A 72,089-nucleotide genomic window follows, 5' to 3' on the forward strand; every position below is an offset into this window, starting at 1 on the left:
CACATTACCGGAAAGGGAAACTCCGACATTTTTTCCTTTTTAATGCCCTCCAATGGGCTACTTTTTAAAAGTTCACAGTTCACTCTCGGTGCAGGTTGGTCTTTGTAGTTCCCTTTATAATTTTTACCCTCCAATGGGTTCGGAAATGTGCCGTGATTTATTCCGTGTTTTTTTAACCCTCCAGTGGGTCTCCAGAATGCTTATGCCGGTTATTTAACGGGGAAACTGTTGCTCCGCTTTAGAGGCAGTGGACTGTCCGGTGCCTCTGCGGTCTCCTTCTCTTTTGTGGAGTGGTGCATCCTCCCGGCTCGGACCCGCCGGTAAACATTCCTCCTAGAAACGCCCGTGCATGAAGACGCCACTCAGCAGCAGTTCTTTCAAACTTGAATTTTAATTAGGCATACCGGCATTTCACATCCCGGTCAATTTGCAGTGCCCAACGCGTTTCGGAGATGCCTATCTCCTTGTTCACGGGCTTGGAAGCGGTCACATTACCGGAAAGGGAAACTCCGACATTTTTTCCTTTTTAATGCCCTCCAATGGGCTACTTTTTAAAAGTTCACAGTTCACTCTCGGTGCAGGTTGGTCTTTGTAGTTCCCTTTATAATTTTTACCCTCCAATGGGTTCGGAAATGTGCCGTGATTTATTCCGTGTGAACTTTTAAAAAGTAGCCCATTGGAGGGCATTAAAAAGGAAAAAATGTCGGAGTTTCCCTTTCCGGTAATGTGACCGCTTCCAAGCCCGTGAACAAGGAGATAGGCATCTCCGAAACGCGTTGGGCACTGCAAATTGACCGGGATGTGAAATGCCGGTATGCCTAATTAAAATTCAAGTTTGAAAGAACTGCTGCTGAGTGGCGTCTTCATGCACGGGCGTTTCTAGGAGGAATATATATATATATATATATATATCGTTCAAGGCTCTTTCCAGGAAAGAAAGTGAGTCGCACTGTATATATGTCATACCCACCCATCAAAAATCAGATTGTCTGTGGAGCCTAAGTTAGTTCTAGAACATGGAACTGAATGAACAAGATCCATTTTCATCTAACATTCAGCCTGCTGAACATGAAAATGAAGGATTCGGAAACTATGCATGTCCAGTGCCATGTCTCCACTTGCTAGCATATTTTGTAAGCTTGGGTAGGAAGCTCGTTCTCTGTGACCTGCAGAGTCAGCTGTCATATTATATTGGTTTTGATTGTAATGAGGCTTGTCTCAACTTCTGGTTAAGAAACTTTTAGGTAGATATTGTCCATCTAGGATTCAGTTAAAATACCACATTTGTGATAGTACAAATGTCTCATTTACAATTAAAAATATTGCCAGCGCGTGCATGGCCTCAGACCTTCAGGACTACAATTTACATGTTCACAAATCAAATTCTTTATCATTGACATTTTGCTTGTGGTATTTTTGGAGATATGTGCTAAAGTTGCTGGTTATTTTTTGAAACTTAAAATCATGAAATTATTCTTTGTGCAGAAATACACACAAATGTGGCTTTTCCGCATTCATATAAAATGTGAATGCTGTATAAATAGGTGATAAATCCAGTAGAACATATTTAAGCCATGTGGGTTGGTGGATAGAGATAATATGTTTTAAAAAATATATATATATATATATGTAGAATGTGAGTGTCCAGTCTAAAATTACATTTGGGCACTGAGGGATGGAAGAAGGGGGAAAAATGGAAACACATCAGCAAAAGAGGAACTTTTAAAGTGCTTTTCTGAAGGGCAGGTGCTTCTGAATGGACCGCTGGAAAAGGCAGTTATTCTAGGCATGGGACCATATTGGACAGAGGCAGACAGCCTGCCCATGTGCAGTTAAAACAAGGGTGTGCCGAGACAATTGAGATGGGTTGCAGAGTAAGAAACAATTTCTGTTTACTCTGTAGTTACTTGAGGGAATAGTCTGGCAGGCTAAAACACAAGATATTCCAGTTGTACAGCCAATAGAGCGCACCAGAGATTATCACAAACGTAACAGATATCCCATCTGTCGTATTACGAGTTCCATAGGATATAATGGAATTGTAATACGGAGGATGGGATATCCGTCACGTTTGTAACTGAGTAACCCCTTCTTCAAAACTCTAAACTAGGCCCTAACTGTGTAGAAGAGAAGGACGGGCACTTTTCAAGTGATATTCATGGTGAAACACAGGAGCTGACAAAGATGAACTGAGAATTAAAAGAGGGATCTTCTTCCAGATACACTGTGAGAGAATTTAGCTTAAGATGACATTTGTGGAGGAGCTCATATCTTCTCTGACCAGAATGAGTTATCTCAGCTGTGTTTTGTTGCCCACTATCAACAGTTCTATTGTCTAAGGGGTATATTCACAAGAACGTGTGCTAAACACCAAAAAATGCTAACGCAACTTTACACATCGCAGCCTATTGCGGGAAAATAACCCTGTGTCAACGTGGAATTCACAACACGGCGGTACCATGCTATAGTCCGCCGAAATCGTGACCAATGTCCACGATACAACCACCTCGACGGAGATAAACACACAAACCACAACACAAAAACACGTGCGATGAGCCCATTCGCAATGAGGAAAACGGGGATAAGCACGGCCAGGCCTGCGACACACACGGCAGGTGGGAATAAGCACAACAAAAGCCTGAAAAAAATAAGACAAACCAAACAGAAAACAACTGCCAAGCACAATGTAGGCAACCCGAGCCAGTATACAACCCTACAAGCCCCATTTGCAACAAAACATTGTACATGGCAGGCCATCTCGGACAAGGTGAATAGAGCCTGAGAGCGTAGGAGGAGAATAGAAGAAAACCAGTACAACCGGAATGATGCGAAACACACAAACAGTCAGAAACAAGCCAACAACAAGAAGGCAGCAATACACACTGGAGGTGGGAGTCCCGCGCCACACCAGGAGCTGGATGACATGGAGGAAATGGTGTCCACCACTTCAGGCTGTAGATGGAGGCAGGACTCGGGGACCAGCATGGAGTGGGGGGACGGGGGGAGATGGGCACAATGCACACATGCACAATTAATAAGCACAGCACAACTGCAGACAAACCATGCGCAAGAGTAACAACACCAACCAAGAGCACAAATCACATAACCCAGCAACATCACACCACTGAACAAGCACAGAAGTGAAAACCACACTGCCTGAAAGGGAGAAGGGTGAGCCAAATCAGAGCTGAGGGGATCAGAGACATGGCCCTGGACTGGACCTCTTCCTTCCTCTCCAGCAGAACCCAGAGAGTCCGCCTCCCCCGTTCCAATCCGAAACCTCCGAGATCATCTGCGGCGTCCCACAGGGATCCTCCCTCAGCCCGACGCTTTTCAAGGTCTACATGGCGCCTCTCCCACGCATCGCCCGACATCACGACCTCAACATAATCTCCTACGCCAAAGACACACAACTGATCCTCTCCCTCACCAAGGACCCCCTTACTGCCAAATCCAACCTACACCAGGGAATGAAGGCCGTCGTCGACTGGATGGAGGATAGCCACCAGGAGTATGATTAAATTATACTATTCACTGCTGAAAAGAATAACCTTGAACGTACCTTCTAGGTATTTCCGGCTTCTGTTTACACTACAATATGTACATTGTTTTTTTTAGAAACGCTTATAAGCTAGGAGCTCTACTCAATGCATCGTCCCCAAAGGGCACTGGCACATGGTCACCATGCCTACTAATGGTTATTAATGAGCACGGCTCTTATTGTTGGAAAACAATAATAAATATCATATGGATCAAAAGATGCAAAATTATAAGCCCCTGAGATACATGCAGAATGAAAAATGTAAATAACAATGATGGATTGGGATGAGAAGGCTGTAACAGATAGAAAAGTTCGAAAATATGCCTTGTGGGACGCCTGTTTTATACTTGCCAGAAGGTACCCCAGCTAAAGGATATCTGTAAACATTCACCCACTAGCTTTGTGGCATAATGTTGCTTTTTGGTTAATTAATTATGCAATAGAAAATTGTTCTATTGTTTCCAGAGTGCAGAAAGTCAGAAACTGGGAGGGACCTTGGCCAGTGAGTATATGACACCTGCCCCTTACTCTGTGTTCCACCATTGCCACCCCCATCTACTTGGTGCACCCACTCACTCACACACGCACACAGATTCATATTGTGTAAACAGAATGTGAGGTAGAAAGTGATGAGGAAAGGTAGAGAGCACGGGAGTGAAATGGGGTTAGCTACAGCTAGGGTGAAATTGGGAGAGGAGAGACCGGATAGATGCAGCAAGTGGAAAAAGCAGGAGAGAAAAGGCAGAGAAGGTGAGGGAAACATTATAGAGGAAAAGGAGAAGGAGTAGCTGTGTAAGGAGGGTGGAGTGAGAGCACTAAAGAAGTATGGAGAGAATGTAGTGAAGATAAAAGCGAGGAAGGGGTAAAGGGCAACTGGAATTTGAGGGAGGGAAGAGGAGATGTAAAGAAACAAAGCGTGCTGTTGCAGAGGTAGATTATAAGATTAAGGTAGCTCAGTAGGTTAATGTACATAGTGCAATCTACGCGTCTAAGAATCAGATTCAAAATTTGATTAATGCAAAGCTTGACCCAGCTTAATATGCTTCTCAGCTTCACATCAGGAGTCTCTTTGAGCTGGTCAATAAGAACCTGTTGTGGAAATGCCAGACGATAACGCAGCGTTTTGTGGCATCTAAAATGCTACAGAAAATGGGAAAGCGTTCAACAGTCAGTTGACACAGAGGTGTGTACACATAGGGTTGGAAAATATAGATATATTAGATAGTTATGTAGAAGACAGGAATGCTTCCCGCCCGGTATGACAATATAGGATCGACATATGCACGGGACAGTAAATCCTATATTTGTTGTATACTAAAAACAGGCATAGGCGTCAAACGTGCATAGAATAAATTGAACCTTTTTTTAATTTCCTGAATCAACTACCTTGTGGAAAGTGAGGGGACTCGGTCACATACAAATACAATGCCGAGTATGGATGTACATGTAACGCATTTCAGAATTACATTTGTTATTGGTTATTGTTGTAAATAAGGACTCTTGAAGCGATGGTAAGTGGAAGTAGTCTTTATTCTGTCACCCACTCTCCAGACTGCCTGGAGGATCTCAACATTCTAAAGCTGACTCCAGTGGAACACACCAACAGGTAAGGGTCCAGAGGGGGGGCGGAATGTACCACTATGAATACATAACAGTGTAAGCAGATTACAACACATCTCCCTTCGCTAATGATAGGGGAAAAACAAAAGGGGAAGGGAGAAGGGGAGAATGGCAAGGGGGGAATATCTAAGGGAAGGTCTAGTAAAAATACATGCGAAACTAGGGGGGAAAATTTAACCAGGATGCCGTCAAGGGAACCCTTGATGTACCAGCAACAGGAGGGGAGGGGGAACAGGACACGGAAGAGTCCCAGGACCTGTAGGAAAAACGGCCTATGGAAAGAAAACCAGTTAAGGATAAGCATCTTATAATGTCGATGGTAAAGGTACATATGCACAGACTGCAACAATGTAATGGCTCTAATACATGGACCTGAGGAAAGAAAGGCATGTGGGTTATACTTGAATTTACAAGAATAACAATTTGTACATATGTCATGTCGCAGGCCAAAGTACCCCGGTGCACATGCCCCAATGTACCAAGGAAAAAGAAAATAAAGGCACAAGAAGGACGATGATGCCTGTACTCCTGGGCTTGCAGCTAAAACAGAAAATCACCTTGCCATCCCTTTAGAACACAAACTTTGGAGTCTGTTCATCTTCATTGTGTCCCACCTTTACCTGATTCATCTCCCCTTCTTTGCACACTCTTGCAAAGTGGCCCTTTTTATTGCAATTAATGCAAGTGGAATTACGTGTGGTGCAATGAACACTGTTGGCAAGGTGATTGCTGCTCCCGTATCGGAAACACTTCAACCCTTCCGTAATACTGATCGTTTTCTCACATTTAATATCCTTAGATCTGATCTTGAGAACTTCCCCATCTCTATAATCCTCAAGATCATTACCTTGAATTTTGTTCACACCACTGACAGGTTCTTTCGGTTGATTCATTTCCAGAATACACTTCGCAGTGTGTTTGATGGATTGAGCCATTGCAATGGCTTCTCTCAAAGAGGGATTTTTAGCCAGTAATTTCTCTTTTATTCGCTGGTTGTGTGTACACCTCACCAGCTGATCCCTGATAAGGGAGTCATTCAAATCTCCAAATTCGCATAACTGAGCAAGACCCCGGAGTGCGGCTACGTAATTGGTGACTGGCTCATGCTTACCCTGCACTCGCGAAAAAAACCTATGCCACTCTAGGACCACATTAACTTTGTCCCTGAAGTGGGTTTCTAGGTTCAACATGGTAATCCTAAACACGTCTAAATCCAACTCATCATCCTCTAATTCTGGATTAGGAAGGGTGTCATAAATTTTCCTTCCCTGAACTCCCAGGTTATGGAGTAACACATGTTGTTTACGTAAAGCCGAAAATGTTTCTCCCTTATAGCAATGAGGTAGGAATCAAATAAGTTGATCCAGTCTTTCCAGTGGATATCTGGATCCCCAATTTTGTTTAAAAAGGAGGGGGGAGGGTTCATGGATGATGCCGCCATGAGACAGGTACTACAGTGCTTTACTACGATTACAATTGAGGCAGTAGGCCGAGAAATGTAGAATATGACTTTGGGTCTGGAAACTCATAAAAGGTATATTCCCAGATAAGCCTTACAAAAGTACATGAAATGCTGTAAACTGTATCCACCATGCACGATAAGGCTGAAACTGGTGCCCTTGAGGTACAGAATAACTCTGAAATTGTACAGAGGAACAGCTGGACTGTAAACAAAAATGCAGGGTACTTACAATCAACAAATGATAGAACTACACACTCTACCGCACTGCAGAATTTACCTAGTGCACAAGGTTGTCACAATTACCCACGCCCGATTTGACCACGTATAGGGTGTACAGGGCACTGTAAACAAAAATGCAGGGTACTTACAATCAACAAATGATAGAACTACACACTCTACTGCACTGCAGAAAGTACCTAGTGCACTAAGTTGTCACCATTACCCACGCCCAATTTGACCACGTACAGGGTGTACAGGGCACATAGATCTAATGTGATAAAGATAGGGAATAGAGGGTAATTGGGAACCAACTAGAAGTATAGGGTGTGCCTGTTACTGTAGAACAGGATATTGTACAGAATTCAATTGGTGTATGTATCACCGTGTAGAGCGCCGAGACACACAGGGAGAAGGGAAGAAAGGTGCTATGCTTTTGATGGTTTACACAAGGGCACACAACAAAAATGTTTTAGCTTTTTGAGATGAATAACGCCACTGGAAAAGTACAGGGAAGAACAGGGAAAAAAACAGTACTCTTCAATGTGTCCTGATGGTGGCCGTAAAGCATCTTAGAGTCACTGTGGATTAGGTAAGTACCCTGTGAAATTAAATTCTTACCTGGAGTTATGGAGGGTTCCAAATTGTTTTTTGTTGAAGCAACTGTCCCTTAGAAAAGACGATCGAAGTGTGGCAGAATTGTAGTCAGGAACCTAAAAGTAGGACCGGTGCTGAAGCGGCTGGTGCGCCGGCAACCTGACGAGGAGTGCACTGAGGAGAACGGACAACAACACTCTGACGACTGGAAACCTTGAAGACTGACAAGCTGCCCCCTGGAGGAATGGAGGAACGCAGTTAGAATTGTTGACAGGAACCGGAAAGTAGGACTGGTGCTGAAGTGGCTGGTGCGCCGGCAACCTGACGAGGAGTGTACTGAGGAGAATTTGACAAGCAGCGCTCCGACGACGCACCTCCGAAGAATCACAAGTGCCCTGTGAGGAAATGAAGGGCGGCGACAGAGGCAAGGACAAGCACGACCTGTGCTGAAGATGAAGAGGAACAAGACGCACTGCAGGTCCTGAGGTGAAACACACAGCCCCACAGCCACTGCCTCACCTGCACAGAGCGGGACGACACAACTGGCCCCTCCTCTCAGCTCCGGGAAGCAGACGAAAAGGAACAAGAAGCACTGCAGGTCCCAAGGTGAATCACACAGCACCACAGCCACTGCCTCTCCTGCACACAAGGGGACGAACACAGCTGGCCCCTCCTCTAAGCTCCGGGAAGCAGCGAAGGTCTGGATACTCGGCTAGGCAGTAGGCGAAACGGGGATAATAAATGAAGTTCCCTCCTCAGAGGCAACACACTGGCACCACAGATGTGGCCCCACAGACGATCCGGCCGATCAAACATAAAAGGTGATGACACGTCATCCGTCTCATTTGTACACAGGACAACTCAGCACTTGGCAATTAACAACTTCACTTTCCGCTTGGATCACGCCCAATCTTAGTAGTTTCTATGAACCTTTAGTTAGCTGGGTACGTCGAATGAAGATCCTCTTGAAATTCCAGGACAACCGTGAAATAAAGATTTCCCTATATCACCAGTGCACAGATTGGAGAGAGCACCGAGAGGGGAGGTGATAGGTTGGCCCCCTGCTCCATCCTCGTCGCCAGTGTTGTAAATAAGGACTCTTAAAGCGATGGTAAGTGGAAGTAGTCTTTATTCTGTCACCCACTCTCCAGACTGCCTGGAGGATCTCAACATTCTAAAGCAGACTCCAGTGGAACACACCAACAGGTAAGGGTCCAGAGGGGGGGGGGGCGGAATGTACCACTATGAATACATAACAGTGTAAGCAGATTACAACAGTTATGTTTATCCTAAAAGGCTTTCTTGTTTGCTCACCTTACTAGAAACAGTGCTGCTTTGAAAGATCCTTAAACTGAGATATGAACAAGCAGCTACAGACAGAGCTGCCTTTAATATAGTCAGAGGTTTGTCTATTGAAGTTGTGCACCTTCACAGTGGGTTGGGAAGGACCTCAGTTTAGAAGAGACTCAACATTGTACCAAAATCCACAAAGAGTGGGAAGTATTGTTCCTACAAAGATATAGAATATTTCTCTTTTTTTAAAGTGAACAAAATACTGAGATAGGTTTTGCATGTTTTAACATAGGTTTTCATAAAGGTAAAAGGGATACACTTTTGGAACTATATAAGCCCTGTAGTACGTCTTAGAAGCTGCATAACTCTCTCATGGGCACGATAAGTCCCCAGTGCACAAATTGTTTATTTATTTGTAAAACATTATATCGGAGGAGGCTTCATCTTGCACAGCCCTATACATTAAGTGCAAAGACAAAAGTAACACATTTGCTGTCTCCCAGCTGCAGTGCCATTGAAGAGGGAGGGGCGCTGTTTGTAAACAAATATGGCTGTCTTCTGAAGCCAAGATTCTCACCAAAATAGATAATGTGGCTTTACCTTGTTATTTAACAAGTACAAGTTAGTGGTAGTGTTTTTCCCAGGAAGACCAACGAACGCTATTTGCAGTTGTACAGAAATGCATGTCAAAATCAGGCAAACAACTCAGTTATTCATAATGCGTTGGGCAGCATAGGGTGTGGGGGTAAACTAAAAAAAAACAGCTGGATGAGAATGGCTTGTAAACCAACAGGCAAGCTTTAAAGCAAGAGAGACACTGCCCATGTGAGAATATGAGAAGGGCAGCAAAGCACAGTTAAGAGAGCAAAAAACACGGAATGGCTGAGGCAGAGATTTGTGAGTGAAGGGGAGCACACAACGCTTAATTTGTTGAAGAATACGTGCTGGCGTCTAAAGCTTTGCTCAGAAGCCCCCGGAAGGCATGGTGGATAGAATACCAAGGCTGTATAGTCTGGAATCTACTTCATGTGAAAAGTGGGAGGGCACCAATCATCCAATCAACCTTCCTTGCGTTGACTCTCTTTTCACCATCTGGGATAGTGAAACATTTCCATATGATGGATTGTGGTCTCTTTTTGGGAGGTGATTCTTCTATCTCTTCTTAATCAGAAATATGTTCTTGCTGAGGATTGGAAGAAGCCATTTGCAAATATTTCCAAAAAACACCCAAAAAATGTACAGACTAGCTGCAAAAACACAACAGGTGTCTCTCCTGCTAAGTTGCAGAGAGAATGACTAAAATGGGTGGGATCCTTCAAGGTTTAGAAGGGGAAACCTTATGACAGGGCCAGTCCTATCAAGGAAAAAAAAAAATGTCTTCTCAAAAGATCTAATTCCCGGAAGCGGGATGGATATTGAAGGAAAAAATGGATAGGAATGACAATGAATCAGAAGCCATCTATAGAATTCCTATCGTGGAATGTTAATGGATTAAGGGGATGTCATAGGCGTGAGAGGATCCTACAATACTTAAAAGAAGCTCCGGCCCAAGTCATTTTATTACAGGAGACACATCTAATGGGAGATGAGATGAGGGAGTTGTTTAAGAGTAGAAAATGGGTTCAGAACTTGATATGTTCAAAGCAACAACTCTCTATAAGGGGGGTGGCAATCCTGATAAAAACTAATCCTCTGCTGGTGGTTTCCGAAACCAGGGTGGATAAAAATTGAAGATGGGCAATTGCAAAAGTTCAATTCGGGGAGCAAACTTATACTGTAGTGAGTTATTATGGGCCTAACTTGGATGATTCTGTGCCTTTTAGTAAATTACTATCGGAATTGCTGGATTTCCCCGACCCGGTTATTTTGGCAGGAGATTTCAATGTGGTCTTAGATGTCAATCTTGATCGCTCGACCTAAAGTAGAAATATAATGCATAATAAATCGAGGGCTTTGATCAAAAATACAATAAGAAATCTCGGATGGTGCGATATATGGCGAGAAAAGAAGGGTGCCTTAAAAAGCTTCACCTTTAACAATAAAAAATATGGACATCAGTCCAGAATTGACCTGTTTTTAGTGGACCTCAAAATAAAAGATCAGATTCAGAACGTAAACCATGTAGGAGCGCATATGTCCGACCACTCCGCAGTTTCACTGATACTAGTCCCCTCAACGGCAGTAAAACAACGTAGGTGGACTATGGATCGGTCCATACTTACTGACGACGAGGTAATAAAGAAACTTGGGCTGGAGTCCCAGGAGTTTTTTCTTAATAACAGAGGAAGTGCTCCAATAGGAATTGTTTGGGACTCGTACAAAGCCTTTTTGAGGAGCAAGATTACATCAATTCAGTCCTACAAAAATAAACTGCGCAGGGCAGAAATTCTTAATATTGAGAAGAAAATTCAGAGATTGGAATACAAAATTCAGCAAAATGAAGTCGGAGAGGATGCTGGGAAGGCCTTAATTCAAACTCTTAAAACAGATCTGTCATCAGTAATAGAAAGGCGACTTCAAGAAAGGTGGCAAGCTAGTAAGTTGGCCCATTTTAACTATGGGGAAGGCTGTGGTAAATTACTTGCCTGGAAGGCAAAGAGTGACCAGGCAAAGAACTTCATAAAAGAACTTAATTTTGGGTCGGCTGGGAGTCCTATTATAGCAGGCACCAGTATTGAAGATACCATGTTAAAATATTTTGAAGACGTTTACAAAGAAGACTTATGTACAACTAGGTCAGAAGTCCTAGAGTGGTTAGACCAGGATTTACCAGAAAAAGTATCTGAATCTCAGAAAGTTGGTCTTAATAATTTAATAACCGTACAAGAAATAGAAGCTGCCATAAATTCGGGAAAATCCAGCAAGGCAGCTGGACATGACGGTCTGCCCTTAGAAGTTTTAAAAAAATTAAGTCAGTATTTGGTGTCCTCCCTGAGGTAACTTTTTGCAGCTATCTTCAATGCAGGTGAAGAGATCCCACCTTCTTGGAATGATGCCATAGTGACCCTAATTCTCAAATCTGATAAAAAAAACAGATTGCTGTGATTCATACAGACCCATATCGCTGCTAAATGCAGACTACAAGATTTTTGCCAAGTTATTAGCAGAGAGGCTGAATGGGGTGGTGGGAGCACTCCTTCACGAAGACCAGAAAGGGATTTTGCGAGGTTGAAGTCTTGGAGATTTAACCTATAGCCTAATAGGTGCAATTGATTTAGCCTCAGTAGACAAACTTCCACTAGCGGTCATTACGGTAGACGAAACTAAGGCTTTTGACCGAGTTAATTGGTCTTATCTGCATGAAGTATTGAGTCTATCTAACTTAGGGGAAAAATTTTGTAGTGCAGTAAAACAAATCTATAGCACTTCGACTGCAAAAATGTTGATTAATGGGAGGCTAACTGAGAAATTTAATATCCTTAGAGGGACGAGATAGGGCTGCCCACTGTCCCCACTACTTTTCAATTTTTATATTGAACCCCTGGTAGAAAAAAATCAGGAAACATGAGGAGATACTTCATTTTCAGTCCAGTGGGTGGGAGAAGAAAGTGGGTTTATACGCAGACGATCTGGTAATATATACCTCAAATCTCAGCACAGCACTACCGAATGTTTATGATCGGGCTACAAAATTAATGAAGGAAAAACAGTAGTCATGGCATAGAACATGATGACACAAGAGAGCTGTGTCAAATCAGAAATGAGATATCTGGGTATTAAAATTACCCAGAAAATCGAACAAATTCCTGAAACCAACTTTGAAAAAATCTATAAGGAGACAGGGAAATTATTGTTAGGATGATCCCACCTGCCCCATTCAATCTATGGGAGAGTTAACATCATTAAAATGACAATACTCCCAAAACTCACGTTTTTATTTCAGAATATTCCGTTGACTTTCAAGGATGATTGGCTAAAAAAAATACAGTCTAAAATATCTAGTTTTATTTGGGCCTCCAAAGGGGTGTGAATTTCGTGGAAAAAACTCAGCCGACGGTCCGAGAAAGGGGGGCTAAGGCTGCCAGACCTATCCTATTATGCTTGGGTGTTTTTTGCTAAAAGGTGGGAAAGGGTTATTTAAAACACCAGATGACTCTTAAATAGGGAAGATGCATACAGCAATGTTAAAAGACATTATAGGGGGAGAATACGGTTTCATTCACAAATTTGGAGACCCGAGATTTAAAAAAAAAATACGTCTAAAGACCTTACTCAGCCTCGCGACAACTTGGCATAAAGTTAGGAAAGAGTTAAAAATCTATTATTTTAGTGGAATGGCACCTATTTTTGACTCCCCAGGATCCCCAGAATGGTCGAAGGACTCACTGGTGCGACCACTGAAGGATGCAGGATTTATTTCCTGGAAACAGTTGATATAGGAAGATAATTTATTATCATGGGAAGAGTGCCAAAATATGTGTAGAGGCCAACTTTCGAGGTTTAAGTATTTACAAATGCTAAGCTGGAGTCGGACTGTTGGACCCTGAGCGGGGCTAATAAATAAGTTGGAAGAGAGTTTGGTACTTGCAACAACTCATAAGAAGGAGGTGGCAAATTATTATTGGTTATTACTAGAACTGGCTGATGGAGACTTCAACCTTCCAATGGAGCTGTGGGAGAGGAGCTTGCCTGGAGAACAGATTCAAGATTTATGGCAAGTATCCTGTGACATTCTTTATTCCACAGTTCGACCCGCAAATTTAAGGCGGAACCACCTTTTTTGTCTCCACAGGGTGTATTGGACTCCATACAAGCTATCTAAAATGGGGAGTGGAGTAGTTCCGAAATGCCTTAAATGCAATAGAGAGAAAGGTGATGATACGCATATGTTTATGACCTGTCCGGTACTTCAATCCTTCTGGCTGGATGTGAGTAACATAATCTTTTCCATTCTGGGCGAAGTACTCCAGGTGAGTGAACTGTTGGTATTCTTTGGTCTCACTAAGAATAATGTATCTATGGCAAATAATGCTAGAAAATTGATTTTTTTATCTAATATTACTTGCAAGAAGGGAAATTTGTAAGAACTGGGTTAAGATTACTCCTTCCAGTAAAATGGAATGGTTGGCTTCAATAAGATATATAAACACCTTAGATAGAGCACATAAATGCAGGCGAAATGATTTCTGGCTCCCCTATGAGATGTGGGTACAGACATGTATAAATGAGTCCAATGATTAGGCCTCTATATCGGTCTGCAAATACTCTGGTGGTAGCCGATGATCTCAGGGAGGAATTGGCACCTATGGTTGAGTAATATTGCAAGATATAGAGTGTACCGTACCTGTTTTTTTCAAGCAAGATCACGTGAGGCCCCCAGAGGAGAAGTGATCTAAGCAGACTTCTTTCTCTTTCTGCTTATCCGGGCTATGAGGACTTAAAAAAAAAAAAAAAGACAGGGCCAGTCCTAGAACTCCTGGGGCCCCGGGCGAAAGGGAGGGTGTGAGGCCCCTCTTATTTGCATGTAACTTCCAGTCGCAGCCGGCATGACTCGTGGGTGAAGGTTCTCGCAGATGTTCGGGTGGAGGGGAACAGGAAGCAGGCAGCCTCCCTCCCCTCCCCTAAGCCAGTCACAATGCTGCAATGGCAGAGTTGTGATTGATCAGGGCGCCGACCAGCCAGGCGCCTATGGGGAGGCCATTTTCTCCATGTAGTCTGCATTGTAGCCTACATAGAGAAAGGCCAGAGTGCGCATGACTGGTTTGGTAGAACAGTCAGCGCCCTTAGCAGTTGGCATGGCACTCCTCTCCTGCCCTAAAGAAGACCCGCCAGCCCCTAACCAAACACTTCTGATTCCCCGCAGTGCTAGAAGTAGAAATATAAAACGGTTGTTTTAGCATTTTGTGTTTCTGCTTTTGCGAGAAAGTAGTGGGGCGACGCTCCTCCGCCCTATTGGAGGTCCCGCCCTTGGTAACATCACAAGAAGTGACATCGCAGGACTGTTGATCTTATTTAGCATCACTGAAGAGACCTAACGTGGATATCAGTAACATGGACAAAAATCTAAATATGCAAAATAAATAAGTCCATAAATGTTAAAACTGTTAAATAGATTACATTTGTCTCATTAGATGGAAAAGCTAGGTGCAGGTCTCACAAAGATGTATATTATTTACTCCTCGTTAACTGATTGTTTCCAGATGAGTGCATGATACACTTTCCAATTCTGCCTCATAAAGGGGGAGATCCTGTTGAGGTAATGAGGGGCGGGATCATTCCAAATATTAAATTACACAAGAGAAAACCTCTCACACATGGACATAATTGCACATTTCAAAAGTCTCCCTTATCTTGCTGTGCCATTGTTGTGCTACCTTAGGATGACATTAATACTTCGTAATTTGTTTTAACGTAAGTCCTCTCACCAGAAACCCACACTCCCATGCTAAGAGACGTAGGACAATCTTTTTGTGTGTGTGCTCTTTACTCGCCAGAATTATGTTAAGTGCAAAAACACAACACATATAGTACAAAATTACAAGACACCATTGCAAATAAATAAAGATTGTACATAAACAAAAAAAGACTTAGAACAACCTAGACCACTTCTAAATCATACATTGACTTAAAGGTATGCTACAGATTCAAGGGGTTGTCAAATCAACGTTTTTGATTTGTTGTTAGAACTGTAGGAAATAGAAATGGCCAGCTTTAGCGCTGGTGGAGCCCTGTGCGACAATGTTGGTTCCCCCTAATGACTTGCTCTGCCACGGATTCCCCCACTACCACCCATTAACAGTGCCCCTCAAGTCTCCATAACTACACTCTCTCTCAGATGCATTTAATTTGATTAACAACACCACTGATACCAGTTTAGAGTGTCAGAGAACTTTATATCTCACATTACACAGAGGCAACCAATCATACCTGTGTAAATCACAATAGGTAGTGTTACATAGGACAAAGGACTAGGAGTCACATGACAATTATACTAGTAGGCAGTATAGTTTAATAGTGATTGATCTGGAGAACACACAAACTCTGAATTTAGAACGTAATACCATGGTTGGGGGTTCTCTTTAATAACCAGAATTGATTACTGTTCAAATGAACCCTTTTTGCAACATTATGTTAATCAAAGTCTGGGGAAAAAAAACATAACGATGTAATGTATACCTTGCAGTTGGCATGCAGCTCTTAGTTGACAGTTAATGGCTCATCATTCTATGTTAGGATTTTGACTTATAAACTGCAATTAACAATAGGATCTCTCTGACAAAAGCAGTAACCCACTGGCCTATTTACATTATGTGGATTTAGTGATCTGCATGGTACATGTTCTTTGCAGCAAGCACAGTAACCCTCTGTGCTACCTTTCCACAAGTCAAAACTTCCACTTGACAAACCTCCATCTCTCTCTAAGAAGAACATTAATCCCAGGAGTTACATGACATTTTTATTGTTGCCAAAATTTGCTGGAGGCCAGGAAGGAGGCAACAAGTGCTTTTAGAAACATAATATACTCGCAAACATGACCAAAAATCAGAACTCAGTGTGATCTCACCGTTTGCACCGCCCTAGAGCCTCAATGCTCAATGGTCCTGTGACCTCAATGACAGAGTCACTGTTGCTCTAGGGTGTGTTGCTTCATAGGCCTGCCCAAAAGACTTGTGGTGAGCTTCAATAGGGGTTGTGGTAGACAGGCCTTCAAGGTTAACCCACACTTGCCACTGCTAGGGTTCACCTGCTGGTGCTAAGACATCAGGCCTTCTAAGGTCTTGCGGGTCCTTCCAAGGTCTAGCATGGAAATGTGCTCTCTCAGTAGAGTGGTCTCATGGACTGGTCATAAAGGCTGAACCTGGTTTCCCAGTTCCAAATTCGGCAGCTTTGACCACAGTGCCACATCTTCTCCCCCACTGAACACCATACTACCCCACTGAGAGAAACTCTCACTGCCTTCAACTACAACCCAATTGCGCCCCACTACAAACACCTGGAGGCGACTCAATTCAAATTACGCGCTAGACAAGAGCAATATGGTACCTAAAAAAAAATGACAACATTCTGGAAAAAGCAAACACTCATAAGGAATGTAAGATTAATTAAAGAATGTGAAATGTAAGCAGGAACAACATGGTTACCTTAACGCTTTTGCACTTATTATTCAGAAATCAATGAGTGCTTTTGCATGAAAAGTTAAGGCCATGACTACAGAGCCGGAACGGACTTGCTTCAATGCCCATTGCTTATATCTTTAAAAAATGAAAGCAATATGGTTTTAAAAGACCACATTCGTGAATACAGAGCAGCGGTATGCATTTTATTTTCCAGTCCGCCCATCAAGCAGGTATTGCAGTACATCCAGAAATGATGCACTTCCCCACCCAGGGAAAACAATGCTGTTTAGAGAAAGACAAGAAAACAAAAGTAGTGCTTCACTGGCAAACTCTGTGGAGTGGCACTAATGTGTTTTGGGTGGGAATAAAATCAATCTGGCCCCTTTTCTACTCACTCTGTCTTGCTTTAGTTATTTTTTTACATTTTGAACCTTTTATTTCTCTCCATCCCAAGGCTGCACTTTGGAAGTGAAAAATGTCACAAAAAGAATGATCTTTCCCGCAAAAACTTTTTTCTTTTTTGGATTCAATTAACAGGGGATCAAATAAAGAAAAGGAAAAGAAAGAGGGAGTAATGGCTACAAGGCCCAGGGAAGGGGGCCCCACACCCTGACCTTGCAGCTTGCTCTAGTGCTTCAAGGCCCAGGGAAAGGGGGCCCCTCCCCTGGGCCTTCGAAGAAGTAACAAGGCATTTCTTAAAACACTGCCCTAGCACCAGTTGATCTGGCTGCTCCCTCCTCCCCTCACCCACCTCTCCTCACCTGTGTCTGGCTGGTCCTGTAAACAAAGGGGCCTCTGTAACCTAGCATAAAAATGCAGGAATGGCCGGTACTTAACAGAGGTGCTGCCCGCCCCTGACACTGTGAGCCATAATTGCTGGCCTAGCTGCTGTGCCTTCCCCACTGTTTGTCACTCCCCTCACCCCTGCGCCCCCCCTGCACCCCCCCTGCGCCCCCAGGAATGCCACCACGCTGTCGACCCCACACATCTCGCATGTGTATTGTAATTGTGTGGGGAGGGGGTCCTGTTGGAGCAGGTGGGCAATCTGTAAAAGTGTTTCATTTCAAAGTGAAGCAGGGGGGAGGTGCCCTGCCTTTCACCTGACAGCGAGGCCCTGGGCAGCTGCCAATGCTGCCCATGCCTAGCACCGGCCCTGCCTTATGAACCAATCAAAGGCTCTCTTTAAAAGTCGGATGGGAGTCATGCACGTGGGGCGCAACCAGCGCACCCAAAGCGAAATCATGAAAATATATTTAACAATAATATGTTTAGTACAAGTACAAATATATTATTTTTATAAATAGTTTAGATAATCTCTTGTCCTGATGTATACATCAAAGTTGTATACATATAGATTTAAATCATATTTTCTTTTGCAAGGGTTGCGCACCCGGCGCGATCTCCTACGGATATGATGTTACGCAGGGCCAGGCACCGTAAAGACATCACACACCAAACGCGCACACGGCGCGATCTCATACGCATATGACGTTACACAGGGTCAGACACCGCGCACCCGTCGCCCGCCAAACGTGCATCCTTTGCGACTTTAGCAATATGGCGGCTTAAAGCCACACACCACCCAAGATGGGTATACGATGGGTGCGCGACATCACTTTTCCTTCATTAAAAAAAATTATATATATATTTTAGAACACAAAAGACATTACATAATTTTGAAAAATAAATAAATAATTCAACGACATTACAATTCCAAAATATCACTAAAAAAATAATAATAATTTACAGATAACAAGAAAGGTTTTATAAATATTAAAATTACAAACTAGCATTTAAAAAAACCTTTGAAATTCACTGAAAAAAACATAGATTTCAGGCACGTTATAGTTAGAAATTAGCATTTAAAAAACCTTAGAAATTCACTGAAAAAAACATAGATTTCAGGGATGTTATAGTTAGTTGGACATTTCTCTCATACAAAACCATAGAAATTCCCCCGTTATAGTTAGTTCAGCTAACTATAACTCGCGCCCCCTCAAAGCACTGCTGATGAAGTCACATATTACATCATTCATGACATGGTCAGTGACATCACTGATGACATCTCAAATAACATCACTGATGACATCATCCACGTGAAAATCTGATCCACCTCCTCACACTGTAATATAACCTTTGATACACCCACTATACCAGTTACTATATATGCACTAACTGATTCCTAAGTCTACAAACACATCCACTCATTCACCCATACAATCACTCATAGATGTAGTCCCTCATCAATCCAACACTATCATAAGCACTCATACACTTATACAGACACTCACACACCAACACTCAGCCAGAGTTACTCACACACCTAGTCAGTCATGCAATTAATCAATCACACTTCCATTTACTGACCTATACAGTTATAAACACACACCGCATTACTTATTCAAACAGAAACAAATGCATACTTACTCTCTTCTACAATCACTGATACAAGTACACACTCATCCATGCAGCCACTCTCACAATCACTGACTCTCACTTATGATCATTTAAATAGTTCAACTTTCACATACACTGCCTTGTATATATGAAGTTACTTGGACACTTAACATTGAGACATCCTTTCTCTCACCAACACACCATACACACACTCACACTCATACAGCTGTTTCCACATGCACTCTTGAACCCGTACACACAGTGAATTAACCACTCAAACATCTATGCAGAGACTTACTCAAATACACACACCCAGGCACCCATACAAATACTCAGGCAACCAATCGATAACCCATATAGAGACTCATGTAGCTATTGACCAATCCATGCAGCAACTTATACAACAACAGACAGACTGATACAGACATTGACATAGTTTAGGCACTAACCCATCAATTCAGTAAACACTGATTAATCATTCAATTATACAGTCAGTCATGCACCTACTAAATCCTACATCCAGAAACTTATACACCCACTCATTCTTCAATACACCTTGAAATTAACATATATAAAACATTTTTTAAACTTTACAGAAACACACAATCACTGGATGATGTCATCAGTGATGTCATCAGTGACGTCATCAGTGATGTAATTGACCATGTCATAAATGATGTAATATGTGACGTCATCAGCAGTGCATTGCGGGGGTGGGAGTTATATTTAGCTGAACTAACTATTGGGGAAATTTCTATGGTTTTGTAGAAAAGAAATGTCCAACTAACTATAATGTCCCTGAAACCTATGTTTTTTTCAGTGAATATATGTATATATATATATATATATATATATCCAAGATTTCCGCTACGGTAAGCAACACACGCTCTCAGAGAAGGTACAGCTAGTGGAGGTTTATTCACAAGGTAACGCTACGCGTTTCAGCACAAAGGTGCCTTGATCACACGTTAACCGCAAACCAATCAGGAACAACTTTAAGTACAAACAGAATGACCACCTTAATTAGTAAACACAATAGAAGGACATATACTTCATGAAAATTGCGTCGGCCATTTGTAAATGGTCTATTTACATTCTATCTCTATTGAATCATAGAAATATTTAAATCAAAAACAATAAATTGCCTTAATTCATAGCACAGAGATTGTATCATTTTACAAGTTAATCAAAGTCCGAGATCAATTATAACGAGACACTCAAGCCTGGTCAAAACATATTATGAGTATGCCTTTTGTACTCAATAATACTCGTGGATTAGAACAAAAAGAAAAGTTTCCTTTCTAACTAATATACAGTGAAGCTCCTGTGGAACAATTCAACATCTAGTGAGACTACATTTGCGTTTGCCCTCAAACATGTTAATAAATAAACAACGTATAGAGAAACATTGCTTGACCACCTTTTAATTAAATTTACGGATGGTTTCTGATCCGAAATTTGCGCAAGCTGCCACAAGCATAATAATATTGACAAGTATATATAATGCGCTATGATTAGGAGATATACTGGTTATAGGCATGCAATGCAGTCGAGGTTAAATTATGCATATATGGTAATACATTTCCTCATTTAACCCAATTACAACTGGAAGTCTATGTAATAGCATCATGATGCACATTTCCAGAATGCACATTTCACTCGGTCTAGTGCCCGAGAGGGTCCAGATCAAAGTTTCCAAAGTGACCAGGCAAGTCTCTATTATGTCCCCGAAATTACAAGGAATTCGAGAGAAGAACATGATGGTGTCTCTCAACAAAAAGGTGATCAGAATAGATTGTAACTTTAAATATTCCGTCAAGGAAAACAGAGTGCATCTAGATCCAAAGGATCAAAAGGGTTTAAGTAGTAAGAAAAGTGATGGTGTGTTTCTTAGCTTATCATGGTGAGGTGATAATCTTCTATTAAATTCAGTCATGTGAGGGTCAGTGCAGTGCTCGAATTTTCTAAGGAATAGTGTGCCCCAGACAAGCTCCTGGAAAACAAGGTAACAAAACAATAATTAAAATTAGGTTAAAAAACAGGTTAAAAAACACAACGGTTGTATATTCATCAACCAAATTATATGAACAAATCAGATTGCCAATATTACATATAAAGACACAATTGCATAAAGAGGGACCAATTCAATGAATGTTACAGTTCAAGCATGGTAGAATTAATCCAAGTGGAGATGGGTGGCAAGCTCCTCATCCAAATTGTGCCCCCCAGGAAATTTACTCTCCAATTCCAATATCCATTTGGATTCTCTTTTCCTAAGGGCAAGTTCTCGGTTTCCGCCCCGCTTGCCAATGTTGACCTGTTGAATTGCATAGTACCTTAACAAATCGTTATTTGATTGGTGTGCAACTTGAAAATGTCTTGCAATGGGGTATTTAGGGTCTTTGTTGTTGATGGCCCTCAAATGTTCTTGGACTCTTTTCTTCGCCATGCATGATGTACTGCCCACGTATTTTTTGTGACATGGACATTCCAAAATATATATCACGTAGGTAGAACTACAAGTTAGAAATTGTTTTATTTGTTTTTTGGTGTTGGTCCCTGGTATCTCAAAATCTTTCACCATAACGCTTGTCCGACAGGCCCTGCAGTGGCCACAAGGATAGAATCCACTAAGCTCTTGGATATGTTGACCCTTCTTGTCTGTGATATCACTTTTGACCAACATGTCCCTTAAGTTACGGCCTCTTCTGTACGTTATGAGAGGTCTATGAGGCAGTTTGGGACCTATGATAGAATCGGATTTGAGAATTTTCCAATTATCGGCCATTATTTTTTGGACTTGTTTGGATTTCTGGTTAAACGTGGTTATGATTCTAGGAGATTCTGAGGCAACAGTAGGTTTAGGCACGGGATTAAGGGTATCTGATCTAGGAACAGTGAAAGCTTTTGAGACGGCTTTAGTGAGTACCCCCTCTGGATAACCCCTTTCCCTAAACCGTTTAAGGATGTTGTTGCTTTCATGTATGTAGTCTTCCTCTTTGGTACAATTTCTTTTAGCTCTTAAGAGCTCCCCGTACGGGATGCTCCATTTGAGTGGGTCAGGATGGGCACTGAGGGCATGCAGTAAACTATTCCCTGCAGTATCCTTTCTATGTAATTTGGAGATAAGTTTGCCCTCCCGAATCTCAATACTTGTGTCTAGGAAGTCAACTTGGTCTCTGCTGATGTTATGTGTGAGATGGATGTTATAGCTATTCTGGTTGAGCTTAGCAATAAAGTTAACTGCTTCTTCCTCTGTGCCCCGCCAGATAACAAAGAGGTCGTCAATGTATCTAGACCATATGTGTACCTTTGTGAAGTCATCTTTGAGATCTACATTGGTCATAATTGCTTCTTCCCACTTGCCCAAAAACAGATTGGCAAAGTTGGGAGAAAAAGCTGAACCCATGGCCGCTCCACGGATTTGTTTGAAGAGGACACCATCAAACATAAATATGTTGTTGCGTAGGCATAGTTTCATCATCTCTATTAGCATGACAGTGTGGTTTCTGAATCCTATTTCACGTTTTTAAAAAAAATGGTAACAGGCCTCCATACCTTGGGTATGATCAATAATGGTATATAAAGCACTGACGTCCATAGTTATTAATATGGAACCTTCTGTCAGTGTAATGGTGTCTATTTTTTTGAGAAAATCAGTTGTGTCCTTAGTATAGGAAGAAAGTTCGATGACATAATCTTTAAGGAAGTGATCAATATATATAGACAGATTCTCATTGACACTTCCTATGGAGGATATGATAGGTCTACCTGGAGGTTCCAAGAGATTCTTGTGAACCTTTGGAAGTAGGTAGAAAATGGGCAGTTTAGGATAATCACGTTTAAGGAAGCAAAATTCCTGCCATGAGAGGAGCCCCTCAATTTGCCAATCATGTAGTCTATTCCATGTTTCTTCTATGCTGTTATTGTACTCATTGGAATTAGATTTGGTGTAAAAGATATCGCCCTCAAGTTGTCTGAGGGCTTCCTTTACATATAGGTCCCTCCCCCACAAGACAATATTCCCTCCCTTATCAGAGGGCCTCAATATAACAGAGTTATCATCTGCCAAAGAAAGAATAAACTCACGTTCTTGTTTGGACAGATTCCTATTCCAGGGATCTCTGTTATATTGTTTATGCTTGAGTTTAGCAAGTTCTTTGTTAACTACTTCTTGAAAAGTGTCTATTGGGTCGTGTGGCATAATGGGATAGAAGACAGATCTAGGTTTGAAGCTAGTACATGCTGCCCTATTCATGTTAGTTTCCCTCACTCCTACAATAGAGTCATCAGGTTGACTATCTGTTGACACACCACCTAGTGAATATACATCTAGTAAAAGATCTTGATCATTAATGGTAAGTTCAGGCATATCTGTTTCTACAGTAGATATATCATTACTTTCTCTAGGTCTAAGTGAGTGCCATTTTTGAAGTTTGAGTTTCCTACCAAACTTATAAATATCTATCCGGGTGTCAGAGTAACTAAGCAATTCACTGGGGCAAAAAGTCAATCCCAAGCAGAGAATACGTTTTTCTTTAAGAGTCAATGTTCTAGAGGACAAGTTTATGATAGTTTTATTTACCATTTCGTCATCCATAGTTAGCGTCTTCGTCTGTAGCCGCCCCTTTTGGATCCCACCGGCTTTGTACTCTTTCCGTTTTCTCTGCTGGAACTTGAGTCGTCTCTTCTGTGATCTGCTCTTCCTCTTGTTTGTCCTCTTGGTCTCCCACGAGTTGGTGTCTTTTGGAATGACTGCTGATGTTGTGATTCCGCCTCCTTTTTCCGTCTGGTCCTGAGGACCCTGAACTCCTCTAAAAAAGTCGCCGTTTTTTTGACCACTTTTTCTGTATCTGAAGCAGTGCTGATGGAATGTCGTGACACATCTGAGTCTGGCTCACTAGCAATAACAGTAGGGGAGCTCGCTCCTTCAACTTCTTGTGGTTCAGATGTCTCTGTTATGGTGTTGTCTTGTTTATACAGGTAATCATATTTAGGACTGTAAGTAAGTATTCGACCGCTGTCATAGTCTCCACAGTCTCGATGTAACTTACGCTGTTTACGATATTTTATATCTTCTTCATTCTTTTTGAGGCGCACTTTTAGCTCATCCTTGAATTTATTAATCATGTCTTGATTAGGATGTTTGCTAAATTCCTCTTCAAGTTCTTTAAGTTGTTTCATTATGGATTCACGATCTTCCCATGCATATTTGATCAGAATGCACAACATATTTTTGCTGCTCGCGGCTGAATTTTGTGACCATTCCTCTAACATTTGAGCATTGGGCGATTCATGTGACGGGGTGATACAAATTCTCAATCCCCGAGGTACCATACTCTTATCCACATAATCTTGAAGGGATGTGGCCTCCCACCATTTGGAGGTTTCTTGTTTCCTTAGTTTTTCATATTTTCTTAGTTGCAATATGAGTGAGCTGCTCTCAGTTTTTTCAAGTGTCACGAGACTGGTTCCTGCTTTCCCTGGTCCTCTAGCAAATAATGTGGCTGCCTCCCTCCTTCGTTCGTCTTCTTCTTCCATATTGATATAGCAATCTGAATGTTCAAAGTAAATATGGCATGTGTTCAGTATTGAAAAATGCACTCGTAGGTTACACCTTGTAGAATAACGGTGTGCATTCCCGTTTGTATTTTGTTAGCGCTGTACCTTGTCCCTGCTGGAATCAGCAGTTCCTGATGCCGCCTGATTAATATTGTAACCGAAGTAACAGATGAAAGACTTTATGGCTTGTTTAATGAATTTGCGTCTTGAATAACTGGTTTTGTAAATCTGTAGACTTTGCACGTCTCTTATAACCGCTAGCCCTCGGTTCGAACTTGCTCAAGCTAATCACCCCGCTAAAACGGAGCCACGTCGCAATTGCGCCGGTGCTTCGCACAGTTGGGCAAAAAAGACAGGAACAGCTCTTACCTTCAGGGCGGGAGGCGGTTGTATTTCTGCTTCGGGTTTCACAACGTTAGTCGTTTTTCAATTCGGCCGGTTTGGATCCCTCCGTAGTATTCAAAGACTTTGCGAGAGGATTAGTTTCCGGGATCCGATTCCCATTGTCAGGTGGCGTGTAACACTCGGCCAATCCCACCGCCGAGTTTGTCAATATCCAAGATTTCCGCTACGGTAAGCAACACACGCTCTCAGAGAAGGTACAGCTAGTGGAGGTTTATTCACAAGGTAACGCTACGCGTTTCAGCACAAAGGTGCCTTGATCACACGTTAACCGCAAACCAATCAGGAACAACTTTAAGTACAAACAGAATGACCACCTTAATTAGTAAACACAATAGAAGGACATATACTTCATGAAAATTGCGTCGGCCATTTGTAAATGGTCTATTTACATTCTATCTCTATTGAATCATAGAAATATTTAAATCTGAAACAATAAATTGCCTTAATTCATAGCATAGAGATTGTATAATTTTACGGATGGTTTCTGATCCAGAATGCACATTTCACTCGGAAATGTGCATCATGATGCTATTACATAGACTTCCAGTTGTAATTGGGTTAAATGAGGAAATGTATTACCATATATGCATAATTTAACCTCGACTGCATTGCATGCCTATAACCAGTATATCTCCTAATCATAGCGCATTATATATACTTGTCAATATTATTATGCCTGTGGCAGCTTGCGCGAATTTCGGATCAGAAACCATCCGTAAATTTAATTAATAGGTGGTCAAGCAATGTTTCTCTATACGTTGTTTATTTATTAACATGTTTGAGGGCAAACGCAAATGTAGTCTCACTAGATGTTGAATTGTTCCACAGGAGCTTCACTGTATATTAGTTGGAAAGGAAACTTTTCTTTTTGTTCTAATCCACGAGTATTATTGAGTACAAAAGGCATACTCATAATATGTTTTGACCAGGCTTGAGTGTCTCGTTATAATTGATCTCGGACTTTGATTAACTTGTAAAATGATACAATCTCTATGCTATGAATTAAGGCAATTTATTGTTTCAGATTTAAATATTTCTATGATTCAATAGAGATAGAATGTAAATAGACCATTTACAAATGGCCGACGCAATTTTCATGAAGTATATGTCCTTCTATTGTGTTTACTAATTAAGGTGGTCATTCTGTTTGTACTTAAAGTTGTTCCTGATTGGTTTGCGGTTAACGTGTGATCAAGGCACCTTTGTGCTGAAACGCGTAGCGTTACCTTGTGAATAAACCTCCACTAGCTGTACCTTCTCTGAGAGCGTGTGTTGCTTACCGTAGCGGAAATCTTGGATATTGACAAACTTGGCGGTGGGATTGGCCGAGTGTTACACGCCACCTGACAATGGGATTCGGATCCCGGAAACTAATCCTCTCGCAAAGTCTTTGAATATATATATATATATATATATATATATATATATATATATGTATATATATATATATATATATATATATATATATATATATATACATATATGGATTTCTATACAGGAAAACTTTACTTACCTATAGAAACTCACCTTCATGGTATTTTTGTCCTCAACATTTTTGACATTATATTATATATTATATATATAGGATATTGAGAAAGGCAGTTGCAGAAACGCGCCTTTTGTGTTTAATTCCAATTAATTTTGGATCTTAAGCTCCCATTAGTGCTGGCATTGTGTACTTGGTAGAAGTATATATATATATATATATATATATATATATATATATATATATATATACATACATATGTATATACTGAACTGTCTTGCCTTACTGTACTCTGTGCTGATACCTTTTCCTATGTTATGTAACCAATGTGAAGTGCTCCGATACCCTCCGGTCAGGCTAGCACTATATAAAACTTCTTAAATAAATAAATAAAAAATAAAAAAAATATATATATATATATACACAAAAATCCGTCGCTTTCAAGCTGAAGCAATCCTCGTATGCAGCATGCAGGAACGGACATGGACCACGGTAATAAGATGCCAGTAAATTTATTTCAGTGCTGTCGCCATAACGTTTCGGACCCGTAGAGCCTTGATCACATGACAGCGTGATTTGGTGAACCACCCATTTTTAAAGTGCAAATGCTGATGATGAATTAGGTCACATGGAGTAGACATAGAAAACAAATTTGTTTTACGTTTACAACTCATGATTGAATTAGTTGAAAACAATATAGGATAAAACTTACTGTATCATAGTTAAATACAGATTAAACCAAGTAATGTCACTTGGGATAACATTCCATTCCTATTTTCATGTGCAAATATCGCTATACTAGTGCAAAACATTGTGCAAAATATCGCATCAATTCTATAATAATACCATAGAAAAATGTGCAATTATAGCCAATAAAATTATCAAACGTAAAATACATGTGTGTATAATAGTATCCTAATAACATCATATTGACATACATATTTGCACAACAAGGACAATGAGTCGCTTTTAAAATTTGCCGATGCTAAAATAATGGCACTCAATTGTCCCAGCCTGGAATCAACCACTCTAAATGTCATGCTGCACCAAGGACAACTCTTGTGACTACATCAATATAGCGTATTTTCATCACATGTCAAATTCTGGGATAAATCCACAATCAAAGTAAAATACTGTTAGCATATAACTCACACTTGTGACCAGTCCATAAAGTGCTTAATGCCCATAAATGTGTAAAAGTGCTCAATGTGTTAGTAGTTGAAAACAGTTTATTGTGTTTTGTTCAACAATTTCACTACCATAGATAGACTAAGCCCAGTTCTATCTAGGTTGGAATGGCCTAAACTGGTCGTGGTCCCAAATTAAGTCCTCATAGGACACAATTAAATATAAGCAGAATCAAGAAAAAATCTGAATGATTCAATGAATGCTGAATAAGCTATATACATTTCACATTCCAAACGTTATGTATAGATGTTTTACATAGTTTAGCTGTAAGGAGCAGTTGCAAGGTATCTATTGAATAAAAACTCAAGTAGTAGACCAATAGTGAATTAGATAAATTACTGAACTAGGTGATAGAGGATACTCTAATTTGAGCTGAAATAGATTGGACCTAATCAATGGCATACAGTAGGGTCCACTATATATTTGTTTGGTGCGCAAATTAATTGATAACAGTCTGGGATGTAAATACAATAAAATATACCCTATTAAAACAATAAATAATTATCAAAAATATCAAAAGCTATTTAAAATAATCCCTACTGCATAATCATGTAAATTTGATGACCTAAATTGTATCCTGGATGAGCCTCAGACTGCTAATATAGGCAGGTATGAAGTTCCTCTGTAAGATTGAGGCCCCCAGGCTGCTTGGTATCTAATTGTAAGATATATTTGGTCTCAAATTTGCGCAATTTTGATTCCCTATTACCACCTCGTCTACTGTCACTCACAGAATCTAACACATATTATTTGAGGCCATTGTTGTTACTTTGGTGGTATTCTTTAAAGTGCCTTGCTACCGGGTACGTGTTGTCCTGATTGACAATTGCCCTCAGATGTTGTAGTGTATACGCTTGTGTACTGGATGTTTCGTACTCCTTACATATCTGTGAGAGCAGGGACATTCAAGTATGTAGACAGCATACGCCGTCTTGCAGGTCAGAACCTTAATTATCTGATATTCTTTATTGCTGAATCCATCCTTGAACGTCTTCTTATTAGTCCCTTGGGTACATGATTTGCAAGTTTTGCACTTGTAGAAACCTCTATTGGTTTGTAACCAAGATGTTTTTCTAGGACTTCAGGGCTTGTTTCCACCAGTCTGTCCCTCATAGAGGGTGCACGACTGTAAGTGATAGATACTTTTTTCGGAAGTGTGTTGCCAATGACCGCATCCTTAAGTTTAATTGGCCAACTATTGTTGATGATTTTACGTAAGTCCTTGTGTTGATTAGAGTATCCAACTATGATCCTAAATAGATCAGGAAGTTTTACACCTTGTACATTGCCCTCTGGCAAGATATCGGCACTTTGAATGACCGTGTCGTCCGAAACATCATATTTACTCAATAATTGAGTGCGGCTTACAAGCATGGATTTAGATCTAGCTTTTTCAATGTTTTTGAAAAAGGCACTGTGGAATGACCTCCTATGCGCAGGCACATTGGTTAAAAGATTTCACACTGCAGCCAGCAGTGGGGAGGAGCACCGTCGCAGGCTGGGGAGTAAAGAAACCAGCCTGCGAGACTGCAGTTTGGAACTTTCTGAACTTGAAAAGCACAGCGCCAATGCTAACTAGCCTGCTACCTTGGTCTACATTACCTACTAAGGTAAATAATGGTTTTGAAATGCAAGCAAGATTAATGACCTTACCAAAGGAAAGAATCATAGCGCACCACGAGACTCAATGTCCCACAAGGCAATTGTAGACGCCCACTGGGGGCGTGCATACTAAATGAGTGATTAAAAATCGAGAAAAGTACAAGGTGGTGCACTTTTCATTTACTTGCCTGCTGCCCATGAAGAAGGGATTGGTATCCAGAAACGCGTCGCCATGAAATAATTAAATATGGACAAAGCGAACAGGATGCATTGTACTAAGGCACTGTGGAGTGACCTCCTATGCGCATGCACATTGGTAAAAAAAAATATATATATATATATATATTCACTGAAAAAACCATAGGTTATAAACCATATATAGTTAGGAATTAGCATTTACAAAACCTTATTTTACTCACACAAAACCATTGAAATTCGCATATATAGTTTGTTGCACTAACTATATATCGCGCACCCGCAATCCACTGCTGATCATGTCACATATTACATCATTCATGACATGGTCAGTGACATCACTGATGACATCACTGATGACATCTCAAATGACATCACTGATGACATCACAAATCACATCACTGATGACATCACTGATGACATCTCAAATGACATCACTGATGACATCACTGATGACATCACTGATGACATCTCAAATGACATCACTGATGACATCACTGATGACATCTCATTTGACATTACTGATCACATCACTGATGACATCATTCATGTGATAATACGATGAACCTCTTCAGACTCTAATATAACCTCAGATACACTCAGTGTAAACAGACACTCACAGACTGTCACTCATCCATGGAGTTACTCACACACCTAGTCAGTCATGCAAAGAATCAATCACACCTCCATTTCCTCAACTATACAGTTATACACACCTTATTTATTCAAACATATACTAACACATATTTACTCTCTTATACAATCCCTGATACAAGTTCACAATGATCCATACAGCCACTCACATATTCACTGGCTCTTATGCACAGTTATTTATATATGTCAACTCTCACATGTACTGTGTTTTACATATGTACTTACTTTGACATGTAGCACTGAGATATCCATTCACTCACCAATACACTCATGCACACAGTCAACCGCCCATACAGCTGTTTCCACATGCACTTTTGAACCCATACATCTAGTGAATCAACTGCTCACACATCTATGCACAGAGTCATACACCTCCCAGCCACCCACACACACACTCAGTCTCCCATACAAATACTTGGGCAACCAATCAATAACCCATATAGTTACTCATATAGCTACTGATCAACACATGCAGCAGTTTACAGAACAACAGACATAATGATGCACAAATTAAGACAGTTTAGTCACTAGCCCATGCACTCAGTGAGACACATTTAATCACTCACTCATACAGTCAGTCATGCACCTACTAAATCCTTCATCCAGACACTTATACATCCACTCATTCTTCAATATGTAAGACATATTTTAACTTTACAGAAACATACAGTCACTGGATGTTGTCATCAGTGATGTCATCAGTGATGTCATTTGAGATGTCATCAGTGATGTCATCAGTGATGTCACTGACCATGTCATGAATGATGTAATATGTGACATGATCAGCAGTGGATTGCGGGTGCGCAATATATAGTTAGTGCAACTAACTATATATGCGAATTTCAATGGTTTTGTGTGAGTAAAATAAGGTTTTGTAAATGCTAATTCCTACCTATATATGGTCTATAACCTATGGTTTTTTCAGTGTATTTCAATGGTTTTTTAATAGCAAATATCAAAAGCTGTAAAATGTATTCTTCTTTTAAAGGAAAAATATATTTTATATGTATTTAATATAAATTTTTTATGTATATAAATTTTTTGAGGGAACGAATTTATCAACTATCATGCTGAAGAAGAGTGTGGGGAAAAAAAACCAAAGAGGAGGACTAAGAGGAAAGAACAATCAGTTCAAAAATACAATTGCTTTAAAGCATGAAGTGCTTTTCCACACATTTACATTTAAATAACCCATATTAGAACATACAAAATATCTATAGAGGAGACGGTGTACATTGAAATTCAGACTCTTCATTGGTACCTACATGTTGGTACTTACATCACCCACACAACACAACAACCGGGACGCTGTCACAGATATATATATTTTTTTTAACGTTAATTTCTCAAAAGCCACTGGAGCACATATCTTGAGACCTAGCAAAGGCACATCGGGCAAACAGTCTCTACAATTTTGCCAAGTTTCATAGAAATCCATTCAGCCGTTCGAGCTAAAAGTGAGTCCAACCGCCCTATGGAAAACTCAATGTTAAAAACACGTTTTGGGACCCCCCTTTTTTTCACAGCCCCCGCTTGACGAAACCCCCCCAAACTTTCAGGGGACGCTCAGATACAAAATGTGCCATTTTCCTGAAACTTTCAGCCAATTCCGCCCATCAACGCCAAGGTTATTCAACATAGAATTTTCAGAAATCCCTATTCAAAAAAATCCTAACTATATATACCTACTGGCGACCGCCAGTAGGTAATATATAACATTTCTATGGCAAAATGAAACCCCTCATTTTGTTCCTTTTCAAATTAAATGTATTAAGTGTTACCACTTTATTCCAATCAAGATGACTTCAGGTGTGCCATACTTTTGTCATAAGTAAGAGAGTTAGCGTTCTAGTTGTTCTTTAGAACACTCTGGGACATTCTGTCATTGGGCTATAGTTGGGCTACATCTGGCTGATATTTGGGCTACATTTGTTTTTTTTTTCTCTGGTGGCCATCTTTGGGCTACATTGGGCTACATTGGGCTACATTGGGCTACATTGGGCTACATTTGGGCTCTAACATATATATAGCCCAATGTAGCCCAATATATATTTTTCAAAGTTAATTTTCGTAAAAACCACTGGAGCATATATCTTGAGACATAGCAAAGGCACATCGGGCTACCAGTCCCTACAATTTTGCCAAGTTTTGTGGAAATCCATTCAGCCGTTCGAGCTAAAAGTGAATCCAACCGCCCTATGGAAAACTCAATGTTAAAAACACGTTTTGGGACCCCCCTTTTTTCTCGGCCCCCGCTTGACGAAACCCCCCCAAACTTTCAGGGGACGCTCAGAAACAAAATGTGCCATTTTCCTGAAAATTTCAGCCAATTCCGTCCATCAACGCCAAAGTTATTCATCATAGAATTTTCAGAAATCCCTATTCAAAAAAATCCTAACTATATGCCAGTAGGTAATATATATATATATATATATATATATATATATATATATTACCTACTGGCGGTCGCCAGTAGGTATATGTAGTTAGGATTTTTTCTCTATGGGTTTTTTGAAAATTCTATGTCTAATAACTTTGGTGTTTGTGGACGGAATTGGCTGAAATTTTCAGGAAAATGGCACATTTTGTTTCTGAGCAGCCCTTCAAAATTTGGGGGGGGTTCGTCCAGTGGGGGCCGAGAAAAAAGGGGGGTCCCAAAACGTGTTTTTAACATTGAGTTTTCCATAGGGCGGTTGGCCTCACTTTTAGCCCGAACGGCTGAATGGATTTGCACGAAACTTGGCAAAATTGTAGGGACTGGTAGCCCGATGTGCCTTTTGTAGGTCTCAATATATGTGCTCCAGTGGATTTTGAGAAATTAACGTTTAAAAAAAGATATATATCTGTAACAGCGGACCGGTTAGCGCTCTGGTTCGCGGACTTTTCGCGCAACGGAGCTTTGTGAAGCGAAGCTGATTGGTTCTCCGGCGTCTGTCAACATTCCAAACAGTCCGTAGCGGCCGCCATCTTGTCTCTCGGTAGGATCGAGAGACAAGAGGAGGTCAAAACAAAGGGGGAAATAACTATAAGGGGGCATAGTAGATCCTCGCTGACCCCCTAGGTTTGATGTGGAGGTTTTAAAAGGGCCCCGCGGGGCAAAAAAAAAACAAAATAATAATAATCGAACGGCTGAATGGATTTGCACGAAACTTGGCAAAATATTAGGGACTGGTAGCCCGATGTGCCTTTGCTAGGTCTCAATATATGTGCTCCAGTGGATTTTGAGAAATTAACATTGAAAAAAAGATATATATCTGTAACAGCGCTCCGCTTCGCGTACTTTTCGCGTTACGGAGCTTTGCGAAGCTGATTGGTTCTCCGGCGTCTGTCAACATTCCAAACAGTCCGTAGCGGCCGCCATCTTGTCCCTCGGTAGGATTGAGAGACAAGAGGAGGCCAAAGCGAAGGGGGAAATGACCATAAGGGGGCATAGTAGATCCTTCCTGACCTCTTAGGTTTGATGTACCATTTTGCCAAGTTTGGTGTAATTCCGTTCAGCCATTCAGGCTGTAGACGTATGTAAATGTCCTATGGAAAATTGCATGGGGAAAACACATTTGAAAGTGTTGAAATTTAGAACCAATTAAAATGTTACTTTGGTTTTGTATTTGTGTGTGATGAAAGTTAATTGGTTATGTATATATGTCAAATGAGAGGAAACCACAGCCATTTTGTGATACTACTGTCTGAGGTACATTTGTGAGGAATTTTTGGTGGTGAATTTCTGGTGTTTGATTTACACAGTACTAACACTTCTGCTACTTTTAAAAAGGTGAGTTGTTAATTTGTATGGGGAACTATGTTGTACACTTGAAGATAATTTGAAAAATGTTTTCTGTTATTTATTTGCAGTCCTTCTGTTATACTAAATACTTGATAAAGTTAGTTTTATATTATGTATTACTAAAGACGATAAATGAAAGTGATTATTTTTTTCTGCAATTTACAGCAAGCAATTTCAAAATAAAATGGCTCACAATGAAGAGACCGTGGCAATTTCTTTTGAATTGTCCAACACATTGATTGAAATTGAGAGCACCAATAATGAAATATTGTCACAAGGAGGACATGACTTGTATGATTCCATTAGATTGATTGAAATGGACAGCACCAAGAATGAAATATTGTCACAAGGAGATGACTTGAATGATTCCACTACATTGATTGAAATTGAGAGCACCAATAATGAAATATTGTCACAAGGAGGAGATGGCTTGTATGATTCCATTAGATTGATTGAAATGGACAGCACCAATAATGAAATATTGTCACAAGGAGGAGATGACTTGAATGATTCCACTACATTGATTGAAATTGAGAGCACCAATAATGAAATATTGTCACGAGGAGATGACTTGAATGATTCCACTACATTGATTGAAATTGACAGCACCAATAATGAAATATTGTCACAAGGAGGAGATGACTTGAATGATTTTTTTGATCAATCTCTTGATGGCGAATTTATCGAGTGTTTGGAGACCATAGAGTTACAAGAATCATCATTGGAGACTTTTAATGAGGACATTGCTGATGAGGACATGTTACTAGTTCTTTCAAATTTAGAAAATTCTGAAGAATAAATTTATATTTAGAAATCAAAAATTGTTTGAGACATTATTCATTTTTATTTTTAATTTATGAGGTTGTAGCGAAGTGATTGTAGTATAAAATGAGACTTATAGTATAGAGTGCAACATTTTTATGTTACATGGTAAGTTTACTCATATTTACTTCCCTTCTGCCACTATATTATCTCCAAAGTGTATTTGACATGTCTTCTTCATCTCCGGCCTCCTTTCTCTCACTGTGTGTCTCCGATGCATCTTATCGCTGGTATTTTGTGTAATTACAGAAGAGAGTAAAATAAAATAGTTCGGAACGTGAAAAGGGGGCAAAGTAGAGTACTCCTCACCCCCTAGGCCTTTTTAGGCGGTCCCAAAAGGATCAGTTTCTGCTTTCCTGAGAGATTATGGTATGAGTTCCATATACCACAATAACTTGCATTACAACATGCAAGATATCTATCTCCTATTACCAACTTTTGGAGATATTCGCGCTAAGCGCGAATATCTCCAAAAAGTAACACCTGCCCTGAGCAGTTCTTAGCCATGTTATCCAATGGGAGGTGGATAACATGGCTAAGAGTATTAGCTCGGTAATGCATGAATATCGCTGAGTTTTTAGCGATATTCATGCATTGCGGCCGTTTATTATCGCATTTGCGATAAACCTTGATAATAGTAAGGTTTATCTTCGATAATTTCTGACGATGCTTAGTGGTAAAAAATTGGTTGGTAAGCATCGTTAGCGATAAATATCGCTTAACTTTGGTAATATGCCCCAACGTCTGTTAACGTTCGATTCGAAGGAAATGAGGAAGTGTTGAAAAACATTGTCTGCGCCATCTTGCCTTTTTTGAAATGCCACACTTTTGTCGTGCACGGCAGCCATTTTAGATGTCTTGACCAGACCCACTCTCTGCACGCTGTCGATTCGTAGCATGGCTCCTCACCCACGCAAGCATCTTCCCTAGGCACTGGTCACCACCGCTCTCTGTCTTATGCATGGGCAATAAACCTCCCCCCATCTGCGCTGCTCTTCCCTGAGAATCACACTCTGTGCCCGCCCGACACCTCCCTTTCGCCCTATTCACTACCGCACCCTCTGACACTCCTCTTTCTCTGTGTCCGATTGTCCAGGCTATCAGCTAGCCCTGCAGATGTAGTTTATGGCCCCAGCTGTAAAGAATCACCCCTCTTCAAAGGAGTTATAGTAGATCAAGGCCCACACTCGATGAGATCCGTCACACCACACGTGTTCCTACTATCTGAAAACCATCCTGTATTGTGATTGGGGAGGGGACCGAGCCTGAAGCGGAAGATTCCAGGAATGACTCTTTGTACATCAAAGTTTTTACAATTATGTGTCACATTAAAAATATATAGCACTCCAACAAAGTAGTAGGAATATAAAACTTTAATAACATATAAATATATACAACAAAACAAAAACAGTAAAAACATTTAAACAACGAAGAGACCGTGGCAATTTCTTTTTAATTATCCAATAGATTTATTGAAATTGACAGCACCAATAATGAAATATTCTTGTCAGTAGCGGTCTGTTGTGCGAATAGTTCCAAGGCAGCAGAACGCGCTGAAATCTAGATGGCACGAAAGTGATGTCTAGTAAGTTGCCGCCCAGCAAAAAACGGCGTGGGGCGCCGCGGGGGTGAGTGAGTCCAGTAGGCACCACAGCTATTCTTACCGGCATTGCAGAATTACTGCTGGGGACAATGCCTGTGCTGTAGCAGGGTCACAGCAGAAACAAAAAGGATTCTGTTGAAGATGTTGTTGGTTTTCAATTTGAAAACAGTTCTGGTGTCAACTGCTATGCTAATGTAGTGGTTAATGTTTTGTTTTCTCTAGAAAATGTAAAAGAGGGGGAGGCAGTCCAAAGTTCCGTTAAAAGGGCAAAGGAAAGGATCGGTGGTTTGAACTATCAGTCAAAAAGGGGAGGGGGTGCAATAATTTTTCCTACCGGGTCACACTGTGCTTTCACCGGAAGTGAGGTCTGCAGGATTGTAGTAATTCAAAGTGAGGCTGGCGCCAGCATGGGAGCGCCGACGTCCCGCGGATACAGTTTCGTCACTCCACGGGCGATCATGGCAGTCATTCCCCATCGGGGGTCGGAGACTCCCGCGGCTCCTCTAGAATCTTCAAGGTCGTGGAGGACTACGGTGGTGGAGTCAACCAGTGACCGGGCCATTTCTTTATGTTGGGCCCGCTCTTGCCAGGTCGACCGCCATTTTGAGAGTTCGGCAGCTACCGGCGATCGCGGGGTCACATGAGCGGACGGGCTCCACCCTGCCGGGCGAGACGTTGCAGCATGGCCACAGTGGAAGAACCGTTATCTAGGTCGTTCCGAAACTGTGCAGCACTGTAGTTGTTAGGATGCCACCGCCTGGAGCGCTGAGGGTGCAGCTGGGAAGTCTCCACCTGGGGAGGCGGGAGAGGCCTGTTCGCACCGTCTCTCCCTCCCAGTGCACCCCACGGCGTCTCGCTTGAGATTTGTTATGGCCGGACCAGGCGATGAGGACGAGGGGGGGGTCGGAGGCATGTGCAAGACATCCCCCCCCAGTGTTGTCGCAGCCATTATAAAAGAAAGAAGTGTCCCGTCCGTCTTCGGGCCGGGCTTCCGGTGGATGTCGGCCGGACGCCCCTGGCTCTGGCCCCATGAACGGGTTTCTTGGTTTATCGGCTGCAGCCGGATCCCGTCGGCCTCGGCCCCCCGACCGTTGGTGGTCGGACCGGAAGAGCATGTGGCGGGACTACCTGCAACTCTCAAGGGCCACCGCGGCCGGACTGGGAGAGAGAGGGGAGGGTCGAGGAGACATTCCCCCCCCCTGCAACTGTTCAGCGTTGTAAAGGCAATCCCCTGGCCGGGTCCCGCTGGCCTCGGCCTCTCCTTCGGCTACACCCTACGTTAGGATCTCCTGGCCGAGGCGTGGCAGCAGGACCTGCCTTATATGGGCTGCTCCCGGCTGGGCGTAGCCGGAACCCTGCCCCACCTTGGAAGTTTCCAGAGTGGGGGTGGATGTTCTACTGACTTGCATTTTCCCTAGTCTATCGATTTTTTTGGCGTGGCAGGCGGTGGGACAGCGAGGGGTGATTTGGTTTCTCTTACTGTTTTTCTGGTCTCTCACCACTGGCATATTTTAACGTTTTCTTGTTTCTAGGACATTAATAGGTTTTATCATTACGTTATGTTATCGTTTCTTTGTTCGTTGTTTAATAAAAGTTCATGTTCATCAGTGGCCTACTGATTTTCGTTTTCCTATTTTTTTCTTTCCAGGTTGTTTCATGGTAAAGTTTCTGTTAACAGGATACAGTGATCACTTCGTTATTATTGCATATGTCCTTTTCACTAGGGGTGCTCTCTGGTCGGGCCAGATGACGTATCTCTAGTAAATGGTCCGGGTGAAAAAGGTGCATCAATCAGTGGGGAGTAGATAGGCATGACAGATTACAACGGGGGAGAACGGTCCGCATTACGTACCCTTTCACTACTTGCAAAGATTTTCCTACGTTTATTTGCAAACAGGGAATACCTCCAAAAAGAACTAATTCCCAAACAGTCAATGTTCGGACAATCAATCAATCAATGAGGAATGAAATAGGTACGACGTGTTAAAGGCTTGCGTTACCTACCCTTCACTATCTGCAAAGGGAGATAGAATATTCCTATTCTTCCTCGTTTGCAGGTAGAGAAGATCCTTAAGAGAATTAACTTCGAACAATTCAATGCTCGATTGAAACAATCAACAAGGGGTACTGTGAACACAAATGAACGCCGCTTATATACATACGCATTGCTATTTTCAACAGGTTGTTCCTAATGTTTCTATTTTAGCAAGGTCAAAAGAGATCCCATTAGTGGCCTACTGATTTTGCTCGATTCCTTTTGTTTTTTTACACGATTTTTCGCTATCTGCAAAGACTAAACAGAGTATTGCGACTCTGTGCTTGTTTGTAAATAGAGAATGAACCAAAGAGAACAATCAATCAAATGGAGAGAGAAGCAGGCACGACGGATTACAAAGGGGGAAAGGGCTGCGTTAACTACCCTTCACTATCTGCAAAGAGAGAGTACTCCTAATAGAAATGAGGGGTGGGGGGCAGCAATCAAAGCAGATCAGTGTGCATAAACACGAAAAAAAAAATTCTTACCACGTACTTGACATTCGACAGCTTATGATATTTGCTATTAAAAAACCATTGAAATTCACTGAAAAAACCATAGGTTATAGACCATATATAGTTAGGAATTAGCATTTACAAAACCTTGAAAATTCACTGAAAAAACCATAGGTTATAGACCATATATAGTTAGGAATTAGCATTTAAAAAACCTTATTTTACTCACACAAAACCATTGAAATTCCATATATAGTTAGTTGCACTAACTATATATCGCGCACCCGCAATCCACTGCTGATGATGTCACATATTACATCATTCATGACATGGTCAGTGACATCACTGATTACATCACTGATGACATCTCAAATGACATCACTGATGACATCACTGATGACAACATCCAGTGACTATGTTTCTGTAAAGTTAAAATATGTCTTACATATTGAAGAATGAGTGGATGTATAAGTGTCTGAATGAAGGTTTTAGTAGGTGCGTGATTGACTGTATGAGTGAGTGATTAAATGCGTCTTACTGAATGCACGGGTTAGTGACTAAACTGTCTGAAAGTGTGCATCAGTATGTCTGTTGTTGTGCAAGCTGCTGCATGTGTTGATCAGTAGCTATATAAGTAGCTATATGGGTTATTGATTGGTTGCACAAGTATTTGTATGGGAGACTGAGTGTGTGTATGGCTGGCTGGGAGGTGTGTGACTCTGTGCAGATCAATGTGTACTTGTATCAGTGATTCTATAAGAGAGTAACTATGTGTTAGTATATGTTTCAAAAATGTAAGGTGTTCTGTGTTTAACTGTATAGATGAGAAAATGGAAGTGTGATTGATTCTTTTCAGGACTGACTAGGTGTGTGAGTAACTCCATGGATGAGTGGCAGAGTGTGAGTGTCTGTATAGGTGTATGAGTGCATATGATAGTGTTGTAAAGATGAGTGATTGTATGTATGAATGATTGTATGAGTGAATGTGTGTGTAGACATAGGAATCAGTGAGTGCGTATGTAGTAACTAGTATTGGTGTGTCAATGGTTTCAAAAATGATACTCTCTATTTAACACTGGGTGTAACGGAGGTTATATTACAGTGTGAGGAGATGCATTGTATTATGACATGAATGATATCATCAGTGATGTGATCATTGATGTCAAGTGAGATGTCATCAGTGATGTCATTTGAGATGTCATCAGTGATGTCATCAGTGATGTCATTTGAGATGTCATCAGTGATGTAATCAGTGATGTCACTGACCATGTCATGAATGATGTAATATGTGACATCATCAGCAGTGGATTGCGGGTGCGCGATATATAGTTAGTGCAACTAACTATATATGGAATTTCAATGGTTTTGTGTGAGTAAAATAAGGTTTTTTAAATGCTAATTCCTAACTATATATGGTCTATAACCTATGGTTTTTTCAGTGAATTTTCAAGGTTTTGTAAATGCTAATTCCTAACTATATATGGTCTATAACCTATGGTTTTTTCAGTGAATATATATATATATATAACATTTCTATGGCAAAATGAAACCCCTCATTTTGTTCCTTTTCAAATTAAATGTATTAAGTGTTACCACTTTATTCCAATCAAGATGACTTCAGGTGTGCCATACTTTTGTCATAAGTAAGACTGTTAGCGTTCTAGTTGTTCTTTAGAACACTCTGGGACATTCTGTCATTGGGCTATAGTTGGGCTACATCTGGCTGATATTTGGGCTACATTTGGTTTTTTTTTGTCTCTGGTGGCCATCTTTGGGCTACATTGGGCTACATTGGGCTACATTGGGCTACATTTGGGCTCTAACATATATATAGCCCAATGTAGCCCAATATATATTTTTCAAAGTTAATTTTCGTAAAAACCACTGGAGCATATATCTTGAGACATAGCAAAGGCACATCGGGCTACCAGTCCCTACAATTTTGCCAAGTTTTGTGGAAATCCATTCAGCCGTTCGAGCTAAAAGTGAATCCAACCGCCCTATGGAAAACTCAATGTTAAAAACACGTTTTGGGACCCCCCTTTTTTCTCGGCCCCCGCTTGACGAAACCCCCCCAAACTTTCAGGGGACGCTCAGAAACAAAATGTGCCATTTTCCTGAAAATTTCAGCCAATTCCGTCCATCAACGCCAAAGGTATTCAACATCTCCTATTATCAACTTTTGGAAATATCTCCAAAAAGTAACAGCTGCCCTGAGCAGTTCTTAGCCATGTTATCCAATGGGAGGTGGATAACATGGCTAAGAGCATTAGCTCGGTAATGCATGAATATCGCTGAGTTTTCAGCGATATTAATGCATTGCGGTCGTTTTTTATCGTATTTGCGATAAACCTTGATAATAGCAAGGTTTATCTGCGATAATTTCTGACGGTAAAAAAATCTTTGCAATGCATCGTTAGGGATAAATATCGCTTAACTTTGGTAATATGCCCCAACGTCTGTTAACGTTCGATTCGAAGGAAATCAGGAAGTGTTGAAAAACATTGTCTGCGCCATCTTGTCTTTTTTCAAATGCCACACTTTTGTCGTGCACGGCAGCCATTTTAGATGCCTTGACCAGACCCACTCTGTGCACGCTGTCGATCCTTAGCATGGCTCCCCACCCTCGCAAGCATCTCACCCAGGCAGTGGTCACCCCCGCTCTCTGTCTTATGCATGGGTAATAAACCTCCCCCCATCTGCGCTGCTCTTCCCTGAGAATCACACCCTGTGCCCGCCCGACACCTCCCTTTCGCCCTATTCACTACCGCACCCTCTGACACTTCTTTTCCTCTGTGTCCGATTGTCCAGGCCGGTCCTAGGCTATCAGCTAGCCCTGCAGATGTAGTTTATGGCCACAGCTGTAAAGAATCACCCCTCTTCAAAGGAGTTATAGTAGATCAAGGCCCACACTCGATGAGATCCGTCACAGCAGAAGCGTTGCTATTATCTGAAAACCATCCTGTATTGTGATTGGGGAGGGGACCGAGCGTGAAGCGGAAGATTCCAGGGATGACTCTTTGTACATGAAAGTTTTTACAATTATGTGTCACATTAAAAATATATAGCACTCCGACAAAGTAGTAAGATTATAAAACTTTAATAATTTATAAATATATACAAGAAAACAAAAATAGTAATAACATATAAACATTTTTAGGGAAAAACAACGAAGTAGCGGTCGGCTGTGCGAATAGTCCCAACGCAGCACAACGTCCAGATTTCCGGCGTGGGGCGTCGCGGGGGGTGGGTCATCAGTAGCAAACTGTTGTGCGAATAGTTCCAAGGCAGCAGAACGCGCCGAAATCTAGATGACACGAAAGTGATGTCTAGTAAGTTGCCACCCAGCAAATAACGGCGTGGGGCGTCGCGGGGGGTGGGTCATCAGTAGCAAACTGTTGTGCGAATAGTTCCAAGGCAGCAGAACGATGGCACCAAGGTGATGTCCAGTAAGTTGCCGCACTGGTTTTGGTATCCTACAATGCTGCTCCGAATAACTGCGTGGGGCGCCCCGGGGGAGGCGGCGTGAACGGGCCTCTCCAGGTGGAGTGTCATCTGTTGTAGTGGGGCGCCCCTTTACCGTTTCAGTTGCCATTCCGTCCGTTTTTGGTCCACTGTGTCAAAAGCCGCAATTCAGCTGAGTTGCGCCCACTCTTGCGGTGCAGCGATAGGCGGCTGTCACAGGACTCTCAAAATGGCGGCAGGCTCTTTCCTTTTTGGGCCTGGTCCACTGAAATGGCCCTGGGACACCTTGGAAATCGGACGCTTGTCTGCTAGGTCTTGGACCCCATTCTCGAAAGCGTCCCCTCCGCCTTGAGAATTCATCAAAAGTTTTGGGGGCCCCGACTCCTGCAGGCTTCTGGTGGGGAGCGGCTGCCATGATTGCTCGCGGAATGACCACGACGGAGCTACGAGATGGTGGTGCTCTCATGCTGACGCCAGTTTAGTCTGAAACATCCAGAAACAAGGTGGGGCTTTCATCGTTTGGGAAAAAAAAAAAAGTTTTCATCCAATGAAAAGTGTTGTTTTTAGGTCATATGATCAAGCCTTCCATCATTAGGAAACCAAAAGTAAAATGAACCAATGAAAAGTTTTATAAACAAGTCACATGACCTGTTATGCGGCATAGGGTATAAAATGCGTAGAAAATACGTTGGCACGTGAGGCGGCGTCAGTAGCGGACCGATGTGCGAATAGGCCGAAGGCAATACAACGCGCCAAGATCCGGATGGCACCGAGGTGGTGTCCAGCAAGTTGCAGCACTGGTGTGGCCATCCTACAATGCTGAAAGTCGGCGTGGGGCGCCCCGTTGGCCTGTGAGTTTGCGTCAGTAGCGGACCGATGTGCGAATAGGCCGAAGGCAGCACAACGCACCAAGATCCGGATGGCACCGAGGTGGTGTCTAGTAAGTTGCCGCACTGGTGTGGCCATCCAACAATGCTGAAAGTCGGCGTGGGGCGCCCCGTTGGCCTGTGAGATGGCGTCAGTAGCGGACCGATGTGCGAATAGGCCGAAGGCAGCACAACGCGCCAAGATCCGGATGGCACCGAGGTGGTGTCTAGTAAGTTGTCGCACTTCTGTGGCCATCCTACAATGTTGAAAGTCGGCGTGGGGCGCCCCGTTGGCCTGTGAGATGGCGTCAGTAGCGGACCGATGTGCGAATGGGGCCAAAGGCAGCGCAACAATATTTTCTGACTGACACCACAAGGCGCTGAGATGCCAAGATCCGGATGGCACCGAGGTGATGTCTAAGTTGCGGACTGATGTGCGAATGGGGCCAAAGGCAGCGTAACAATATTTTTTGTATGGAAGATACCACTAGGCGTTGAGATGCCAAGATTCGGATGGCACCGAGGTGATGTCTAGCAAGTTGCTGTACTGGTGTGGTCATCCTACAATGCTGAAACTCGGCGTGGGTCGCCCCATTAGCCTGTGAGATGGCGTCAGTAGCGGACCGATGTGCGAATAGGCTGAAGGCAGCACAACGCGCCAAGATCCGGATGTCACCGTGGTGGTTTCATAGTTGAGAGGCACTTCATCTGCAGTGGGGCGCCGAGATCCGGATGGCACCGAGGTGATGTCTAGCAAGTTGCTGTACTGGTGTGGTCATTCTACAATGCTGAAAGTCGGCGTGGGGCGCCCCATTAGCCTGTGAGATGGCGTCAGTAGCGGACTGATGTGCGAATGGGGCCAAAGGCAGCGCAACAATATTTTCTGAAGAGAAGACACCAAAAGGTGCTGACATTCCAAGATCCGGATGGCACCGAGGTGGTGTCTAGCAAGCTATGCAGTTGAGTTGTGTGCGCACTTGCGGCGAATAGGTCGAAGGCAGCATAACAATGTTTTTTGAATAGAAGACACCACAAGGCGTTGAGATTCGGTTACCACCGAGGTGATGTCTAGCAAGTTGCCGCACTGGTGTGGCCATCCTACAATACTGCTCCGAATAACGGCGTGGGGTGCCCGAAGGGGGGGGGAGCCGGCGTGAATGGGCCTTCCTAGGTGGAGGCTCGTCTGCTGTAGTGGGGCGCCCCTTTACCGTTTCAGTTGCCATTCAGCTGAGTTTCGGCTGCTCTTGATGCTACAGCGACAGGCGGCTGCAAGAGGACTCTCAAAATGGCGGCCTGTTCTTTGGATTTGGGCCTGGTCCACTAAAATGGCCCTGGGACACCTTAGAACTCGGACGCTCGATTTTTTTTTCCTTTCCTGTACATGCAAAAAAAGGTAAATGCCCGGTACGTTACACGCTTCATCTGCCACGATGAACTCTCCAGAGGAACCGAAAAAAAATATAGTTGTGGTAACTATACCATGCATCGTCATATGGAGAGGTGGCACCAATTAATTATAGTGCTGCATAAAAGAGAGATTTGGAGGAGAACCCCTGACCTGCTAGTACATTCATCAAAGAAGTGGCACTGAGAGCTTCAGAGGCAAGGGAAACGGTCCCAAATATTTAGAAGAACTTTGGAAAGATTAAAATGACATGTTTAGATTGTGGCAAATTAATTTCATGTGGACAGATGAGTGTTACTCTAATAAATACAGCATATGAACATCATCATAGTCGATGGTTGGTAGAGACATTTTGACTATATCCTGGACCTGCCCGTCCTCGCCCAAAATGGCGCCGGAATAAATGGGACTCGTAACTCCTTGTTGTGTACTGGTTGCAGAACCTTGAAATCACGAGATACGTATGCAGTTTTGAAGCACATGGCGGGCGGGGACGAGAATTGATTGACTATTTCGACATCCCTATTGATATTAAGTTCTGATGTGTTATTGATTACTGTACTGTTGAAAGTTCGAATTAACGTCACCCATGGTACTTGCCCGCAAATGTATATCTAGATAATTTTATTGTAACTGGCCCTGTCGTATTTTAATTATAAAATGTACGTCCACCGATTCCGTAACTGTTAGACACCTTAGTTCTTGCAACCTAATGGCCCGCCCGTTACGTTCCTCTACAGTGTAAATGTCTATTCATCATATACGATTACAGTTTGCTCTGTGGCAGGCCCACGTGGTTATAGGCTCGTATTTGTATAATGACATTTTCACAATAAAGGTTTTTAAAAGAAAACATGGTAGTAGTATATACATTGGTAAAGTTTTTAATAATAGTGACTGTTTTAGAATCATTAAAAGGCAAGTGAAATAAAGCAGACCAATTACATGAAGGGTAAAAGGTATAATACGAAGGAACGCAGTAAAGATAAATGGTCAAGGGCTGTTGTGTTTTCTATTCCTGCAACATAAAGTGATCGATAAGAATCTCATATTCAGGCGTATCGGCGACTAAGACAGCAGGTCGACCCTCTTTTGCTCAACGGCTCCGTCATGGGACGAAGAAACGCTCTTTTTCTCGAAAAAAGAATATATTTTACTTGCAGGACAGTTGTAAAATTTCCGGGAAAGTACATTAGCCTGGAACATTATAACATATATTTAAGAAAAAATAATGTTCGGAAGTAATGAAAAGCGTAATTTTTAGGTCATATGACCAAGCCTTTCATCATTACAATAAGAAAAGTAAAATGAACCAATGAAAAGTTTTATTAACAAGTCACATGACTTGTTATGCTTACGTTACGCGCTGCGCGCCCCGGATGACTTCCGGATGCGCTAACGCGGCGCGTCATATGACGCATTACGCGACAACGCAGGTACAGAATATAGTCAAAATGTCTCCACCAACCAGCGGTCGGAACACAACCCCTTTCAGCAGGCTAAATAGTTCTGTTAAATGGCAACAGAAGGGACAGGCAACAAGAACCATCAGTCAAAGAGGGGAGGGCTAGTTCTTCTCTACCGGGTTACATTGGGGCGCTACCGGAACTGATCGAATTGGTAGTCTACAGTGTTTCTGGATGTTTCAGACTGAAGCTGGGGTTAGCATGAGAGCAGCACCATTTCGTAGCTCCGTCGTGGTCATTCCGCAACCAATCATGGCAGCCGTTCTTTATCGTTATTTTGGGCGGGGTGGGTGGCGGAGCCGAGCTGTTTTGCAGCCATCATTGTGTGGAGTTCAGTTCATCTCACTAGTTTTGTATTTGTCATGAGGGGTTGTTCCTAATGTTTCTATTTTAGCGAGGTCAAAAAGAGATCCCATTAGTGGCCTACTGATTTTGCTCGATTCCTTTTCTTTTTTTTTACACGATTTTTCGTTATCTGCAAAGACTAAACAGAGTATTGCGACTCTGTGTTTGTTTGTAAATAGAGAATGAACCAAAGAGAACTAATTCTAAAACAGTAAATACTTGGATAACAATCAATCAAATGGAGAGAGAAGCAGGCACGACGGATTACAACGGGGTCAAACGCCTGCGTTAACTACCTTTCACTATCTGCAAAGAGAGAGTACTCCTAATAGAAATGAGGGGGGGGGCACCATTCAAAGCAGATCAGTGTGCATAAACACGAAAATGTTTTCACTTACCACGTACTTGACATTCGACAGCTTATGATATTTGCTATTAAAAAACCATTGAAATTCACTGAAAAAACCATAGGTTATAGACCATATATAGTTAGGAATTAGCATTTACAAAACCTTGAAAATTCACTGAAAAAACCATAGGTTATAGACCATATATAGTTAGGAATTAGCATTTAAAAAACCTTATTTTACTCACACAAAACCATTGAAATTCCATATATAGTTAGTTGCACTAACTATATATCGCGCACCCGCAATCCACTGCTGATCATGTCACATATTACATCATTCATGACATGGTCAGTGACATCACTGATGACATCACTGATGACATCTCAAATGACATCACTGATGACATCACTGATGACATCTCATTTGACATCATTCTTGTGCTAATACGATAAACCTCTTCAGACTCTAAAATAACCTTAGATACACTCAGTGTATACAGACACTCACACACTGCCACTCATCCATGGAGTTACTCACACACCCAGTCAGTCATGCAAAGAAACAATCTCACCTCCATTTCTTCAACTATACAGTTAAACACAGCTTACTTATTGAAACATATACTAACACATATTTACTCTCTTATACAATCCCTGATACAAGTTCACAATGATCGATACAACCACTCACTCATTCAGTGGCTCTCATGCACAGTTATTTATATATGCCAACTCTCACATGTACTGTGTTTTACATATGTACTTACTATGACATGTAGCATTGAGATATCCATTCACTCATCAATACACTCATGCACACAGTCAACTGCCCATGTAGCTGTTTCCACATGCACTCTTGAACTCATACACCTAGTGAATAAACTGCTCACACATCTATGCATAGAGTCACACACCTTCCAGCCACCCCCACACAAACTCAATCTCCCATAGAAATACTTGGGCAACCAATTAATAACACATATAGCCTCTCGTATAGCTAATGATCAACACATGCAGCAGTTTACAGAACAACAGACATAATGATGCACAAATTAAGACAGTTTAGTCACTAACCCATGCATTCAGTGAGACACATTTAATCACTCACTCATACAGTCAGTCACGCACCTACTAAATCCTTCATCCAGACACTTATACATCCACTCATTCTTCAATATGTAAGACATATTTTAACTTTACAGAAACATACAGTCACTGGATGTTGTCATCAGTGATGTCATCAGTGATGTCATTTGAGATGTCATCAGTGATGTCATCAGTGATGTCACTGACCATGTCATGAATGATGTAATATGTGACATGATCAGCAGTGGATTGCGGGTGCGCGATATATAGTTAGTGCAACTAACTATATATGGAATTTCAATGGTTTTGTGTGAGTAAAATAAGGTTTTTTAAATGCTAATTCCTAACTATATATGGTCTATAACCTATGGTTTTTTCAGCGAATATATATATATATATATATATATATATATATATATATATTCACTGAAAAAACCATAGGTTATAGACCATATATAGTTAGGAATTAGCATTTACAAAACCTTGAAAATTCACTGAAAAAACCATAGGTTATAGACCATATATAGTTAGGGATTAGCATTTACAAAACCTTATTTTACTCACACAAAACCATTGAAATTCCATATATAGTTAGTTGTACTAACTATATATCGCGCACCCGCAATCCACTGCTGATCATGTCACATATTACATCATTCATGACATGGTCAGTGACATCACTGATGACATCACTGATGACATCTCAAATGACATCACTGATGACATCACTGATGACATCTCAATGACATGACTGATGACATCACTGATGACATCTCAAATGACATCACTGATGACATCTCAAATGTCTTACATATTGAAGAATGAGTGGATGTATAAGTGTCTGGATGAAGGATTTAGTAGGTGTGTGACTGACTGTATGAGTGAGTGATTAAATGTGTGTCACTGAGTGCATGGGTTAGTGAGTAAACTGTCTTAATTTGTGCATCATTATGTCTGTTGTTCTGTAAACTGCTGCATGTGTTGATCAGTAGCTATATGAGTAAGTATATGGGTTATTGATTGGTTGCCCAAGTATTTGTATGGGAGACTGAGTGTGTGTGTGGGTGGCTGGGAGGTGTATGACTCTGTGCATAGATGTGTAAGCAGTTGATTCACTAGATATATGGATTCAAAAGTGCATGTGGAAACAGGTGTATGGGCGGTTGACTGAGTGCATTGGTGAGTGAATGGATATCTGAGTGCTACATGTCAAAGTAAGAACATATGTAAAACACAGTACATGTGAGAGTTGACATATATAAATAACTGTGCATAAGAGCCCGTGAATGTGTGAGTGGCTGTATTGATCATTGTGAACTTGTATCAGGGATTGTAAAAGAGAGTAAATATGTGTTAGTATATGTTTGAATAAGTAAGGTATGTATAACTGTATAGTTGAGGAAATGGAGGTGTAATTGATTCTTTGCATGACTGAGTAGGTGTGTGAGTAACTCCATGGATGAGTGACAGTCTGTGAGTGTCTGTTTACACTGAGTGTATCTAAGGTTATTTTAGAGTCTGAAGAAGTTCATCGTATTATCACATGAATGATGTCATCAGTGATGTCATCAGTAATGTCAAATGAGATGTCATCAGTGATGTCATCAGTCATGTCATTGAGATGTCATCAGTGATGTCATCAGTGATGTCATTTGAGATGTTATCAGTGATGTCATCAGTGATGTCACTGACCATGTCATGAATGATGTAATATGTGACATGATCAGCAGTGGATTGCGGGTGCGCGATATATAGTTAGTACAACTAACTATACATGGAATTTCAATGGTTTTGTGTGAGTAAAATAAGGTTTTGTAAATGCTAATCCCTAACTATATATGGTCTATAACCTATGGTTTTTTCAGTGAATTTTCAAGGTTTTGTAAATGCTAATTCCTAACTATATATGGTCTATAACCTATGGTTTTTTCAGTGAATTTCAATGGTTTTTTAATAGCAAATATCAAAACCTTTACAATGTATTCTTCTTTAAATCGAAAAATATTTTTTACATGTTTTTAATACAATTTTTTTTTAATTATTTTTATTGTTTCGCTCCCGGTACGCGAACCGGTTAGCTTCCCGTTAGCTCAATTCGGAGCCGCGACCCGGTCCGCGAACCGGTAAACGTTCCGTTTGCGCAACTGTCGCGTTAGAAAACAACATCGTGACGCGTCGCGTCAGCATGACGTTTCGCGTTCTCGCGTGATACGTCATATGACGTGCTACGTTAGCGTACCCGGAAGCGCAGCGGTACGCGAACCGGAAGCGATCCGCGGCACGGCGCCGACCGCGTAACGTAAACACAGCAGGTCATGTGACTCGGTAATAACACTTTTCATTGGTTCATTTCACTTTTGGTTTCCTAATGATGTAATACTAGGTCATGTGATCTAAAATGAACACTTTTCATTGGTTTAGAACTTTTGCTTTTCCCAAATGATGAAAACCCCTCCTTCTTTCCTCACTCTGACTTTCATCTTGGTGAGAGAAAGACCCTTTATTTACATTGTGACATGGCTTCATTAGTAGCTTCAGCTGGTTCTAACCCACCACCTCCACCAAATCCAAAGAAGAGAGGACCACCTGCTGAAGTAATTTTACAACAAGAAGAGGAAGAACAGGAAGAGGAGGAAGAGGAGGAAGAGCCAAGGTTTTTGCCAGAGGAGCCCAGGAGGTATAATCGAAAAGAGAACTACATTTGGCAATTCTATAAATTTCCTGAGGGGCAAAAAAAAGTAAATGCACGCTACGTGTTTTGCCGTATATGCGGTGATAGACTGTCAAGGGGAACTGAAAAAAAGTACAGTTACGGCAATCACACTATGCATCGGCATATGAGTAGGTGGCATCCTAATAATTATAGTGCTGCCCAGCTACGTAATGAGCAACAAAATCCCCTTCCGATGGCAAGAAGATCGGTTGTTCCAGAGGTGTCGGGACCAGAGGCGAGGGAGATGATCCCAAACATTCAAATGTTGTTTGGGCACGTGAAGCAAGTGTGCGTGCACTGCGGCGATTTCATTTGCTACAGGGAAAGTAGCATCATTTTGATTATGAGAGCTATTCAGAATCATGTTAATGTTTGTCCGAAACGCCCCAAAAAATAAATTCTTTTTTTTTTGTTGCTCCTGTTGAGCCCTTTACAATGGATCGTTTTTGTTTCCCCCCCCCCAAAAAAAACCAAAAAAAATATAAAAACGTTCAGAAAATACAAAAAAAGTAAAAAAAATTTCAAAAAATACTAAAAAAAATATAAAACAACAAAAACATTAAAAAAAAAGTTCTTTTCAGAACTACCTCCCCGTTATAAAAAAATTGGTAGAATATTTGGAACTCTGCCAACCTCTATTTCTCTTAGTTCGCTCCCCGGAGCGCTACCCGGTACGCGAACCGGAAGCTAACCAAAAAAATTATTTTTTAAAAAAAAGAACAGTAAGTATAAGGGAAGGAAACAGACAGTTATGTGAAAAGAAAGACAGCTCTAGGGAGTAAACAAGAGATACTGTTACCCACAATCCACTGCTGATGATGTCACATATTACATCATTCATGACATGGTCAGTAACATCATCAGCAGTGGATTGCGGGTAACAGTATCCTTAGTTTACTCCCTATAGCTGTCTTTCTTTTAACATAACTGTCTGTTTCCTTCCCTTATAGTTACTGTTCTTTTTTTTTAAAAATAATTTTTTTGATCAGTCAGAAACAGTGACATTAATAGAAACAGAGAGAGTGAACAAGAGTGAAGAACTATGGTCCTCCTCAGCCACCCTCAGAAAACCAAGGGGGTCAAGATACATCTACCGTGCCCCCTTCTACCCATTCTGAACATTATTTGCCCTCCATCTTGTATCTTGATTCGACCGAAACACAAAATGGTGTACTCCCGTAACGCTGCTGGTTTGCGAACCGGGCCACTTCCCGGGAAGCGGTCCAAAAAAAAAGGTGGGAAAGTAATTCACAGACACTAAGAGTAATAGAGACGGAGTGAGTGAACAAGACTGAGGAACTATGAGAAGAGAGGGACTGAGAAAAAGAGTGGAAGGAGTTGAGTAAGTAGGTAATAGAGAAAGGAATGAGGAAAGTAGCAAAGGCAGGAAACTGAGGGTTAAAGAAGTGAAGCAGTGGAACTAATAGTAGGTGAATGTGATAGAAATGTAACGAAAAGAGTACAAAATATTTACCTTATAATTGCCGTTAAATTACTCACTTTTTGTTTTTATACTTTCAATCTGTGAAAGAGAGAACCAACATTTGAAAAATATTAAAACATGTATTTAAAAATTACAAAAGACAAGGGAAAAGATTGAAGGACAAATAGTTTTTCAACAACTTTGACACTGACAGAAGCTTCTGCTTCTCCAGGCCCCCTACACAGTCGTAAAGATATACATTTTAAACTAACAGTATCTTGATGCAGATGAAGTGAGGCCTATCTTAAAACATGGTGCATCTTTTGCATTGCTCTTGTTTCAGAAAAGTGTCGCTTCAGGATGCCAATAACATGTCTCCTATCCAGAGGTTTGTTTGAGGTGAGGCCTACTCAGAGTTCAAGATGAGATTTACACTTGTTGAAGTGTACAGAGGAGATAATATCTGTGAAAGTCTACCAATGAAGTGAGTCATGTCCACTGCACTCTTCAACAAAGTACAAACCTCCTATGTTTCCCTGGACAGACCTAAACTTGATCTGCACAATGTGATTCGTAATGATAGGAAACACAGGTGATGTAATTGAAATACGTGCAATTTATTTTGCTCATTTCTCAATCACATCACTTGCGTTTCCTTTGCTTAGGTATCTCATTGTGCAGATGTAGTCTAGCATATGAAAGAATACGCAGAAGTGCAGCACTGTATGCAACACCTTTGACACTTACAGAAGCCTCACCTTCTCCATGCCTCCTACACAGTTCTACATGTACATCATAAATGCAAACAGTACAGAATTAATTATACATGTTAAATGGTTTATTTTTGCTGTTCTCAGAATGTATCAAAATTCACTAAAAACAGTGACTTAAAGGTATTCATCATATAACAGCGGGGAAAAAAAAACACAATCAAAATGATTGTGTTTAAAAAACCCATACAACATCAGAAATCAGAATTCAGAACTCCTTAAAGTTAACTTACTTTCCATGACGTCCAAGGATGTCCTATGAACAGCTTACACTCTTTTGTGCTGTTATTACTTTCAGCCCGCCACTTTCTGAAAGAAAATCTCCATCGTTTTTAAAAACACGTTACATCGAATAAATGACTTCTTGCTCTCTACCACAAGTTTCCTCAAGGCCAAATCTGGTCAGAGCCATTTATAACTCTTGGATTTCTTGTAAGCCAATCCCGTCATTTGGAATTTCCGCAACTTTCAGAATTAAAATGTTGAAGATCATTTTCACAATCCTGGAATAGTAATATCTTCCCCTTCTTGCTCAGTCATGTTCTACATTTCCTATGACACTGATACTGCTTACTATGAAGCAGACTTACACTACCTCTATGACTACTACAATTATTTAATTCTCTACATCACTTTTAATCACAAAGCAATGTAAAACAGTAGACAGCATTGCAGACTTACATTCCCTCTACTCCATGTTTTGATTGGCTGCTTCAATTAGCTTATAAAAAGAAACAGTTTTTCTGAACTCATTCAAAGTGCACATATTTCTCCATGACGTCCAGTCCTATGGTTAGAAGTTATGTCTCTGAACTACACTTATCCTCAAGGCCAAATTGTGTAGGAGCCATTAGAACTTCTTGAAATTCCACAGAGCACATCCCGAGATTATTTCCCTAAAATTTTGGTTTTAAAAACACCAGGTAAGAGTTTTTAAGGTCATACGGCAATTTTTTTTTGAAAATTAAAACAGAATCATTGCAGAATGACCAGCCATTTCTAGACTTTAAATAAGCTGTGTAATGTCCTGATGTTATTGAAGGGCCGTCATGATATATAATTGCTGCAGTTACAAAAGTCCTTCCTGATATTGACAACTGCGAAGCTACAAAATTTTTAATTAAAGTTGTCAATTTTGTTCCATCAGGCCTACATCGTTGGAACATTAAAATGACGTACTGGCCATATGTTCGTATAAATAATGTGGACATCATGTCAGATTTACATTGGCTACACTCCATGTTGTGATCAGCTGCTTTTACTAGCTTATTAAAGGAGACTGATTTACTGTCTGGCAAAGTTAAATATATAAATCTTTCTAAGTCTACACTAGTAGTACTTGATACCATACAGTTCTCGCAGTCATGCTGCCATTGATAAGAAAGCCCAAACAGCTGATCTACATCTACACCTTCAGCATGTAATACATCAAGCATGTACATTAAAAACTCCTGACAATCTTGCTGAATATTTTGAGAGAATTGTGTTTGGCCTGAACATCTGTCTAACAGATTTCGAATTTCAGACACACTTTCTATGTTTCTTCTATCAGTGCTACATTTCTCTAACACAGAATTTAACAAACTGCAAAATCTTTGATCAGAATTGACCACAATCTCTTCTTTTACATTTTCTAGAGAAAACAAAACATTAACCACTACATTAGCATAGCAGTTGACACCAGAACTGTTTTCAAACTGAAAACCAACAACATCTTCAACAGAATCCTTTTTGTTTCTGCTTGTAATTTTAGGTTCATTGACTTTTTGTCTTTTTGCTACAACCTCCCCAGTATTGTTCTCATTTCTTCGTTTCCGGCCTACCACACGTTTCTCAAACAAAGGATACTGAGGCAAATGTGGCGCATACTCTCTTCTTAACCTATTGTATTCCTTAACACAATCTAGATCCGCACAAATGTTTGTGACATCACACTCAATCAAGTACAATCCCGATAAAGTTCTAACTCGTGACAATGCCACATATGCCATACCCTCCTTGAACACAGAACTGCCAATATTCACCAATGCACTGTCTACACTTAAACCTTGCGATTTATGGATTGTCACCGCATATGCCAAGCAAACAGGAAACTGCTTACGGCGAACATATAAGTCTTTTACAAGCAAAAATCTAGCAGAACAACGACCAATTAGCTGTACTTCCTCAATGCCATCAAATTTAATTTTAAAAAATTCAATTCCATCTCTATTTCTGTATTTCACAAAATCAACAACATTACCCATTGATCCATTTACCAGACCTCTTTCAACATGTAAATTCCTTCTTAAAATTATACGGCAGTTCAAGCACACATTCAGAGTCTTTTCAAAACCTGCAGTTTTAGATATACTCTTCTCTAATGAATCCAATTTTGTTTTCAGATTCTCAGACAAAATAATTGTTGATCCCATATGCTCTACTCTATCAATAGCTTCCAGTTTCACAATCTCTTGCTTTTCTAAATGCAACATTTTGTTGTTAAATTTGGCACATTCTGCAAGAGTTGGCATCAAACATATTCCAGATTTCTTCTCAGTAATTTTCTGAAAAATATTCTCAGGCACAACATCTTGTTCTGGATATAAATTTGACAGTAATCGTGCATGTAAAGCTTCTTTCCCATGCTCGGTCACTTTTCCAATTCTAACATCTTGTAGAATAGTCTTGTAAACTTCATCCTTCGCCTGACGCATATTTTCATGCAGTTCAGCATAATTGAAGTTTAACCATATATTGACGTTGCCAATGCTGCCTAGGCACTTCCTGGTATCTTCATGCGTGAGCATTTTGAACACAGGTTGCCCTTTCACTGGTGTCAGCTGCAAAAGATCTCCGAAAACAATGATGTGTTTGCCACCAAATAACACATCATACTCTGTTTTGAGAACTTCTTGCATCCTCAAATGCACAAAGGCAAGCATGACATTGGAAACCATGCTTACTTCGTCAATGATAAGAAGTTTCATTTTCCTCAAGATTCTTGAAACTTCAAAACAAGCATCTCCAGATAGCTTGTGATATTGTAATTTGTTGTCATGCTCCACTGGCAGCATCAGTAAACGATGTAAAGTAATCCCTTTAATATTATGTGCTGCCAGTCCAGTTGGAGCAGTGACAACACAAGACAGCGATGACTCTGTCCTTTCCTGCAAATAGCATGATATTGCTTTAATGAGGAAACTTTTTCCAGTTCCCGCTTCTCCACTCACGTACAGTCGGACAGGCTTCAACGACGTACATGAGCACTCTTTCTTATCATGACTTAATCCATGATCAATTTGCATGGTAACTTCGTCATATATTTTCCTCTGCTCAACGTTGAGTTGTCTTTCCAACTCTTCTAAGTTAACCGCATCCTCCTGAGCATGTGCCATGGCTCTTTCCACTTCATTCATAGCAGTGGCAGCTTCATTTTCGATAACAGGTCCTCCTAGTGGATCCTGACTCAATGAAGCAGAACTCTGACTGTCCTGAGAACTGTCTCTGGCAATCTCGGCTGCAATTGTTGCTTCCTGCTCAATTTCCGCATTCAACATTTCTACATATTTGGGAAAAGCAGGACATTCTATGGTCTCCTTGGCGGCATTGAAAGAGTCTTCGTAACAGAGGAAATCTCCAAGCAGTTCCTCTTCTGCACGCCAAGGCTTGAAAAGTTGCAAAAGTGCTAAATAGAAAAACTCCTTTTTTTCAGGAGATTCGCCACTCAATTTTCGATGGTTTACCAAGTGGCATTTTCTTTGCTTGACCAGACATCCCTCACTTCCTATTACAGCATACACTCCTTTCTCAGTATCTTCTTTGATGTTCCTCTTGAATATGTAATTTTGCAGAACCTCATACAGACAAACATTCTCGAGGTGACTGCTTCGATTTGGATAATATGTATCCAACATGTTTGTCTTCAAAATGTCGGTACTGTTTGGCTCCTTTTCCGCCAAATACTCAATTTCCCGCACAGGTTTGAGAACTCGATTACGCGTTGCAGCAAGACCAAGACTCGCCCAAACGATACTCCTGGACTTGGCATAGAGACTTGCTGAAGACAACCGGTCAGAACATTCGTACGCTCCGATTTCTCGATGCGACAACATCTTCAGACTGAAACTGTACAACTTCTTGCTGAGGCTCTTTTCATGGGAAATGTCCTCCCACATATCCTTCAATTCTGTCTTCTCTTTTTTGGTGATGTAAGACGTCACATACCGAGCCACAGCCATACAGTTATCAGCCACAAACTGTATATCCATGTTAGCATTCCACATGGACAAAATCACCGGGTTGTAGTCGTTGATGTACTTGGACTCTTCGTTCCTCTTCAAATTGTAAGTGTTTTTAGGTGATTTCTTCATGACATTGTGTCGCAGCGAAGACATCAAACTGTTTACTCTTCCTTTAGAAATCACCGGTCGTGGAAAGCCGAAACGACATTTAGTGTAGAACTTGTCTTTGTTTCGGAATTTACGACGGCAGTACTTTCCACATCGATGGCTTTGGAAACGCAGAACTTTTTCTCTTAGGCTTTTCTTCTCCTTTGCGTTTGGAACAGCACACGTAGAATACTGTTGGATGAAACTCATCACTGAGTCTTCTGGATCCGTTCCAAATTTAGGTGCATCCTTGATCCACAGCAACATATGTATATGAGGAGCACCTCTTGCTTGGTACTCTTTTCTCCAGAAGAAATCCAACACCTCTCCAAGAGGTGGATTCTTCTTATTCATGATGAAAGACATCATAGCTTCAAATCTATGATTGAAGTACCTACATACATTGACTGGATCCAAAGAGCACAGTTCTCCGGGTGTCTTGAATTCGATGTTATCTACGTTAGCATTTGCCTCTCGTAGAAATTCAAGTAAGTCTTCCCAGCCATACTCGGCACAGCTCAGAGTGAGGAACCATGTGGGAGTACCTAAGTTCCTCAGCATACATTTTAAATCACCATGACGACGGTACCAGTACTCATTAGTACCACGCTGACACGCCATGAGATTAATCAGGTGAGAATCCAAAATACTATCTTGGACATTGACTTTATCCATAAAGTCACTTGCCGAGATGTTTTGCATGTGTATACCACTTTTCAAGATGTGGTTCACTGCATATGACAGTCCAGACAGATGCTTTCAAACAGGAGATGAAACAAATAAGGAATGCATTGTCGAAACCTAGCATCTCCTGCATACAATCGCAAAGTCCGGTATTCAGAAGCAGGAATTTGATGAGGTCGCTCATCATATCTTCCTCCCTGACCTGTTGGAAAAAGCTGTGGGAAACACCGAGCTTCCAAACTTTCCTCCCAAACACTAATGGGACTCCCTTTGGCTTGTTTCATTTGAAACAACTCAATAGCATTCCCCATGACTTCCTTGGAATGCAAAGGATGAACACTATAATGTTCATATATTTCTTCACTAGTAGAGGGTTCTACTTTCTCAATTTGACCAGCACACAAATCGCTATCCTCTTCCTCACTTACTTCCTCTTCTGCAACATATACATTCTTATAGTATTTATTATTTTTTTTCAAATACAATGTTGCCTTTTTAACTTTCCTAACATCTACTAAATCTTGCCATATTTTCTTATTCTTTGTCGGAACCCCATTAACTAAGATAACCAGAGGTTCCTCTTCCACTTTTTCTACTCCAATTGTGTTAATGTTTTTCTTCAAATCTAGAGGCAAATAAACAACTCTTCCCTTTAATCCTCTCTGTAAATCTGATGGAGGCAATTTCCCTGTCTTTGGCTCCATTCTTACAATAGCCTGAAAGGGATGGATACTTTGAATCAAAATAGATTCATAAGTATTTAAATCCTTCAATTCAGAAGGAATCTCAACCAATTCCAGATTATTATGAACTGCTCTAGCAGGCATCTGGTTTTGATTTAATTTGCAAGAACAATAAGTACACACACGTTGATCCAATCCCAAATCAAAACAATTTTCTACCATCAAGTATGTTGCAAAATCCTTCCATTCACTATTATTTTCCCTTTCACTTTTTGCATATAAATCCACTAACTTAGTCTGATTCTTATAATAAGTGCGTCGACAACACACACAAGTGAAATTAGGCCTCTCACTTGATTTCACCTCAAACGTTGCAATTTCCCTCTGGAAATTATCTGTACTGGAAACCTGTACACTATCTTCCACGTGACCCTCTTCTTCTTGCTCAATTTCAACATTCTCCTCTTTACTTCCAAAGTAACAAAACTCAATTTCTTCACATATATTCTTCACATCTATTTCAGAACCATGCAAAAGAGCAGCGCATAATTGTTTAAGCATAATTGCTGGACTCTTAGCATAATACAACATTCTAACTAATTTCCTCACTTTGTTATGATGCACTGCTAGCATCCTGAAATGATGAAAAACACTCTGGCATACTCTCCTGGAAAGACAAGCCAGTGAATGTCCATGCAAACCTGTCACTTCTCTTACTCTGCAAGGATCTAATTCTTGCAACAACATCATTTTCTGCTTCAAACTTTTCTTATTAAATGACCGTACAAAATCACAAAGCAAATTGATGGAATCCTGTCGCACACTGCAAATACTACTACACTTCCAGGTGTACACAGGACCCTTAGCACGTCTTCCTAAAACCTCATTACCTAACACCTCTTCTGCCTCTGTTGTCACAAGTTTTTCTTTTTCAACTGGACAACCATCTTTCACTTCATAAGCACGACCACTGGTGTCAACTGCATGCACCAAATCATTATCCTGGAAATAACTCTCCTCATTAAAAAATGCCTCACAGCTTGAACTATGCATCCATTCTCCAGAAAAAACTTCACAAAAATTACTACGATTAACTATTCTCTTCCATCTACTATTTCTTTTGAAATCAAAAATTGCCTTGTTTAGCTTCCTAATTCTATTGATTATCAAAATGAATAACTTACGTTTAATTTCAAATGCCTGATCAATAACTTTCTCAACTTTTTTTTTTGTCTTATAAAAAACCAGTTTCTGTTGACCTTTCTTAATATTTTTTAACAAATTGCCAATTATCCTGTTCCGGAACATTCGTTTACGAATCTCCCTAAACTGTTGTTTCCTTCTACTATCATGCACAGAGTTATCTCTTGCTCTAGCAGTAACATTTTTCATTGGCCTTTCCTTTCCATTTGATTTCCTTCTCGTTTTATGGACTGAAACATTTTCTGTAGTAATATTTTTTTTACTACACATATTTCTTATAAATTGTTTTGTGCTCTTACCCGGTGCTTTCTTCGTGACTTGACAAATCTTTTTGTTAGAGGACTGCTGCGTATTTTTTTTCACGTGCTGTCTTTGACGTTTTGCAGCCTTTATCTGTCTTTCTATTGTAGGCATGGTGAAATCTTGAAATGATCTGCAGTTGAATCTGTGGAAAAATATAATAAATAATGTTATTAACCATTATTACCAAACAGTAAATCAGTAACAGTGATCAAAAACTTAACACACTACTTGACATTTTAATTAGAAGATTTTTTAGTCGTTGGCAAATTTACAATACAGAAATACCAGAAAAGAAATGACATTTATATTTATGTTACCTATGCTATTTTATATGTGAATCTGATCTAATTTTATGAGCATATTTTAATATTTTATTGAAGACACTACACATAACCTGCTTTTGAAGGTGTCTTTATTTTTAAATTAAACGGTTTACCTTTTTACTTTTTATTAATTATAAATTTTAAAAATAAATGTTTATATTTCCAAAGGCTCAAGCAGGTCAGCTTCCCATCCTATATCATATAATTCGGACAAATCTGCATCCTCATCACGCTCTTCTTCATCCTCAGGATTTAAATCATCCAAGGGATCAACATCCACTGATGTTTCAATTACAAGTTCAATGATGAGGTCAAAATCAACTGATTGCAGATTGTCGCTCATGTTGAGGTTGTCTTTATCTTTAAAGAAAGATAACAACAATGAGATGTTGCAGAGTAAGAGACAAATCTCACAGATTATAATAGTAAAATTGTTTAACAAGAGTAACATTTTGCAGCTATTATTTAGCCATGTCCAGCGATGCTGAGCAGGTGAAGCCTATGTCTAATTTTTCACTGAACAGGACTCATCTCTTCTTAACCTTGGATAAGCCTCACCGACTCTGTGTCCCCTGCACATACTTAAATGTAAAGGGGCAGATTTATGTTAAATGGCACATCCCCAGGCATGCACCAGTTAACGTGCACCACTGCTCTGCCACCCATGGTGTGCCGCATTTACAATCAGATAGGAGAAACCTGCGTCAAAACCCTGCGCCTGCTTGAAGCAGGCATAGGTCTTGACGCAACATTGTGGAGATGGTGCACCCCTGAGCCTTGCTGGAGCTGCATCGCACTTGCGATACAACTCCAGCAATGCGCCACCTTAACGGCACAGATGCGTCAAGCATCTGTGCCGTTTTTGCCCCATGCTGCGCCGCATTGTAAATGCAGCACACCATGGGTGGCGGAACAGCGGCGCAAGATGACTGGCACATCCCTGGTGATGCGCCAGTCATCATAAATCTATCCCTAAGCTTCTTATCTTGTTAGAGATGAACTGCCATATGTATCATCAAAATATTTTGCATTTCCTAAATAGCGAATTTTAAGGAATAAATAGCGATTCTTTACCATTCCTAATTTGCGATGAGCAAATTGCTAATTGCAAGTTACCCATTCATTTCCATGGGCTAGGAGGCTCATAGGAATGAAGGTTTAATTTGCGATTAGCAATTTGCTCATCACAAATTAGGAATTTTTCCAAGGGTGCAGGGGTGTCTCAAGAACACCCTGCTGCACCCCTGAAAAAGAAATTTGGGGGCATATGGCACACATACATGCCCTAAGGGCATGTGTTGGCGTCATATGGGACCTTTTGTTTTTTTTAAAAAAAGCTTTTTGAAAAGAATTCACAAATTACCACCAATTTACCACAATAGTTTCCAAATCCTTAATGTCATTTTTTACATATTTTTTGTTTGATACATTGCATTTAAGTAGTCACAAAATTTGCAAATCCTTCAGTGCAATTGCAAAATAAGGAATAGCAAATTTTGCTACTCCTTATTTTGCATCAAACTTGTTTGATACATACCATTTGTCTAATTAACATTCGCAAAGGCCAAAATTCGTAGAATTTTGATCTTTGCGAATGCTAATTAGCTTGATACATATGGCCCCAAGTGAGGCCTGTCTTACGACATGGTGCATCTTTTGCATCACTGCTGCATCGGTTTCATGTGGTACGTTTTTTTTACACCATGACATATCTGCCTAAATGCATCAATTTGTAATGTTGTCGCCTCATAGCAAATCTTTTGCACCACCGCTGCATCATAAAAGTGACGCACAGTGGCACAAAAGAGGCATACACCTATCATAAATCTGTCCCTAGCATTTTAAATGATTAATCCAGGATGACGATAAAGTGTGGCCTATCCAGAGGTTTGTTTAAGGTGAGGCCTACTCAGGATTGCAGATTAAAGTTACGCTTGATGAAGAATACAGAGGAGATAATACATGTAAAGGCCTACCAATGAAGTAAGTAATGTGCACTTTATTGCGCCAGTCATCATAAATGTATCCCTAAACTTCTTATCTTGTTACAGATGAACCACCATATGTACCATCAAACTATTTTGCATTTCCTAAATAGCAAATTTTAAGGAATAAATAGCAATTCTTTACCATTCATAATTTGCAATGAGCAAATTGCTAATTGCAAATTAGCACCGCCGTTGCATCATAAAAGTGACGCACAGTGGCACAAAAGAGGCATACACCTATCATAAATCTGTCCCTACCATTTTAAATGATTAATCCAGGATGACAATAAGGTGTGGCCTATCCAAAGGTTTGTTTAAGTTGAGGCCTACTCAGGATTGCAGATTAAAGTTACGCTTGATGAAGAATACAGAGGAGATAATACATGTAAAGGCCTACCAATGAAGTAAGTAATGTCCACTTTATTGCGCCAGTCATCATAAATGTATCCCTAAGCTTCTTATCTTGTTACAGATGAACCACCATATGTACCATCAAACTATTTTGCATTTCCTAAATAGCAAATTTTAAGGAATAAATAGCAATTCTTTACTATTCCTAATTTGCAATGAGCAAATTGCTAATTGCAAATTACCCATTCATTTCCATGGGCTAGGAGGCTCATAGGAATGAAGGTTGCAATTTGCGATTAGCAATTAGCTCATCACAAAATAGGAATTTTTTCAAGCGTGCAGGGGTATCTCAAGAACACCCTGCTGCACCCCTGAAAAATAAATTTGGGGGCATATGGCACACCTACATGCCCTAAGGGCATGTATGGGCGTCATATGGGACCTTTTGTTTTTGGGAAAAAAATGCTTTTTGAAAAGAATTCTCAAATTACCACAAACTAGAAGTTGGTGGTAGTTTCCAAATCCTTAATATCATTTTTTACATATTTTTTGTTTGATACATTGCATTTAAGGAATCGCAAATTTTGAATTAAGGACATTTTAAGTCATTTCCACATGTGCAGTGTTTTCAAATTATGATTTGAAAATCGTTTTTGGGGAAAAGTAATGGTTTGCAAATTTATGACAAGGACATAATGGTGTATGCTTCTCTATAAGGCATTTCAGTGTCTCTGATGTCATTTTTCCCATATTACATTATAAGACCTTTCCCCATGGAGCACATTCCTTGTAAATATGCTCCCACCTGTGCATGGCGAATTTAGATTTTGACTGTTTGAGTCACATAGCCATGTTAAAAGTGACCCAAAAAAATTGCAAACGTTTTAAAAAAACACATTCATGTGTCTTAAGGACATTTTAAGTCATTTCCCCATGGACAATGTTTTCTAAGTGGCGCAAAAGAGGCATACACCTATCATAAATCTGTCCCTAGCATTTTAAATGATTAATTCAGGATAACAATAAGATGTGGCCTATCCAGAGGTTTGTTTAAAGTGAGGCCTACTCAGGATTGCAGATTAAAGTTACGCTTGATGAAGAATACAGAGGACATAATACATGTAAAGCTCTACCAATGAAGTAAGTGATTTCTACTTCATTGCGCCAGTCATCATAAATGTATCCCTAAGCTTCTTATCTTGTTAGACATCAACCGCCATATGTATCATATAACTATTTTGCATTTCCAAAAAAGCGAATTTTAAGGAATAAATAGCGATTCTTTACCATTCCAAATTTGCGATGAGAAAATTGCTAATTGCAAATTACCCATTCATTTCCATGGGCTAGGAGGCTCATATAAATGAAGGTGCAATTTGCGATTAACAATTTGCTCATCACAAATTAGGAATTTTTCCAAAGCTGCAGGGGTGTCTCAATAACACCCTGCTGCACCCCTGAAAAAGAAATTTGGGGGCATATGGCGCACATAAATTTTAACAACATTCCTTTACCTCAAAAACGATTTTCAAATCATAATTTCAAAACACTACACATGGGAAAATTACTTAAAATGTCCTTAAGACACATAAAAGCGTTTTTTGATTGCCTTTCCTGCATGGTTGGGTCACTTTTAACATGGCTATGTAACACAAACATTCAAAATCTAAATTTTCCATGCACATGTGGGAGCATATTTACAAGCAATTTGCGCCACAGAGAAAGGTCTTACACTAAAATGAGAAAAATAACATCAGGGACAGTCAATTGCCTTATAAAGAAGCATACACCATTATGTCCTTGTCATGAATTTAAAAACAATTCCTTTTCCCCAAAAACGATTTTCAAATCATAATTTCAAAACACTGCACATGGGAAAATGACTTAAAATGTCATTAAGACACATGAAAGCGTTTTTTGATTGCCTTTCCAGCATGGTTGGGTCACTTTTAACATGGCTATGTAACACAAACATTTAAAATCTAAATTTACCATGCACAGGTGGGAGCATATTTACAAGCAATTTGCGCCACAGAGAAAAGTCTTACATTAAAATGGGAAAAATAACATCAGGGACAGTCAATTGCCTTATAAAGAAGCATACACCATTATGTCCTTGTCATAAATTTAAAAACAATTCCTTTACCTCAAAAACGATTTTCAATTCATAATTTCAAAACACTGCACATGGGAAAATTACTTAAAATGTCCTTAAGACACATAAAAGCGTTTTTTGATTGCCTTTCCTGCATGGTTGGGTCACTTTTAACATGGCTATGTAACACAAACATTCAAAATCTAAATTTTCCATGCACAGGTGGGAGCATATTTACAAGCAATTTGCGCCACATAATTCATAATTTTCTCCTTAAAGCACACTATTCTCTATCTAAATTAAATAAATATTTTCTCACCTTAGCAAATACTTTGAGTTTGAAAACAGTCTCAGAAACACACCAATTTGTCTTCAGCAGAGCAAAAGGTATGCACTCCAGAGTCTGCAGCTATCAAAAGCACAGAAATGCTGTAATTCTTCACACATATCTCTCATGTCACCCAATCAAAACTCTTCCCTCACTTTTTTTCAAATGAAAACCCTTCCCCCCTCTGCCATTTCATGCCTTTTCTGCATGGCAACCACCTCTTGGAAGGCCTCTGTTGTTTGCAAGTTCACACAACAATGTTGCAATTGAACTCTGAACTCTCAGTGCACCTGCATATCCAGTGCATTCTTTCATTTAATGATTTTTTATTGACCACTCAAAATACATCTTTCAAAGAACACATCCGTGCACCCTAACTTTCTGTTTTCAGCAATCAAAATCCACCAATCACTGTTACTGCTTCATGAACACAGAAACTCCACAGTTTTTTTCATTTTAAACTCATTTTTTCAACTGCCATTTCATTGCCACACTTCATCTGACTGCAGGAGAACCTTCTCTCACCATGTTTTCTGTCTGGATTGTTGGACATAGGTATATTCACTGGGCTCAAAGGTACGTTGAAAACAGGAAATTACCTAACCTCAATTTACAAGATGTGGAAATTAAGTGGTTTGGCCACAGAGGATTAAAATGTCACCAATTGATACCATTGGTGAAAACCTTTATGCATTTGCCCAAACCTGACCTGTTAATTGTGCACTGTGGAGGTAATGACTTGGGCACTTTGACTGGTGTAGGTCTGGAAATGCTTTTAAAGGACACCTTTGAGCAATTAATGGCACTTTTTCCTCAGACTGCCTTGGTATATTCAAATATATGCCAAAGACAGAAATGGAGGTGGTCAAACCAATTTTGTCCACAAATTGAGAAGTCGAGGAAGCATGTAAACAAATCTGTTTCAGCTTACATGAGAGACCATGGAATGGGCTCCCTGTACAACAATAACTTGCGTTACTACATGCAAGATATCTACAGAGGAGATGGAGTTCACTTCTCAGATGAGGGCAACAGAATTTTCACTCTGAATTTAAAAATGTGCATTGGTACCTACTTATAAGTACCTAAATGTACCATAAACCCAAAAGCTCTTCTCAGAGCTACCCTACATCTAATCACTCACAATTATTATTTTACTCTAACATTTTTCACTAATTTTCAACAAAGTACGCTCCCTGGGGCGCTACCCGGTACGCGAACCGGGAGCTAACCTCGCGAATTTTTTTTAAAAAATGGTTTTTTTTCGCACATATAAGCCTCCTCAGCCACCCTCACAAAACCTAGGGGGTCAAGATAACTCTACCGTGCCCCCTTCTACCCATTCTGAACATTATTTGCCCTCCATCTTGTATCTTAATTCGACCGAAACACAAAATGGTGGACTCCCGTAACGCTTAAGGTTCGCGAACCGGGGCGCTCAACAGTTCGCGTACCGGGTCGCTCCCTGGGAAGCGCACCATCAAAAAAGGTGGGAAAGTAGTTCACAGAAAATCTACTGGAGACAATTTCACCAAATATAGATTAGCTCATACTACATACCAATCCCTACCATTTTCACAAATTTGATTGGAATTCCATTTAACCATTTAACCTGTAGACCTCTCTAAATACCCTGAGGTAAATTACTTCTCAAAACACATCTGAAGTGTTGGAATTGACAACCAATGAAAATGTTACTTTCATTTTCTACTTTTTTTACCTGACATTTGATTGGTTATGTACCTGAATATATATAAAGAAAGAGAGAGAAACACAGCCATTTTGACTACTACTTCCTGAATTACATTGCAAGATCATTTTCACTCACAACTTAAACTTCTTTTTAGAAGGTGAGATATTATTTTATAAATTTGAAAACATTTTCAGATAGTTATATACTATCCCTCTGTAAGAGTTAGACATTGAGAAAGGCTTCTTTATTATAATTATGGATTGATTTAGGTTTCTGTGGTATAATTATGAATTTACTTAGGCTTCTTCACAGGCACTTTTTAATAGTACTACTTCACGCCTGAAACCATACAGTGCCCATAGATTACTTCTCTGTTATAAACTCACAAGTACCTGTCTGAACTTAAACCCAACAGTGCCCTATCTCTACTGATATATTTATTTTTTATGCAAATTACAGCAAGAAAATGGAAGGAGAGCAGAATATTTCCTTCGAAATTGTTCTGGAGAACAACACAGAAAAAGATATTGAGGACAATGATGACTCAGATTTCATGGATGAATCACGGGACCATGAATTAGTTCAATGTGTAGAATCTGTGGATCATTTACTTCATTATGATGACGGTCAAATGTGGGAAGTTATGTTCACTCAACAAGAGGACATATCTGACAGTCAAATGTTAGACATTCTATTAAATTTTGAAAAACAATCCGAAAAATAAAATTATATGTAATATTAAAAAATTATTTGAGTCTTTAATCATTTTTATATGTAATTCATAAACTAGTGAAATGTTAGAAATGTTATTAAATGTTGAAACACAATCACAATAATAAATAATAGCTTAAAAAATAAAAAAATTAAAAAATAATCAACAAAACCAACAATCAATTAACATACAGTATTTGAAAAGTCTATCATTCATTTTTCATTATAGTACGCTGCCTAGAACGCTTCCCGGTTCGCGGACCGGGCGCTAACCACGAAAAAAAAAAAAAAAAAAATTTATTTTTTTGCCCCGCGGGGCCCTTTTAAAGCCTCCACATTAAACCTAGGGGATCAGGGAGGATCTACTATGCCCCCTTATGGTTATTTCCACCTTTGTTTTGGCCTCCTCTTGTCTCTCAATCCTCCCGAGAGACAAGATGGCGGCCGCTCCGGACTGTTTAGAATGTTGACAGACACCGGAGAGCCAATCAGCTTCGCTACGCGAAGTTCCGTTACGCGAAAAGTACGCGAACTGGAGCGCTGCCCGGTCCGCTGTTACAGATATATATCTTTTTTTAAACGTTAATTTCTCAAAATCCACTGGAGCACATATATTGAGACCTACAAAAGGCACATCGGGCTACCAGTCCCTACAATTTTGCCAAGTTTCGTGCAAATCCATTCAGCCGTTCGGGCTAAAAGTGAGGCCAACCGCCCTATGGAAAACTCAATGTTAAAAACACGTTTTGGGACCCCCCTTTTTTCTCGGCCCCCCCTGGACGAACCCCCCCCAAATTTTCAGAGGCTGCTCAGAAACAAAATGTTCCATTTTCCAGAAAATTTCAGCCAATTCCGTCCACAAACGCCAAAGTTATTAGACATAGAATTTTCAAAAATCCCATAGGGAAAAAATCCTAACTATATATACCTACTGGCGACCGCCAGTAGGTAATATATATATATATATATATATATATAGATAGATAGATATAGATATAGATTTAGATATATATATAGATATATTGTCAGGGTACGTAGATGTAGTGTTAAGAATAGTAAACCTGTACTTACCTATTTGCACTTACTTTAGCAATATTGCGGTCCTCAATATTTTTTAGACAAAATTCTCTTCACATGATACTTGTGTTTTTGATATTCTTTCAGTGTTCCATATGTATATGCCGATCCTACTGACTGTACTGTACCTGGTCTATTTGTGTTAATAATGTGTACTGCTGCTCCCTACATTGCAACTGACTGTGTATGAGTAAAGCTTGCACAGCTGCTGAGTGTGCGTTGAGTATTCTCTCTTTGAGACAAGTAAGCAATGTTGCAATAGTTGTGGTACCTATTCTATGGGGCCGATTGACAAAAAAGTAGTAAATGTACACCGAGGTAGTTAAAACTGAATCAGAGTGCACATTTGCAACTTTTTGAAGTTCACACATAGAAAGCTGCAGGTTTCCAAGCAGATTCCTTTTTCGCGTGATTTCAACTGGGAGAATATTCCTTCCGTAGGTAGATGTTCATGGCAGAGAACTCCATACAGGATGAATTGATTACCCTGTACAAATGCACTTTTTCTTATTTTTTTTCCTCCACAAGGAACATATTTTCCCCATGAAGAAACCCCTTGCCTAATACGCCCACCAAATTTGGATGTGATCCATTTCCCTCCCTGAAAGAGATTTCTGCAAGCACTTGGCTGAAGTAAAAATATGACCCTTTCCAGGCTGCAAAGGGAATCATAGTTTGCAAATGGCCATAAATTAACTTCCACGGCTAACCACACCTTCGAACACCAAGGATCCCTTTCAATCCCATTCATGGAATGGGATTTACAGGTGCAGATATGTCCGTACTTTGGTGGAGTTCACTGCACCTGTAAAAGGGATTACACCTGCCAATCCCTTTGCAGATTCCTGACGTGTAACTGATGGGAGGGAGACAGTTAGACAGAGAGAGAAAGACGGTAGCGGCCAGTATCAGAGGAGATTGGTGAGGTGGAGGGAGGGTGATGGAGAGACAACAAAAATAAAAGGGGAAAAAAGAACTTACCTGCCGTCTGCAGCCTCCTGCATTGCCGGTCTTCTGCTCCTCTTATGGCTGCACTGCAGGCAGCACAAGCTCCCAGATTCCCATGTGGCCAATCCTGAAACCGCTTTCATACATGAGAGAAGCTTTAGGATTGGCCTGAGCACCCTCGATTTGCACTCCCAGGGAGACTGGGAGCCTATGCTTGCTCCCTCCAACCCGGCAACACAGCTGGGTTGGAGAGAGTGCACATGACAGTTTGATCGGCCTGCGACGTTGGGCGAAACCGTCATGCGCACTGATAGCAGTGCTAACCACTCCCAGTAGGTGCCTGTCATCCCCCTAACCACGCCCCAAGACTCAGCCTGGAAACAAAGTAAAAAAATAATAATCCAGAGTTTATTATCGTTTTATTTTACTTTTTTTCACGCTGCTGGAAAGGGGGGCGCGATGCTCCTCCGCCATTGCAGACAGGGCCGGACTGGCCCTACCAGGCACCGGGCGTTTCCCCGGTAGGCCACCATGGTGGGGGACGGTTTTTGTCCCCTGGGGGCCTGTTTTTGTTACCGTGGGTCAGCAATATCGGTCCCCTGTAGCAAAATCAGCAGAAACCGGCCCTAACAAATAGCTCGGCCGCACCCCACCTCCCCTCTGAGGGGGGCCGGCCGAGCAGTTTGCCAGGGCGGGTTGCTGTTCACAGTACGGCCCTGATTGCGGAGGAGCCACTGCTGGGAGAGAGTGAGCTGTAAGCTTTTCATATATTTCGTGTGCTTGCTTGCCTGAAAAATAAATCTGTTTGATATTATCTTATCTCGGTTTCTCAATAGCAAAACGTGAAGTACGTCATGATGACGACTCTGAAACAGACTGTAACCCGTTAGTGATTGTTATCTGTCAGGTAGGTATGTCTTTCTTATGCCAATTAAAACAATATGACAGTAATGCATCACGTGAAGGCAGGGGCATGGCATTATCTAGAGCCTTTCCAGGATTTACTGAAGCAAAAACGTGCTCCCTGTTCAGATAACATTTTCATTCCCACAAATTTAAGTCTCTCAGTTCAGAGGCGAAAACATTTGGGGAGGACTCCTAGTGCAATATTGTTTGCTTGCAGAGTTTTAAGTGGTCTGAAAGATGTGGGGTGGAGGGGGCTCTAAAATGGACGTGGCCGAAGAAGTGCATACAATGAATCCTTTCCTAGAGTTGTGGCCTCTGTAATTAAGGGAGTGGCTTAAACATGTAAACTAAAATACTGTGATCCTGTATCATGACACCTGAATGCCATTTGGTACTTCTCCGTGACATTTCCCTTATTTCATCTAGATATATAACACAACAACGGACGCACGCCTAAAACATAACTATTGGCTTTCTCAATGGCTGTTATCTGTTTGAGATAAATGAATAACAATGATTATGTTGTAAGTAAATAACATTGAAAATGTTTCAAATATGAGGCTGTGAATTTAACATTACTAAGGTCTGTGGAAGGGGTAGTGGTCACCAGTGTCCCATTCTTCCCTTTACATTATTTTCCTCTGTGGTCTATGTTAGACACTTACGTCCTTTTTCTCCTCACATATTTCTTATATCCTTTGCTGAGAAACTCTGGAATAGGAAAGACTGCAAAACATTCCAACCTGCAATTCCAAACAACCAGTTGAAACCGTGGTACCTCCAATGTTAACCTGGGATCTCCATGTCACCTGGAACCACATATTTCAATTGGGGACTTTAATACGCGCCGCCATCAGAGAGCTTGTCACACTTAAATTAAACCCAGTCTATTGTAAACAAGAACAACAGGACTGGAATTTTTAGTCTCTGGTGACATGCAGAATCTGGTATGCCTGCCATGCCCCCCATCAGAAAGAAAGATTCGGACAATGCCAAACGACACAGCAACTGCATGTTCACAATAATCCTATTCACATCTGAAGTTCCCTCCAACTCCCAAAGGACCCTCTTCAAGTGAACTTAGCGAGTTTGTACAACTTTATCTAACATCTACACACCAAAATCAAACTAGGAAGAATTAGATAACAAAGATGCGGTCCCAATACTTGTTAATTGCCCCCCTAACAACCTGCTTCCAGAAGCTGCACCACATGACATCATTGTGCACATGCAAACCACTGTTGGAATGGGAAAATATGATGTCAATGAATACCATGATATGTGCAGGCCCGACAATGGCAATACCAATAAAGGCAATGTCAACATATGCTATAGCCTGTGCCTGCATAACAATTTCAATACCCATAAATGCAATGTCAATGTATGACCTAATCTATGCCCACCCAACAGTGTTGATACCAACAGTAACAATGTCAATACATGCCATAACCCATGATTGAATGGCAATGTTGTTACCAGTAGAAAATGTTTTGATGTACGATATGACCTAGGGAAGCATGACTGTTTCAATATCTATAAATACAATGTCAATGTATGCTATGAC

The sequence above is a fragment of the Lissotriton helveticus genome, chromosome 9, assembly GCF_964261635.1.
Source record: "Lissotriton helveticus chromosome 9, aLisHel1.1, whole genome shotgun sequence".
NCBI classification, from domain to species: Eukaryota; Metazoa; Chordata; class Amphibia; order Caudata; family Salamandridae; genus Lissotriton; species Lissotriton helveticus.